The following is a 72,089-nucleotide window of genomic DNA, read 5'->3' as shown; positions in this document are numbered from 1 at the left end:
TGATTGTGGGTATGACATCCAGGTGTTCCCCAGGGAGAAGCAGAACATGCCCCAAAGCTGCTCGATTATATTTTCACCATCTGGAAAAATTACTTTTATACGTGACAACTGGATAGCAACATTTTCTGATACAGGGTGACTGGGAAAGGCAGGGCCGGTTGTGGGGGGGATGGATTCCCCAAGTGTCTACAACTACAGAGACCCCAGATGTGGTCAGGACTGGGTCAGATGAGGAATGGGGGCAATGACCTTGGGGCCTCTTGGACGCTCCACTGTCTTCCCCTAAAAAGGGCTGTGGCTGAGCCAGAGCTGCTGGGGATGAGGGATTGAATCTTTCAAACTGACGTCCTAGACATCTCAGCAGTAATTATCTCCAGCTTAGGCTGTCTCTACCCAAGGCAGCTCAGTATTAATGTGCCCTGTGGCAGCCTTCCAACAGTCCCTCGCAAAGAACTCAGGCTTTGTCCCGCCAATTATCTGCCTGTGCTGCTCAACCCAGAAGGAAGGAGGGGCTGGGGCTGAATAGCATCTCTCTTCCAGAGTCCGTTCATCAGTCAGTCAACAACCATTAAGGAGCCCTTCTGAGGCAAATGCCTATTTCATTCACTCTGATCTTTAACCACCTTCTCTCTCATACTATTTCCTAGTTGTCTCCTTTTCTTTCTCTCTGAGTCATTCATTCAACAAAGATGACTTTGGAGCCCGATTTTCTGGGTTTGACCCCAGCTCTTCCACTTACTAGTTCTGTGATCTTGGGCAAACTGTACCTCGGAATCAATTACCCACTCATGGAGTTATTGCAGAGAGCAGATGAGTTAAATATGTAACCTGCTTTGGAGGGTTTCTGGCACATAGCACTGTAGATGTATTTGCTATTATAATAATCATTACTATATTCCAAGCATAGCACTAGCTCTGGAGATAAACAGTGACCAACAAAGAAATTCCACCTGCCCTCATGGACCTTACGTCTTTAGCAGGGAGCCGCATCTTATGATTGTGACAAGTGAAAGGAAGTAGAAGTACACGGGCTGGGAGAGATGTAATGAGGGTGGCACCTGAGCTGAGCTCTCCCCTCCCCAAGGAAGCCTCATTGAATTGACTTCAGAGGATGGTGGGAGTTGGCTGGACAAACAGTTGGGGGGCCTGAGGTGGGGAGGAGCATCTGAGGAAGTGAAAGACCTATGTTAATGGAGTTCTCAAAGAGCCGGGCAGGGAGGAGATGAAGAACCTGAGGGAGTCAGGAGTCAGGAGACCTTGGTGTGGGCCACGTAAAATTAGAGTCAACACCAAAGGCATGAATCACAAAAGAAATAATTGATAAGCTAGACTTCACTAAAAATAAAAACTTCTGCCCTGTGAAAGGCAAATCAAGAGGATGAGAATACAAGCCACAAACTGGAAGAAACTATTTGCAAAGGATGTATCTGATAATGGACTGTTATCCAAAATATACAAAGAACTCTTAAAACTCAACAATAAGAAAATAAATAATCTAATTGAAAGATGGGCAAAAGATCTGAACAGACACCTTACCAAAGAAGATATACAGATGGCAAAGAAGCACATTAAAAATTACTCTAGGGATTCCCTGGCGGTCCAGTGGTTAAGACTCTGTGCTTCCACTGCAGAGGGCACGGGTTCAGTCCCTGGTCGGGGAACTAAGACCCCACATGCCGCGCCACACAGCCAAATAAATAAATAAATAAATAATTTTTAAAAAAAGATACTCTATGTCATATGTCATCAGGAAAATGCTAATTAAAACAATGAAATACCACTACACACTACACATTAGAATGGAAAATTCTGACAACACCAATTACTGGCAAGGATGTGAAGCAATAGGAACTCTCATTCATTGCTGGTAGGAGTGCAAAATGGTGCAGCTGCTTTGGAAGACAGTCGGCAGTTTCCCACAAAACTAAATTTATTCTTACCATATGATCCAGCAATCGCACTACTTGGTACCCAAAAGAGTTAAAAACTTACATTTACACAGAAATTTGCACACGGATGTTTATAGCAGCTTTATTCATAATTGCCAAAACTTGGAAGCAAACAAGATGTCCTTCAATAGGTGAATGGATAAATTGTGGTCCATCCAGACACTGGAATATAAATCAGTGCTTTAAAAAAAAAACAGAGGGCTTCGCTGGTGGCGCAGTGGTTGAGAATCTGCCTGCCAATGCAGGGGACACGAGTTCGAGCCCTGGTCTGGGAAGATCCCACATACCTTGGAGCAACTGGGCCCGTGAGCCACAATTACTGAGCCTGCGCATCTGGAGCCTGTGCTCTGCAACAAGAGAGGCCGTGATAGTGAGAGGCCCATGCACTGTGATGAAGAGTGGCCCCCGCTTGCCACAACTAGAGAAAGCCCTTGCACAGAAACAAAGACCCAACACAGCCAAAAAATAAGTTAATTAATTAATTTTTTTAAAAAAAGAGCTATCACAAATAGATGGAGAGATATACCATGTTCCTGGATTGGAAGAATCAACATTGTGAAAATGACTCTACTACCCAAAGCAATCTACAGATTCAATGCAATCCCTATCAAACTACCACTGGCATTTTTCACAGAACTAGAACAAAAAATTTCACAATTTGTATGGAAACACAAAAGACCCCGAATAGCCAAAGCAATCTTGAGAACGAAAAATGGAGCTGGGGGAATCAGGCTCCCTGACTTCAGACTATATTACAAAGCTACAGTAATCAAGACAGTTTGGTACTGGCACAAAAACAGAAATATAGATCAATGGAACAGGATAGAAAGCCCAGAGATAAACCCACACACATATGGTCACCTTAGCTTTGATAAAGGAGGCAAGCATATACAGTGGAGAAAAGACAGCCTCTTCAATAAGTGGTGCTGGGAAAATTGGACAGATACATGTAAAAGTATGAAATTAGAACACTCCCTGACACCATGCACAAAAATAAACTCAAAATGGATTAAAGACCTAAGTGTAAGGCCAGACACTATCAAACTCTTAGAGGAAAACATAGGCAGAACACTCTATGACATACATCACAGCAAGATTCTTTTTGACCCAGCTCCCAGAGAAATGGAAATAAGAACACAAGTAAACAAATGGGACCTAATGAAACGTAAAAGCTTTTGCACAGCAAAGGAAACCATAAACAAGACCAAAAGACAACCATCAGAATGGGAGAAAATATTTGCAAATGAAGCAACTGACAAAGGATTAATCTCCAAGATTTACAAGCAGCTCATGCAGCTCAATAACAAAAAAACGAACAACCCAATCCAAAAATGGGCAGAAGACCTAAATAGACATTTCTCCAAAGAAGATATACAGATGGCCAACAGACACATGAAAGAATGCTCAACATCATTAATCATTAGAGAAATGCAAATCAAAACTACAATGAGATATCATCTCACACCGGTCAGAATGGCCATCATCAAAAAATCTAGAAACAATAAATGCTGGAGAGGGTGTGGAGGAAAGGGAACACTCTTGCACTGTCGGTGGGAATGTAAATTGATACAGCCACTATGGAGAACAGTATGGAGGTTCCTTAAAAAACTACAAATAGAACTACCATACGACCCAGCAATCCCACTGCTGGGCATATACCCTGAGAAAACCATAGGTCAAAAAGAGTCATGTACCAAAATGTTCATTGCAGCTCTATTTACAATAGCCAGGACATGGAAGCAACCTAAATGTCCATTGACAGATGAATGGATAAAGAAGATGTGGCACATATATACAATGGAATATTACTCAGCCATAAAAAGAAATGAAATGGAGGTATTTGTAATGAGGTGGATGGAGTTAGAGTCTGTCATACAGAGTGAAGTAAGTCAGAAAGAGAAAAACAAATACAGTATGCTAACACATATATATGGAATCTAAGGGAAAAAAAAAAAAAAAGGCCATGAAGAACCTATTGGCAAGATGGGAATAAAGACACAGACCTACTAGAGAATGGACTTGAGGATATGGGGAGGGGGTGGGGTGAGATGTGACAGGGTGAGAGAGTGTCATGGACATATATACACTACCAAATGTAAAATAGATAGCTAGTGGGAAGCAGCCGCATAGCACAGGGAGATCAGCTCGGTGCTTTGTGACCACCTAGAGGGGTGGGATGGGGAGGGTGGGAGGGAGGGAGATGCAAGAGGGAAGAGATATGGGAACATATTGTATATGTATAACTGATTCACTTTGTTATAAAGCAGAAGCTAACACACCATTGTAAGGCAATTATACTTCAATAAAGATGTTTTAAAAAAAAAAAGAGCTATCAAGACATGAAAAGATATGGAGGAAACAGATCCATATAAGTAAGTGCAAGAAGTGAATCTGAAAAGGCTACATACTGTATGACTCCAACTATATGACATTCTAGAAAAGGCAAAACTATGGAAACAGTAAAAAGATCAGAGCTTGCCAGCAGTTAGTGGGAAGGGAGGGAGGAATATGTGGAGCACAGAGGATCTGGGGAGCAGTGAAACTACTCTGTGTGACACCACAATGGTGGCTACATCTCATTATACATTTGTCCAAACCCACAGGATGTACAACACCAAGAGGGAAGGAACCCTAAACTATGGACTTTGGGTGATTAAGATGTATCAAGTTAAGTTCCTCAGTTGTAACAAATCACTACTCTGGTCAGAGATGTTGATAGTGGGGAGGCTATGCCTATGTGTGGGTAGGGGGGATTTGGAAAAATCTCTGTACTTTCTGTTCAGTTTTGCTGTGAACCTAAAATTGCTCTAAAAATATTAAAAAAGAAAAAGGAGGGGACTTCCCTGGTGGTCCAGTGGTTAAGAATCTGCCTTCCAATGCAGGGGACGCATGTTCGATCCCTGGTCCGGAAATTAAGATCCCACATGCCTCGGGGCAACTGAGCCTGTGCTCTAGAGCCCGTGTGCCACAACTACTGAACCCCCGTGCCCTGGAACCCGCACACCACAACTAGAGAGAAGACTGCACGCGCTGCAACAAAGATCCCACGTGACGCAACTAAGACCTGACGCAGCCAAATAAATAAATGAATATTTTTTAAAAAAAGAAAAAGGAGAAAAAAGTCAACCAAGGCAGCAACAGTGGAGAGGGAGAGGGAGAGGGAGCCAAATGAAATATGTGAATGATGAACTGGGGTTAAGGGAGAGAAGAGGCTTGAGGGTGACTCCCTCGTTTGGCCCCAGGCCCTGGGGGTTTGGTGAGGGTCTGTTGGGGGAAGAGCCAGCCTGGGAGTGTGATGGGATCATTTCTGCCTTAGACATGCTGGGTTTGGAAAGTGTGTGAAACACCCAGGCAGGGGTGTCCAGCAGGCATTTACATTTATGGCTCTGTGTTGTACGGCAGAAACTAACACAACATTGTAAAGCAATTATACTCCAATAAAGAGGAAAATTAATTAATTTATAGCTCAAAACAACAAGGTCCTACTGTATAGCACAGAGATCTACATTCAGTATCCTATGATAAACCATAATGGAAAAGAATATTTTTTAAAAAAGGATGTGTGTGTGTATATATATATATATATATATATATATATATATAAAACTGAATCACTTTGCTATACAGCAGAAATTAACACAACATTGTAAATCAACTATACTTAATTTAAAAGAAATTTTTTTAATTAAAAAATTTATGGCTCTGAAGTTCAGAGATGAGGGAGGCATCTACATATAAAAGATGGTTTAAGCCAGGAGAGTGGAGAGATTGCCCAGGGCAACATGAAAAGACAGAAAAACAGGAGGCCTGATTTCTGCAGAGGTTACGCATGGCCCTTCTTATGCGTCCAAGCCACACCCTGAACCCCAAAATTGTGCCTTATTACCAGTCCCCATCAAAGTACAGGCAGCTGGGGCTCCCCCATCTTTAGAAAAGAAATCTGGTCAGACTTCAGGGCCCAAAGTTTAGGCGGAGTGGGTTTGACCAACTGAGAGTGGGGATGGAGGAGAGGAGATGCTTGAGGGACAAGGGAAATGTGGCCCCAGCTGGGAGGGAGGGGAGAACAAACAGAAAGGGAAAGAGGTGGTTGAGGGGAAGGAAAGGATGGGCTAAGGTGAGAAGGAAAGACAAGACCAAACCCACCAGCATAAATAGCTTTTTAAAAAAAAATCTCCTGGAAGCTAGCATTTACCTATAGTGGGAAAGGAAGCTTCTTAGCAAATATATGAATGCAGGTACGAGTGTAAGTGCAGGTATGAATATGGATAGCAACGGACATAGAAATGGATGTGGATGCAGATGTAAATGGAGATGGGGACGCGTGGACGTCGTATGCGTCCTGACGAGGAAAAGAGCACTGGGGAAAAGGGCTAAAAATAAGCAAACCGCCAGTCTACCGTCCTAACAAATCTGTTTTCATTTCCTTGTGTGCCTTCCCTGTCCATATACATGTGTGCATAAGATTTTACCTCCCTGCAATCTTAATGAAGACGGAATTCTCCCTTCTGCTCCCCCCCACGTGTACACACACCTGAGAGGCAAGCCCCTCAGCAGTCATCTGCTTTGGCCAAATGTTTCAGACTCTAACATTAGAGTCAATTACCAGCTGAGGGAAGCAAAGCTGTGCCTCACCCAGCAAAGTCCTGGACACCAGAAAGCAAATTCCTCCTGGTGTCATCTCCTCCTGGCAAGTCCCCTCCCCCTCCTGACGCCCCCACCCCAGCCCCAACCCCACTCCAAGCTGGGCCGCTCTGCGTTTGTCCTGGCCTCGGCTTTGAGTTTCCCCATCCTTCCTCCTCTGAGTGTCCACTGCTCCCCCCAGGCTCCAGTCACTCACTCCTCCCCAGCACTGCATTGCCTCCCCCAGCCCTAGGTTCCTCCATCCGAGGTAGCGGGCAGGTTTTTCCACAGCTGATGGTCCCTTTGCAATGCCTGCTCTGCCTTCCTGCTCTGAGCAGCTGGGAAAGCCAGCGACTCTACAATGTCTCATGTAAGCGCTTTCCCATGTCATGTGCAATCTGTGTGGTATCAGTTTTACTGACTGCATGTCCTCTACCTAACCATTGCCTAGGGTTGGAAATGTTGGGCAACTACTTTTTTTAAAAAAGGGAGGGTTTTCCCCTTGAAAGCGTTCCCTATGAGCCTGAGAGATGGGGAGGGGCGCGCTTCTCGTGATCCTTGGGCAGTTACACCCTAGAACTGTCTGCTCTGTGGAAAGCCCGAGACAGTGGGGTTGACCCGTGTCCTGCCTTATCTAACCTATTTCCCTGTAGCCCCAGGGGAAGCCTTGGAGAGGGTCTCAGTCCCAGGGACACTTGGATCACTACCGCTGGATTTGCCACAGTGCTTTATAGCATGCCTCAGGATCCTCCCTCCTCTGGTCACCACGAGGACCCTAAGGGCCGGCCATGTTCTCCTCATCTCTCTGCCCAGCCCTCAGCTCAGTCCCGGGCACATTGTGATATGAATACACAGAGCAAACACGAAGGGAGCACTTGCTCTCTGCCAGGCACAAGTGCCTTACACACATTAATAACCTAAGAGGTAAGCCACTAGTATGCCCATTTTACTGATGCTGAGACTGAAGCCCAGAGAGGTTAATTAACGTGCCCACAGTTATATGGGTAAGAGAGACCCAACTCATTTTCAGGCTCCTGAGTTTCTAGGTGAAACTTCCTTGAAACATTCATATAGCAGCAGAAATCTGGAGCCAGCTCCAGGTCTGGAAGGGATGGCTCAGAGGAAACATTGCCCCCAGCTCTGCCTCTGTTGAGCAATAGATGGCCTCAAAGGATTTAGAATTTCCCCAGAGGTGAAATAATGATTATAAATACCTTTATTACAATAGGACTTGCACTGCTTTTACATAAACTTTTGAAAGCACTTTCCTATCAAATCTCTTTTTATGTTCTGTGAAGAAGGCAGGGCAGGCGTCCTTTCTATTTCTGTAAAGAACCCGAAGCCCCGAGAGAGAGGACTTATCCAAGGTCACAGCATGGTGAGGGCAGGAACGGCATCCGTGAGCCTTTCAGAATGGGATGGCACCCGTCTTTACTTGGGGAAGAAGCCCTCCTTCTGCCATTTGCCATTGGCTTGACGCCTCTGCGCTCAGGGCCCAGGTCTCAGGCCCGGCACTGCCCGTGCACCAGCCTGCTCCCTTCTTGGAGGCAGAGGCTAAATTGCCAGCACTCAGAATGGTGCCAGGTTGGCACAGGCCTCCTTTGCCTCAGTGGCTGCACCCTGCAAAGCCGACTTTATGAAGGAGGACCAGCAGTTATTACCCACCTAAAACACTTGCAAACACCAGACCCTGAAGTGGGCTTGCTCGGTGGGACCTGCCTGAGTAACTCTGTCAATCTGTCATAGAGAAACTGGCCCCTCCATCCAGAATGTGGCTGAAACCAGAGCCTGGGTGGCACAGCAGCCTTACCGCCACGCCTGTAAGTCCAGGCTGAGCTGGGAGGGGGCACAGAATGAGACAGACAGTCCCTGCCCTCTCAGGAAAATGTGCAGTTGGGATGTCTGTACAGTTGTGCATGTGCACACTTGGGAAACCCCCACCAGATGTAGGTGAATCCTAGAGGATTGGCCGCCCAGCAGCTCCTTTTCTAGAAACTGCACATCCACATGGTTACAGCGAGTGTCCCAGGGGTCATGTGCCTTTCTCCCCAGCCCCCACTTCCAGCTGCATGATTGGACCAGCAGTGGAAGTCCATCTGAGTTGGGCCAATCAGAGTTCTTCCCTGAGAATTTGGATTTAGAACCGAGAGATCCCAGCAAGGTCTGCTTTTCTCATAAACAAGAGGGATATAAACTTCAAGAATGTTGGTGCTGGCCATTTTCCTCCATATAGGCAAGGATACAGAGGAAGCCAGTCTGCATCAGGAGAAAAGAATGAGTCAGACCTGAAAATGAAAAGAGAAGGCCCAGTAGCATTTATACCCTTGGGTTCTCTGATACCCTAAGATTCTTCTAACAAAGGCACCATTTTGCTCACAGTTGGGTTCTGTTAATTGCAACCAATAAAAAGTTAATATAGTACAACTCAGTTGTTCTCAACCAGGGGTGATTTTGTTCCTCAGGGAACATTGGCAATATCTGGAGACATTTTTGGTTATCATAACTGCAACTACTCATCCTACAATGCACAGGACAGCTCCCACAACAAAGAGTTTTCCAGCACAAAAGTTGATAGTAGCAAGGTGGAGAAACCCTGGTGTGACTGAATGTACCATGTATGTCTAAGGCAAGAGCATCATCCTATAAAAGTAAGTTCTGTGTCTCAGTTTAAATGGTAATTCTGGTGGTGAGAATTCTCAAGCATTGAGAGTGAGAGGAGTGTGGGTTAGTGCAACCTCTCAGAAGAATCATTTAACGATATGTATATCAAGGTCCTTAAAATGTTCACTCTTAGATCCAGTAATTGACTTTGTAGAATTTATTTGTGGTAGAAAATCTTAATTCAGAGATATACACAAATATTTATACGGAAGGATGTTTATTGCAGCTTTATAATGGTGAAAAATGGAAACAACTTAAATATCCAACCATTGCATATTGGTTACATAAATTATGATACATTCGTATCACAGGATTATATATGTAGCACTGAAAATTACGTTTGTAAAGATTATTTAATAACAGGGAAATGCTCATTATGTTAACTGAAAAACAAGAATATAAAAATTTTGATACATATATGCTGCAGGGAAATGTATCAAAACATTAATCATGGTTATATCTAGAGAGTAGGATCACAGCTAGGTTTTGTTTTCTTAATTTTAAGAAATAGTTTCCAATTTTTCTACAATGAAACATGTATTACTTTTATAATTAGGAAAAATTAATACCAAAAATGAATCCTAAAGTCAGAATTGAGGACAGCGTAGATTTATTCCGTTATCCAAAAATAAATATATACATCAAGAACCTTCCATGTACCAGACATCGTGAACAAAAGACAAGGCCCCTGCCCTTGTTGGGTTTCTAGTAGAGAAGGGGAAGCAGCCTGGAGTTTCCAACCACTTTCAAATTCACCCTCATAGAAATCCTTTAAAAAGACTTCATTACTAATAGTTAAATATCTACCATTTATTGAGAGATTATTGTGGAAGTACTAGATGTCTTACAGTTTGGATCTCATGATCTCTGCACAACACCCCAGAGAAATATGGTCAAGTCTTGGTCAAGGTCACGTGGCTGTTGGCAGTGGCCAGGATTCAAACCAGACCCATTTATGCTGTGAACAAATTACCTGTCTACTCTGCTCCCTTCCTCAGTGACTGAGCATTTGTGAGCCTGAACCAGGTGAGGTGGCAAATGGGGGTCCCCAAGGAGATTTTAGAAAGGGACATGCAAAGTAGGCCACAGACCAGGTATCAGGCTAAAGGGCCAAGGGTCAGTTGTTTGTAGTGTCAGGGAAGGCGGCAGAGCCAGGGGTCAGCGACACTGTCACAGTGGTGCTTGAAGCATCCCATGGGAAGGAAGGATGAACATCTCCCTCTTCCTTGGTGATGGAGAAGCCCAGGACAGGTGGGAGTGCAGAGACTGGGAAGCCCCAGCAGTGAAGCTGCTGGCTTGGGATCACCGGGTTAACTTTGTGAACTGAATTAAGTAACAAGAGTGGATGCCTGGAGTGGAGCAACTTGGTTGGTTTGTGCCCAGGACAGAGGGGACGGTATCTGCACTTCCAACAGCTGGCTGACCGGGTAAAACACTCCCCTCAAAGCCCAGGTCACTGTGGTTGGCGGGGGCGTCCTGGCGCCTTCGGTGGCAGAGGCAGAAGTGGAGAAATACCAGGCAGCCTGAGCTGATCTCCAATCACAGTCTGGTTCCTTGGTTCAGATATTTTGTCCTGAGAGGCAGAGAAACTTCCAGGAAAAAACCCCAGGCTAGAAACCCAGAGGCCTGAGTTGGAACCCCAGGTGGACCTCATGTCAAAGGACCAGACCTTGTCACATAACCCCCTGAGCGCCCTTGTCCTCAACTGCAGACAGAGAATCAGAGCCCTCCCTGCCCCTCCCGAAGAAGCCAGTTCTCTTGGGGCCTTAGTGTCCCCTTCTGTACAGGGGAGGTGATAACAGCACCTCCTTCTCCCGAAGTAACACATAACACCCGCCCTGAGAAAAAGCCTGGCGCAGAGGGACTTTGCTGCTGCTGCTGCTGTTTTTAGGCTAATTTGAGATAGATGTGGAAGTACTTTGAGAAACACAAAGCACTCCATGTTCAAATAAAAGGTGTTATTTCCATTCTTCCTTCTTCCCACCTGGGTCCTCAAAACATCCCTCTCCACACCAGGCAGCTGCATTACTGACCAGTACAATCACCCCAAAACCTGCCTTGAGCTCCCCCCTGCCCCATGTTCTCCCTAATCTGACCACCCCTTCACCTGGCTGACTCAGACCCCCTCACCCTGGCTGGCTCAGACCCCCTCCCCCTGGCTGACTTGCTCCTGCCTGGCCCACAAAGCCCCGCTCTGCTTCCTCTGCCCTGGAAGCCTTCCCTGACACCCCCAGACTGGGCCAGGGGCTCTTTCTCTGGGCTTTGCCAGCACCTGTGCTCTTAGCTGAACATGCTGTAATTTTCTGTTTTCACCTTTTGTTTTGTTTTGTGTTTTTCTTAGTCTCTTGTCCTCACCAGTTCCCCTCCCCTCCCCTCCCCTCTCCCGACCCCCACCACTATGAGCTCCCCGTGCACAGACAGGTGTCCAGTGTGTCTTTGTGTCCCTGGAATCTGGTGAAGTCTAGGCATATGATTGTAGGCTCAGCAAATGTGTATGTATTTGAATGAATGGGTAAATAATGTAATGTATATGAAATCATTCTTGACAGTCTTAAGAATGATTATTTTTAATAGTTCATTCCACAAATACTCATTGATCACCTGCTATTCTTTGCAAGACCTCTACTAGGTGCCTTAGGCGATGCACATGAGTCCCTGCCCTCAAGGAGTTTGCAGGGGAATGTGGGAGAAGCCTTAGTGTAACTTTATTCCCTACAAACTACAATAGCATATATATATTAGCATAAAGATGTGTTATGAAACAGGCCCAGGCGACATGTGGAAGTACAGTGAGGAACAGCTCTGCAGGGGGGTGGGGGGGGGCTTCAGGAAGGCTTTCTGAAGGAGGGGGTGGCTTGAGCGCTGCCTGTCAAGGAGCCTCGGCAAAGCCTGTGGCAGGACCCAACCCTCCCCCAGCCCTGGCCCATTCAGTCTCACAGCCCGGCCCTGCCTCCCTGAGGGAGGCCACCCCGGGACCACAGGGAGCCCTCGCCTGAGACCTCTGAAGCGCCCCCTCTGGCCAGGGCCTCAAGGCCAGCAGATGCAGAAGGTGGTGGAATAAGGCTTTGGCGATACCAAACCCTGGCCCTGCCACTCACTCACCGCTGTGTGGCCTGACATGTTGACTTTACCCAAGGCTCAGTTTCCTCATGCATAAGATGAGGACAACAATTGTAACTGGTGAGATGGTGACACAAATGAAACAATACATATAAAGAACCTGGAACATTAAAAAAAAACCTCTATAAATGTAACATCTTTTTACCTCTAGGATCCATCAAACTGCAGTACTTCTCAGCCAGGGTGGGTCTCTGGGCCTAATGGGTGTGTCACTCAGACGTCTTACAGGCCCTGCCCCTCCCTCTGGTCTTCAGGTTTTTCCTGGGATCCCAGGAAAATGATGCAGGCTAGTAAAGCCCAGACCTCCTAAATTTTACAGGTACATTTAAGAATCTCTGCCATCAGCTGGGTCAAGAATTAGCCTGTAATTAAACTGTAGATGTCTGAAAAGAGAGAATGGTCCCATCTGAGCCTCTGACCCTGTGAAACACAAGAGGGCAGGCGGAATTACCCCAGATGAGGAAACCAGGTCTGGAGAAGGGAAATGACTTGGCCAAGGTCACACAGGGAGCTATCAGCGGAGTCCAAACCAAATCTACTCCTGCTTCTGCCACGTAGAGTTACTATCTAACAGGCTTGATGCCAGGGCTGAAGGCCCCAGCAAACACAAGTCACACCTAGAGCCACCTTACCTAACTCAGGGATTGGTTAGGTTTGGGGGAGATACTTCTGGGAGCTAATCAGAAATGTCTAAAACCCTCAGCAAATAGATCTAGCTCTTAGCTCTGCAACTTAAAGCCCTGAGACCTTGAGCATGTCCCTTTCCCTCTCCTGGTCCCCCCCATTCCTCCTTGTGGAATGAGGCAATCTTCCCTGAAGTCCCCAAGATGCCTTGTCCCCTGACTCTCAGGGGGCTCCCAGCATTCGGAGGGGGTGTAAGGCCAAATCTCCAGCCTTGACCTCATTGTCTTTCAAAGGACACAAGCCTTAGGAATATCTGGCCATTCATCCTACTTCCGGCCCCACCCTCTTCCCCTGCCTCCTGCTTCCCAGATGGATCTGTCCCTAGTCCCCTGGTTGTCAGTGCTGCAGCTGGCTGGCGGGGAGGGAAGGAAGAGGCCGGATTCATAACAGCCTTGCCTGTATCTACCAAGTAGATAGATACCCCCACCCACCCCATTCACTCTGCAACTGTATCATCTCCAGTCACCCCTCTCCTCCCTGCACCCCATGCCCCAACCGCAGGAGCCTAACAGATTCCCAGGTCAACAGCTCCTTGCAGCTGGACCCTTTGCTGGGGGGGATGGGAGCCCTCTGACCTGCACATCTCAGGGAGAAGACGACTTGGGCCTCTGCTTACTGGGTCTCCTCTCTGTTCCATTTGTCCCTGTGCATGAGGTTGGTAGGAGCAGTCACAAGTCACCTTGCCTGACACACTAAGGATGATGCAGAAGCCCAGGAACGTTCAACGGCTTGCTCAAGTTCAGGGTAGGAGCAGGAGGAGGAAGCCGCTCACTCAGTGTCTGGTAGGCACTTGGCCAGGACACCAGGCCTCCCCTGTACCCACCCCCCACCCCAGCCATAGCCTCACTCAGTATGGTGGTTGGGTAGATATGGGGGAGGGGAACTCTGTCTTGTAACTCAGTTTGCTGTGCGGATTCAGGGAGAACTGAAATTTCAAAACTGCCAGTGAGGAGTGGCAAAGGGGGAAAAGATAAATCAAAGACCACACACCCTAAAGAAAGGAGGCTTCAGACCCACTGATACACGCCCCCGGCCCCCTGCCAGCTCCCAGAGCCTGACACAACACCCCCTCCTACAGAATCTTTGATTAAAAGAACCAGACTTACATGGGGACGGGTGTCAAGCTACATAATTAATCTGCACCAGAGACTGCCCCTCCTGGAGGGCTGAAACAGATCAAAGCTCCATCTGTGGAGCACACACTCTCCAGGGGAGCCAGAAGCAAAAAAAAAACTTGGAGAACCAAAAAAATAGATGAGGAAAGAGAGGAGAGTTGGGAGTGAGGGAGTGTTTGAGGAATGCTGGACAAGGAGGGCACAGGGCTCCAGGCCACACTTGCTCCCTTGTGTCTCTCCTCACCCCCGGCCTCAGTGACAAGACAGTTGGTGTCCTCAGCTCCAGGTCACTGCAGCGAGCCCCCTGTCTCTGTGCACCTGACCCAAATGAAGATCCCTCTTATGACTTCCTTTCATCTCTGTTCCCAGTAACTTACAACCCTCCCTGACCACCCACCTTCTCTTTCAGGCTTCCAAGCCTTTGCAACTGCTGCTTCATCTGCCTGGAGTGTCCTTGGGTTGGGTTTCTGTCACTGGCAATCAAGAGTCTAACGTAAGAGAATGCTCACCTGGGGGCGTGGAGCAGAATGGATAGTTGTTAAGTGTGTGGACTTTGGAGGGAAATTGCCAGATTCAAATCCCTCTGCCACCATTTGCTAGCTGTGTGACCCTGGGCAAGTCATTTAACTTCTCTGTGCCTCAGTTTACTCATCTGTCAAATTGGGTTGTAACAGTACCCAACTCACAGAGCTGTCGTTAATGAGTTAATATCTGTAAATATCTGATTAGAAGGATACACCATGTAAGCACAGGCCGTTATTACTGCTATGACCACACCCCACTGGACTGACAGGCAAGGGCTCCTTTCCAAAGTAGGTATGCGAGTTACTCATTCAGCCAGATGGGCCATGCCTGGTTCTGTAACCCAGGAGCATCCCCTTGTGCGTTGTTCTCCAAGGCCACATCTAAGAGTGGGAGGATTGGACCACCAATGGGGGAGGAGTTAAGTGGGAGAGGGCTGCGGACAGAGAGAGAGGGGAGAGTTGGGGAACAAGGGAGTATGCACATGGGACATCTAGGAAGTCCTTTGTCTTCCATGTGGTACCAGGAAAGGGACACTCGCAGGCTCTGCAGAGGACAGGGCTGAGCTCTGGTCTCAGTGATCCTTGCAGGGGGACTTCTAGCCCCCTAAATGCGTCCTCCTATCCCCACAGCAGCTGGTTTCCTCCTAGAAAGTCTCAAGTCAAATATACCTTGCCACCAGAAGATTAATTTCTCTTCAGAGCTCCCCTTTGGTCTATTGGAGGTATTCACATTCCTCCAACTCTCATAACTTTGTCTCACAAGAACTCAGACTCCTGGCCTTATTTTGCAAATAGAGCATTTGTCCCCCATCCTTTACCTTACAAATTACTTACAGATTTGCTCCTCGAACTGAGCAAAAACATTTTAATCTGCCCTGTATAGGAAGGGAGGGAGGCAAGTGGGGAATGGGGTAGGGTGAGGGATAATTAAATACATTCTGCTACAACATGAAAGAAGGAACAGCATAAAGTTTTTTTTAAAAATTTATTTATTTATTTTGGCTGCATTGGGTCTTCGTTGCTGTGCGTGGGCTTTCTCTAGTTGTGGCCAGTGGGGGCTACTCTGTTGCAGTGCGCAGGCTTATCATTGCAGTGGCTTCACTTGTTGCAGAGCACGGGCTCTAGGCGCTCAGGCTTCAGTAGTTGTGGCTCGCGGGCTCTAAAGCGCAGGCTCAGTAGTTGTGGCCCATGGGCTTAGTTGCTCTGCAGCATGTGGGAATCTTCCTGGACCACAGCTTGAACCCGTGTCCCCTGCTTTGGCAGGCAGAGTCTTAACCACTGCACCACCAGGGAAGTCCCATAAAGCATTTTTTTTTTTAAATAAATTTTATTTATTTATTTTTGGCTGTGTTGGGTCTTCGTTTCTGTGTGAGGGCTCTCTCCAGTTGCGGCGAGCGGGGGCCACTCTTCATCGCGATGCGTGGGCCTCTCACCATCGCGGCCTCTCTTGTTGCGGAGCACAAGCTCCAGCCGCACAGGCTCAGTAGGTGTGGCTCACGGGCCCAGTTGCTCCGCGGCATGTGGGATCCTCCCGGTCCAGGGCTTGAACCCGTGTCCCCTGCATTGGCAGGCAGATTCTCAACCACTGCGCCACCAGGGAAGCCCCCATAAAGCATTTTTAATGTGCTGCTTTTCCCAGTGAATTAACACAAACAAGCCCTCTCTCCTATCTGGTACTCAGTAAATAAGGCAGAATGACTGTCTTTCCTTGCTCTGATAAGTCATAAAGTCCATGCGGCCAAGTCAGCAGTAAACCTAGTTTATATGCAGTTTTTGTTTTGGGACCCCAGGCCAAGGTGAAGAAAATATTTGTTGAAAAGAGGTGAGAATGTTCATTCACTGTCTGTGTTTGGTAGGGGGAGGGTCTACCTGGCTTGGTGTTGGGAACTGAAGGGTGGCCTCCCTCTCCTCCACATGCAGTTTCCTGGTTTCCAGACAAACCAGGGTTAGGCTACCCATCCTTACGTGGGACCCTACAGGCAGCTCCAGTGAATGACCGCGATGTGGGACCTCATTCCAGCTGAGCACAGAAGTGTGCAGGAAAGAAGGGGAGATTCGGGCAGGACACGTTCTGGCCTCAGTTGGGCCCTGCTTTACTCATTACAGATATTTCAGGCTCTCCCTAGTGCTGTGACCGGTCTGTCTGTCCTTGGTTCCACAGGGGAATCACACGCACATCCTGGTTACTACTTGTACATCGAGCATGCTGGGAGATTCTAGGGACAATAATTTCTGAGTAAATTACCTAAGTGCAGAGGGTCTAACATGGGAGCTAGGAGAGCACAGAGCAGGGACAGGAAGTGGGAATAAGTGATTTGTGCATTAATCACAAAGCAATCAGTGGATGACAAGGGGCCCTGGAGCCACTGGGTCTGTCCAGCTGGACTTGACAGAGGGAAAGGTCACACTTGCTCCATGCATCACCAAGACACCCACATACCTGGCTTCCTTGTGCCCAGGCCTCCTGTTTCTGGCTCAGCAGAGATGCTGCTCTGACCTGGCTCATTGTCCTTGATCCTCGGGGCCATCCCAGCATCCACATGCCCTGCCACACCTGGCACAGGCCACGGGGTCCCCTTGGCCAGCACAGTGCAGAGGAGGGCATGGCTTTGGCCAGTAAACCTTTAGGAAGCCGTTTTGGGGTTTGGCCCTCCTCAGCTCCCGAAGTCTGCATCCTCCTCTTGCTACACCTTGTATCTTCCTGGTTGTCACGTGGCAGGGAGAGAGGGCACATTGCCCACTGCTCTCCCACCAACTCACTCTGCTGATCCTCCCAGCTTCCTCCTTCTCCTGTCAGGTCCATCCCTACCCCTCAGTCCCGCAGAGCACAGAGGACCCTGCTGGAGGGAGCTCCTTGCCTACCTTCCCCGGCTCCTCTCTGGCTGTGCCCTAACCTCTTGGTCAAATCTCTTGGTTCCCAGGTTCAGATCAATTTGTTTCTGACATTATTTTCATGGCAAGTGTGTTAAGCCTTAAAGGGCATTTCCATTTGAAGGGGAGCACTGTCTTTGCCCAGATGTGACACTTGGCAGCGGATCTCAGCAGTGGTGACGGTTTGGGGGAGGAAATAGTCTTGACTATAAGGGCTGGTTCATGGTTCAAATCCACAGCTCTGGATTCAGACCCTGGATTTCAATCTGGCACAAGAACTTCCTAGCTGTACAACCTTGGGCCAGTCATCTAACCTCTTCTAGTTCCTCATCAGTAACAGGTATAAACATACCCACCTCACAGATCAAGGAGAGGATTTAATAAATGTTTATTTTAAGAACCTGGTACAAGTTTGAAACTGTTCCCCTTTGCATGGTAAGGCTAGTGCTTCTGGCATTGGAGAGGGGGTGAGGGGAGGTGAATCAAATTGTCCTCTGAAGCTGAATGCCAGGAGGGCAGGTTATTTTAAAGGTACTTGGCCCCAAATATCTATAGCACAGCACCCCTCTGGATTTTCACCATTATAGTCATTTTTCAGGGTAAGCATTATTGTTCCCCTAGGGTCCTCTTTTGAAATGTGAAAATCCTTGGGAAGTCAAAGTCACTAATACTGTAACGTGAGAAGTTTAATCAGATGATTTTGTTTATTTCATTTGAGAAAACACAGGGTGCCCTGCAGCTCAGAATCCAGAAGAAGCAAGGATTGCCCCAGCTATGGAAGGCACATTATGTGCCAGGCGACAACTCTCAGAGGTAGTTATTGTAAAACGGTAATTTTTTTTAAAGGTAACATCAAGATCTTTGTACAAATATAAAATTAACACATGTCAATGATATCATTTAACTCATCAATTAATGAGGGATCTAGTAAGATGTTACAACTGCTCAAAAGAGAATCCAAAAAGCAGATGTACGGAAGCCATCAGGAATGCTGCAATTAATTTACTTAACAGACACAACACTGGTCAATATCCACAGGGCAATAATTGACTGCATCTCCACTGGATACAATTTGTATTTTTATTGGCAAAATCATTTGCACTATGATCAGTTTTCTACAATTTACAGAGTGGTAAAAGAGCTCAAAGACAATGAAAGGCAAAGATAATCCAAAGAGAAACTAGACAGGACACCCAATAACCTTTTTTGCCCATTTCAAAGTCTTTCACAACTTTTCCTAACATGATGACTATCCTCCTTTCATGACAAAGCAGAAACGACAGAGACGGGCACAGAAAGTGGAAAGGGAAAAGCCATCTAGTGCCAGCCCCATCGGAGTGCTGAGGAAGTCCATGACAAAGATGTCACATCTGGGATAAAATTAGGAAAATAAGAATGAGATAACTTTCTCATAAAGCTATAAGATTTTATTCAAAGGACCGTCCTTTATTAGAGATCATCTCCTTCACACTTCTGTGGCATTAAAATGTACTTTCCTTTATGAAAGGATGGCGGTAATATATGGTAGCAGTAGTTGTTCTTTTTTTTTTTTTTCAATTTATTTATTTGGCTGCGCTGTGTCTTAGTTACGGCACACGGGATCTTCGTTGCAGCATGCAGGATCTTTTAGTTGCGGCATGCGGGCTCTTAGTTGTGGCATGCATGTGGGATCTAGTTCCCTGACCAAGGATCGAACCCTGGCCCCTTGCATTGGGAGTGCGGAGTCTTAACCACTGGACCACCAGGGAAGTCCCGAGTAGTTGTCCTTTTTTTAATGTACGTGTTTGATGAAATAAAGGCTGGCAACCCTATGTAAGTCCCCATCTTAAAAAAAAAACGTCATTTTTATTGCTGTGTTTTATTTTTAATTCCATTCATCTGCGATAGCCAAAATTCTGGAAACGCTGATCCTGTTCACAATTCTGAAATTTTGTGCTGTAGGTAAATTCCTTAAAGGATGATTCCTGAGCAATACTACCGAGGTCCCCTAGCCCATCAGAGTTCTCCTTGTAGTGGAGGATGGGAAGCTGATTTGGACAGGGCATCCAGATATGAGGCTGAATAGAGAAGGAAGAAGAAAATGATGACCCATGGTTTGACTCCCAGGGATGCCAGAGGGAGGTTAAGATGGAGTAGAGCTAGAAAGTCACCTTCCCTGGTGCTGGCCTCGGAATTCATTCTGTGCGTCGTGCTGCAGGCCTGTCAACAGCCTCTACCTACACCATCCTCCCTGCCCGTAGCAAAGAAATTTTTGAGGCTCAATAAAACCTGGCCTATGCTGGATGTGGTCCAGGAAGGATAGGCAACAGGGCTTGGGACCACCTCCCTTCTGAGAGCCCACCCTAAGGCCTAGGGTGTAGGGATGTAAGCAAAGTCAGGAAGGAGAGGGGTTACAGACTTCTGAAGCCAACGACTGACTAGACCTGGAGGACTGGAACAGAGATTTCCTGGCATGTTAGATATTAACATTTGCAGCCTGGTTTTCAACTCCTCCACATCAGGAGTTTCGTTGGCAAAACCCTGCTGCCTCCCCCACATTTGCCTGCCCCGCTGCTACAAGTCGGAAACAGCAGAGGCGCTGCTTTTTTTTTTTTTTGAACATCTTTATTGGAGTATAATTGCTTTACAATGGTGTTAGTTTCTGCTTTATAACAAAGTGAATCAGTTATACATATACATACGTTCCCATATCTCTTCCCTCTTGCATCTCCCTCCCTCCCACCCTCCCTATCCCACCCCTCTAGGTGGTCACAAACCACCGAGCTGATCTCCCTGTGCTATGTGGCTGCTTCCCACTAGCTATCTATTTTACGTTTGGTAATGTATATATGTCCACTGCTTTTAAAGGCACAGTGCTGCCTGCCAGAGAGCAAGATGCCCTGGCGGCCCCTTCCCAAAGATCAGGGAGGGCAGGCGCTGGAGTTTGGGGTTTCATTCCCATCACCGTCCAGAGGGGAAGGTGGGTTGAGTCCGAAAGAGGATCCACAGGCACAAGCATTCTGTGTGTCAAGCACTGCTCTTCCGAGTGCCTGCTTTCTGTTGGACTCACGGCAGAGAAAGAAAGCAGAGGGAAGGAGATAGTTCCCGAAGGTTTTCTTAAAAAGTGCATTTAAACTTAAGACTATAGTGCAGCTGAACAGCTGGATTGGAAAATTGGTTGTTTAGCTCTGCAGTCGGTGTCAGGGCCCACTGGCTGAGAGAGAATAAAAGCTGTTTGAGTTTGTAAACTGCCAATGCTATGAACCAAGGCAAAGGGCCTCTAGGGAACGGGGACTCAGCGACCTCTTTTCCCCATTTCCACACATCAGGGGGAATGACAGCACTGAGCTAAGGAACCATTGCCAGGGGCCTGGGCTGGCAGCACGACAGGCAGTGGCCCTGCTCTAGAGTTTTCCTGTTCCCAGCTCTGCCTTTAAGGAATCACAGCCCCAGAATTCCAGAATCTCAGATCCAGAGGGGACCAGAGATTGCACAGAATGCCCGCTTCAGCTCCCTGGACAGATGGTCCCCTAGCACAGATGCCCAGTGCCGCAGGGAATGCTCACAACTCCTCTGCCCCGATGTTTGCCAGCTCAGATGGGTAGTAAATTTCCTTCTTGTGTGTGCTGAAACCCACATCCCTTCCACCAACCAGCATGGTGGGTATATCCCTTAAATGGGAATGGCCCCTCAGATGACCTGACCCACAGGTCACAGACTACTCAAATTCACCTGCAGGCGTTTTTTTCTTGGCCTAACTAGTGCTTAAAACTCCTTTGTTAAATCCAATATTTACTCCAGCCCCTGCACTCCCTGTTGTCCCCTGGCCCAGCCACTTTCCTTGTCTGTGAGACCCGGCTGGTCTCCAGAGGTACACTCTGGGTTTTTGCAGTGACCCTATATGAAGGGCTTCCTTGGTCTAGTGTTCATTCCCTTCCTTTATAAATTAGCCTCTTCCCTTCCAGAGCTACACTCACCCCAGGGATTTCCTTCCTCTTGTCCTGCTCTTATCTCCATCTTGCGACCTTTATCAATATAAAACCAACCAAACCAGCAGAGCAATTTTACTATTCCTTTTCCTGTGCACGTGCATTTAAGTCAGTGGTTCCAATCAGCAGCAGTATCACCTCTACCCTACCTTCTGGGATTTGGGGAAACCGGGGGTGTTATCATAATGACTGGGGCAATTAATGCTTGGGGGCCAGAGATGCTAAGTATCCTGCTGTGCAAGGGATAGTCCCATTAAAAAAAAAAAAAAAAAGCCACTAACCCTCTTGGAGAAACACTGATTTAAATGGAACTAGCTTAATTTTTTTCCTATATCTTTTATTTAACTTCTTTCTCTATGCCTCTTTAAAATGGGGATAACTTATTTCATTCGCATAACACTACATTTCTTTCATAGGGTTGTTGTGAAGATTACACAAGATAAAACAAAACAGATGCATGACACATCTGAGAACATAATAAATGTTAGTGATGATGGCTGATTTTAAAAAATTGAGTGGTGAGACAAGAACAGGTGTGTCTACCCATGGATCTGGAGTCTAGTCCTACTAGAATAGCTAGTCTGCCATTAACCAACCATGTAATTCTGACCATGGCATTTCTCCTCTCCAAACAATGAGGGGTTGTTCTAGATTTCTGGAGACCTGTTCTTCCCAAATATTCTATGGTTCTGTGTTACTAATATGATGCATGACATACCCTTTTGATTTTCTTTCAGGCTTTCCTAGCCTGGGCCAGCACTCCCAGGAACAATGTTGAAAGCTGACCTGAGGCTATATTTCCTCCTACATCAGATTAAAGGACAAAGAAGACAGGTAAAGAAGAAACAGTGTGTACAGGACAGATACACACAGGATATCATTTCTTCCCTGAAGTCTGTGATATTTTGAGGGAGGCTGTGTTGGCTGGTGGCCTCAACTTTTTCCAGTTGTCTCCCTTCCTCAAATGGAGAAAGAGCTTTCTCTCCAGAAAACATCCTTTTGTGCTGATCACTGGACTCTCACCACAAAGGGATTCAGGGAAGCAGCTTCTGAGGCTCAGCAGTGAGGCAGAGGCTCAGAAATAGATCCCCCCACCCTCCCTTCCCGCCTGCTAGAAGGAAGGCTGACCATGGCTGGAGGCAAGAGGACATCAAAGGGAAAAAACAGCGGTTCAGCTCATTTGAATAAACCAGGAAGAAAGGAACTGCAATCGCTTATTATTGAGAGAATAATTCGTACCTAGGTTACATACAGTATGAGGAGATGGAGCATGGATGGTAGAAATTAACAAAATAAAAATCAGAAATATAATCTTCTTCGTGCCTGGTGTGGAGTTAGAGTACCATTTACTCCAAATTTCTTACTTCAGATTTCCCTCCTGGATATTTGAGGAATCTTACAAATGATTCCTCCAAGCACCAGGAAGAAGAATATTCAAATAAGGCTGGAACCTAGGGGGTTATCCTCAGGCAGATTCAAGTATGCTGTTTTAATGGCAAAGGGACCTTCCTCTTAGATTTTATAGATTGCTGGGGCCCCCTGGTGGAAGATAAAGGTTACATCTGCTGGTTAAAGGCCACAGATTTGATTGGTCACTCACGTTTGAGGAAGCTGCAGCCCCCACTTCTGAGGTAAGCAAGAGAAAGAGGAAATATCAGGTGCTAAGTATCTCACAGGCATTACTTCATTTGTCCCTTAACGCTCTGTTTTCTAGATCAGGGAGCTGAGGCTCAAAGACCCTAAGCGAACTAACTGTCTGAGGTCACCTGCTAAATAGCTAACTGGCAATCCTAATTCAATGCCAAGGATTCCAGAAATCCTGATGGTCACAAATGTTTTAAATACAGACAACACACACACACACACACACACACACACACAGAAGAAAAAGAACACAGATGCAGTTATCCCCAGAATGTGTCCCATATTTAGGTAACAGCTTTATCCAGTTTTAAGCAGTGTACTTTGCTGGAGTTTGAATTAAGGTTTTTCAACACAGTGCACCAGAAGTTTCATGTTTCTTTAAATTGATTTGAATACATGGCTTATTTCCCACTTTTTCTTTTAAAGGTTAATGATGAAGGGAAAAGAGCCGCAGAGGGAGAGGAAGCAAGATGGGGCTACCCAGACCAAATGTGTTAATTAGCCAAGCAATGCTTCATATCACTCCCCCTCTTTGGGTGTTGAAGAAAATGATCTTTAAGGACACGTTAACCTAAAAGATTTTTTTTGCACACCTTGCCCTAAACCTGAAATGACTGCTTACTCCTCTCTCCCTTCTTTTCTCCACCCCTGAAAGGTTTTCTGTGTGTGTGTATGTGTGTGGCAGAAACATTTGAGTATCTAACTGAAATCTAGGAGTCTAGTAGGACAAAGCAAAAAATCCATTCTTATCCTCATGACCTTGTCCCCAGCAATTGCCCACTGTTCCTCTCCCTCCCAAAACTTCCTATTATAATTATAGACTACAGCAGTGATTCTCAGAATGTGGTTCCTAGACCAGCAAAACCAGCATCACTTGGGAACCTGACAAATGCAGGGGCTTGGGCCCACCCACACATACTGGTCGGAACCTCTGGAACGAGGCCTAGCAATCTGCTGGCAAAGCCCTCCAGGTGATTATGATGCTTGCTAAGGATTGAGAGCTACTGCTCGAGAACAGGGTTCTTAACCTAGGGTCCACAGAGAGTGTTAGGGGGTCTAAAAGTTCCTTGGGTTTGCATGTAAAATTTTACATATGTATTTACCCTTCCTCTGGAGAGAGGATCCAGAGCAGCCACCTCTTGACCCCGAACAAGTTATGGACTACTTACGACCCTATAACTCTGTTTCATGGTAAACATCCTCCTGCTTGCACCCACAAACTCTTCTCTTTCCTCCACTTCTTTACCTTAAAAGATAACTGGCTTTCCCCCAAAGAATCTTAGTGGTCATTTTCCCACACCTCATCTACCTTCAGTACAGGAGATGGGCCTCCCCTGTACTGCACCCCGACCATTATCCCTCTGCACATAAGTCTCTGCTCTTTTAAGACTTAAACGTATTCTTCTCTTTTCTCCTCCTTTATTATGTCATCTGCTGACCTTCCAGATACCTTCCCTCATTCATTATAGACTTTGGGTTCCTACAGTCCTGATATCCTGGGTGATATCAACATCATATGAATGAATGATTCATCCAACACCCTAGCTTCACAGGACTGTCACTGACACATCAACATCAAAGAATTTCACCCCCATAACACTTCAACCACTCACTGTGCCAGGCCTGGGACTTGCCCTTACCTGGGATTGTACCAGACGGCTAAGGCTGAGTTACAGTGTGGTAACAAACCCCCAAATCTTGGTGGTTTCCAATAAAACGTTTGTTTCTCTGCCCAATGCAGGACAGCTGCAGCTCTACTCCCTGTTCTCGCCAATCTTGGAGGCAGGTTGAAGAAGCAGCCCCCATTCTGGGGTGCACTAGCCTTGTGCTGAGAGAAAGGAGCAGACTGGCCCCCTCAATGGTCCCCAAATCTCTCCTCAGAAGTAACATGCTTCATTTCCACTCACATTTCACTGACAAGCCTGCTGCGAGAAAGGCAGGAAGCACAGTCCTCTCCAAGGCCTGGTGGAGAGAAGAGGCAGACGTCTTTGAAGTCTTACTAGGACATCAATCTCTCTCAGAACGTGGCAACCTGTCTCTTCTGCTCTCGGTCCACTCCTACTATGCCATTCTTCCAATTTCATTAAGGCTTTCCATTTCCTATCACCCCCTCCTGGAAATAGTGAGAGTAGATACCCTGAACACTTAGTCAGTGCTGACTTGACATCTGTTATCCCATGAGGTATCTGGGGCTTAGAGAAGTTACATAACCTGTCTTCACTTTCTTCTCATGATTGTCTAATAGATTAGAACCATCACTTCAACTATTAGGGAAACCGAAGGACCACGCAGAATTGCAAGCCCAGGTGGGACACACGAATGTGTAGTTAACAGCAGTCTGCAAGTTGTGTGATTTTCCTCCTGAAGCACTCAGCAGCTGGACCTACTGGTTCTCAACCAGGGGCGATTCGCTCCTTAAGTGACATTTGCCAATGTCTGGAGACATTTTTGATGATCATAATTGGTTGGGCAGGGAGTGCTACTGGCTGCTGGCATCTAGTGAGTAGAGGCCAAGGATGCTGTTCAACATCCTCCAGTGCACAGGACACCCCTCCCCACAACAAAGAATTTTCCAACCCAAAATGTCAGTAGTGCTGAGGTTGAGAAACCCACGTCTAGAGATGGGGTAGTCTCAGGCACTTGTCTTGCAAAAGTTTCCTACTCTGTTCTCTCTCCTGTTCTCCAGAGTATCGGTTTCAGACCTTCTCCATTCTCTTCAAATTCTTATCCCAACTACATCCTCTATCATACTCAACTCTCTCCTTCCATGCTTTCAGCTACAGTCTTCTCAGATGCCATTGTTTCCTCACCTAAAGGCCCTTGCGTGTCTCCTCTTATCTGTGGCATTCTTCCCCACCTCTTCAAATTCCTATCCTGCCTTTAGATGTTTCTCATTTCTTCAAGGAGGTTGTTCCTAAACCCTTGATTAAATGAGGCCCCTCTTCTATATTTCTCATAGCAGCATGTATTTTTCCAACATAATTCTTCACATAATAGTATGTGCTTAACTAGTTAGTTTCCCTAAGCCATGAGAGCAGGGTCCACATTCATCATCTTCACCACTGTATCCCCAGTACCTAGAAAGTATAAGATACATAATAGATACCTAATATTTACAGCCCAGGGCTTTCCTGAGCTCCTTTTCCATTTGAATCTCCTCAATGCACAAAATCAACACATCCAACTCATGATTTTTTTCCTACCTCATCACCACCACCAAAAACCTACACTTTTACCCATATTCTTTATCTCAATGAATGGCACCACCATCCACCAACTGTCCAAACCAAACTTGACACCTCCCTTTCCCTCACATCCACATTCATTCATGAAGTCTGTCACTTCCACCTTGACTTCTCTCAAATCCGTGCACTTCTTTTGGGTTTTTGTCTCAGACACAATGGTTTTAACTGCTGACTCTTCACTTCTTAGTTGCCTTGGACAGATTAATTTTGCTAAGCCTTAAATACCTCCTGGGATAATAGATGCCAAGTCAGTACATACTAAGTGTTCAGTAAATGTTACCTATTATTCTTTCCAGTTCCACTGCCATTGGCTTCGGAGTATCATCGTTTCCAGCCCAGATTGCTGCCACAGCCTAATTGTTCTCCCTGCCTCTGATCTAGCCAGCACTCCAGTCTCTTATCAACAATGTAGCCAGAATGATCTTTCAAAAATGCAAATGAGATCATGTCACACTCCTGCTTAAAATCCTTTGATGGCTATCCACTGCCTTCAGGATAAGGTTCAAACTTGTTAGCTTGGCTTATCACATCTTCCAGTCCCATTACCCAGCCCCTCCAACACTCCAGTCCCATCTCTCGTCACTTCTCCAGTCACATCGTTCGCTCCAGTTATGCGGAACAACTTTATGTTCCCAAACAAGCCATTCTCTTACCTGCAGTACTTTCATTACTGCTTCCTCAGCCCATGTGGAAACTGTCTTCTGTCCCTAACTTGACTGGTAGACTGTTAGGCAACTTGAGGGAGCTTCCCTATTCACTGTGGTATTCCCAGTACCAGGCAGGCTCTGGCTCCTATTAACCCTTAATAACTTTATTGAACGAATTTAACTCTTATCCTTTATTTTGAAAAGAAAGCAAAAGGAAAACATTAATCAAATGAATTTAGGGTTGGAGATGTACATAGCAAGATTATCCCTGTATCCCCAAACTTGTAATGACCTGAAATCTTTCTAATAGCACTAATGCTTTTTATACCTTTAGAGGTTGGATTTGAGCAAATTCTAGCAAACAAGCACTGGCTAGGCATTCGGCTGCTAATGACAAATTAGCTCAGTTACTAGTTTCAGCTTGCCTTCTTCTAGCCTCAAGACTACATTCAATAAGGATGATAAATCTGCAGTACCAGGAATCAAGGTGAGTAGGATACAAAACCCAGGAAACAAAACATGGTATGCAGTTGTTATTATTAAAAAGTAACTTTTGGGACTTCCCTGGTGGCGCAGCGGTTAAGAAGCCGCCTGCCAATGCAGGGGACACGGGTTCGATCCCTGGTCCAGGAAGATCCCACATGCTGCAGAGCAACTAAGCCTGAGTGCCACAACTACTGAGCCTGCGCTCTAAAGCCGTCAGCCACAACTACTGAAGCCTGCGTGCCTAAAGCCTGTGCTCCGCTACTATAGAAGCCACCGCAATGAGAAGCCTGCGCACCGCAACAAAGAGCAGCCGCTGCTCCCCACAACTAGAGGAAGCCCGTGTGCAGCAACAAAGACCCAACGCAGCCAAAAAATAAACTAAAAAAAAAAAAATAACTTTTTTTAAGAAGTCACAAAACATGGGAATGGTTGTGTGGACACAGAAGCTGGCCTCATCCTTGTCTCTAATGCTCCTCTTGCTTTGTTATCATTTTTAAAATGCCATCCCTACTCTTTCCACTCTCTCTCCCACCCCACCCCCAGGCCTCCTCATACAGGTGTATACTACTTACCTCTAGGGGGATATCATTTGTATGGCAGCGTATGAAAGGTGCGCCCAAAAGTTGTGCAGTGAGCACCAATCTGTGCCTACTGTGTGACAGCCATAAGCTCAGGACAACTGACCAGATGCTTTACCCACCTTAATGGCCTCAGCTACCAGGGAATGATCTTTTGAAAAGCATGTGGGCTAGCCAAACTCTTTATGGGAAGGTTCGCTTTTCTTTGATATCCCTCCAAAGAACAGAACCTGGGGTTCACAGACCAGTTTCAATGAAGCTCCTGAAAATGAATATAAAATGTTGTACTTTTTTAATGAGATTTCATAAGTTTCATTAGCTTTTCAAGGAGGGCTATATTCCCAAAGTTTAGGATCCACTGCTAGAGACCCTAGCACATGCTAGGCATACAAGTAATCATTGTGTACTTTGTGACAAGCCCTCAGTACCTTTCACACTAGCCCCAATTCAAAAACACAACAAAATAGAACTCTGCACTTGGCACCTCTTCATAAACTCAATAGAGGCAAATCCATTGTCACCATTTGAAATCTCTTCAGTAGCAAAGAGGGTGGTGGACAGGTTGATATATTCATGGGTTCAGAAGAGTTTGGCAGTCTTGGGCCAAGAAGAGGGCTTGCCTTAAATCATTCTAGACATGCAGGTGCTACTGTATCTGCTCTAATTGTCAAGGGCTCTAGTGGGGGAAACTCCACAACTCACTGCCTTAGCTCAATGCTAAAAGTACTCTGCAAAATTTTGAGGTTTCCTTCAAGATTGGGAGCCTAAAAACGAAATACAGCAATTACTCTAATAGTTAACTGTGTGTATGTTGATTGGAGGTGGGGGGTGATTAAAAGTTGTTGTTTTTGAGTACAATAACTTCTATTTATTCTCTTCATTCCTGTCAGACCAAAGACTATATAAAGACAGAAGACAAGATTTTGCTACATACAAAAACAATTACATATTTCCCCAATAATGACACCATTAAATGGCAAAATGAAAAATATTTAATACACAAAAAAAGCACAACAGAATCAACAGATATTAAAAGCATTACATAGTGCAAACACCAAAAAGATACAGAGCTATTAACTTAGTGGTGCTTATAAAGATTAGGCAAGAACTCATGAAAATATCTCCTTTTCTCATTTGGTGGGCTGGTCACTATTCAGTTATTTTAAATTGCCTTTTTCTTCCCATTTTATGAAACCACATTTCCTACTCCTATTAATTATGACTACCTAATCAGATATGTTATTTGGAAAATTGCATGCTTTCTGTATACCGACTGCATTTTATGCCATCTACTCAAGTGCATGTAAGACAGAATTTTTTATACCAAGACCACAGCAAGGCAGTTGTAGCTACTAGCCAAATCCACACACACACACTTCTCTCAGAACCTAGAGGCAGAACTCTTCTAGACAAGAGCTCATGTCAAGCAAAGGATATCTGAGCTAGAGGCATGGGTAAAAGGAAGCAATATAGGCTCTGCTAGGCAGGCACAAAGGGGAGTTCGTGCTCAGCTTCCAGGACATGAGGTATTCTGAATATATACCCCAGAGCTTGGTCTACCAAAAGCGTAACAACTTCTAGTATCTTATTCAAGGCAATTAGAGGTTCTATTGCGCTCCCACACTTAATCCCCACAACAAACTATGAGGTAGAAAGAGCAGTATGTGGACTCATTATACAGATGAGAAAAATTGAGGCTTAAGAAGGTCAAGACTGGGACTCACCATGGTGGAATAATCTTACTCCTTATCTCTATCCAAGAGGCACTTAACAGCGCCTAGCTATAGACTAGGAGAGAGTTCTATTCAAGAGGCTGCCTTGCCAAGTGCTGAGGAAGCCAGAAACATTTCATTCCTCCTTTAAAACATGTTCTGTAACTTTCTAAAGGGGGAAAGAAAAAACCAAAGGAGACATTTTGATTCTTTATGAAAAAGGAAGTGGAAAAAATGAGGCAAACTGTAGGGAACAAAATGTACACATTGCTATATTTAAAATGGATAACCAACAAGGACCTACTGTATAGCACAGGGAACTCTGCTCAATGTTATGTGGCAGCCTGGATGGGAGGGGACTTTGAGGGAGAATGGGTACATGTATATGTATGACTGAGTCACTTTGCTGTGCACCTGAAACTATCACAACTTTATTAACTGGCTATACTCCAATATAAAATAAAAAGTTTAAAAATAAATAAATAAAATGGATAACCAACAGAGACGTATTGTATAGCACAGGGAACTCTGCTCAATATTATTTAACAACCTAAATGGGAAAAGACTTTGAAAAAGAACAGATACATGTATAACTGAATCACTTTGCTGTACACCTGAAACACACTGTTAATCACCTATACTCCAAAATAAAATACAGTTAAAAATTAATAATAATCTTCCTGTAGGAAGAGGACAGGCTGACCTCAATTTCTAAATGCTGAGACAATAGGGGAACTAAATCCCCTGTTGCCCCATCATACACACAAATCCTCAACTACCGTTGTTTTGTACTAGATGGTAGTTCTGATGTCACATCTTTCCTTCTTATTGCTAGAATCTACCACCTAACTCTGCAAAAGAAACAATCCCCAGGACTGGCTGGAAAAGAGGAACCTTATCTAAAGATACTGTAGTTACAACCACCCAAGGGGCAATACAGAAGGCCTTTGGTATAAAAGCAATATCCAGAAGTAGATAATAACTTTGAACTCCAAGAAAAAAGAGCAACAGGATGGAAGGAAGGAAGGGGAAAATGTCTGACATCAAAGTACTTACTGTTTAAAAAAAAACAAAAATGCCTTAGGATAAGAAATTAGATGCTCTAATAAACTGTTATAATAATGTCAATTTGCCAAATTACAGCAACTATTCGAGAAAGGAGTTGCTCTGACAGCACTATTTGGCCCTTTTTAGGATCCTTGACCCATCCTGCCCCAAGAAATGAGGAGTTCTACTTGCTGTGCCATGTTCCCAGAAGACATTTAATAAAGATCTTGAAAGAAGGAAAACAATCTGAAGAAGCAGCATCTTGGATTTCAGATAAGCTACCAAGATATACTAACTACCTCTTTCTGCAGATACACTTCTTTCTCTGTAACATTTCAGTCATTCAAAAGGCTCTTGAAAGAAGTACAGTAAACCCAAGTGTAGGTTTATTATATGTTCTTTAACAATGCCACATTCACCAATAGTAGAATTATTTGGGATTGCACGTTCATTGCATTAAAAGATCTCAAAATGCTAATAGGACATTCTCCCATAGGAGAGAAGAGGTCTGTGGCTCTTAAAGAAAGAATATAGCAATGGCAAACAAGGAAAGCTCTGTCAACAAAAAGGATATCTCAAGGCCATCTGGAAAACTGTCTTCAGATTAGGTCTGGGGAGCTACCTGAACCACTACCTCAGATAATCCTCATTTCCAGTTTAGCTTCAGGGTCCTCTATATTCCTGCTCAGCTAACCACAGAACTGGGAAATTCCAGCAAAGTAATCTCGGCATAGCGTATGGCAGTGCAAAATTTCAGACATTTGTAAACACTGTACATGTTACTTTTGGCACAGGGGAGAGCTTGCAGGTTCCTTTATCTTTGAAGTACAGATTGTAAACACAGCCAGTCCACAGACATTTTTAGCAAAAGCTTTAACAGTCTTGATAGTGTGTGTGCACACATGTAAACCCATGAATGGGAGATCTGTCAAAATGAATTCTTTAGGACATGGGCCTGAATAATTTAAGCAGGTATCTGGCTAAATGGAAAACAACAGATTCACAGTATCTAAAATCATATACTTTCAGAAGTTCATATAACTCTCTGTAGGAAAAAAGTCAAATAGCTGGTTAACAGGTTTCCTCCTTTCTAAAGAAAACCAAGAGGTAACACTACAATAGCTTTGTAGAACGCGAGATCTTAACATTTACTAATTTCTCAGTGACTGTCAAAGGAGCCAACATTGCATCGAACTGACATTAAAAAAGTTCACAAATGATCCTGACCTTTAAAAATAAATTCTTACAAAGAAAATAATGTCCCACAAAGCATTACATACATCTAAATATACATAAATTATTATTAAAACACAACTGAGTATTTCAAATGCTTGGCAGTGATTCAATCTTATATTATACAACTTCATGGCAGTTTGGAAGCTGGCCTGGCTGGACACTGACCACCGTTCAAGCCTAGGACTGGGAACCTATGATATTCCATAGATGGACTGTGAAGAAATGCTTATCAGTTTAAAGCCTGGATCTACGATTTTTATAAAGTCTGATTTAAGTATTAAATACAAAAGCATACCAAACATTATAATTACGGTGCAACTAAAATGAGCTAACAGTAAGAGACGGAAGACATTTTTAGCTATAATCTAGAAATTCACTGCTTTTCTAAGGATTTGTCATTTCTGCTCTGAACATTTTGTCTGGGATAACATGGTCATAAATATTAATTTATATAACTAAAATAAGAAATTTAATGCTAATGTGGGATGATTTCATTAATCACAAGTCTATGGCATGATGCAGCGGAATCAATAAACTCCACTGACACCTACTTTAACAGATCCTTTCCTCACAATTAAGATTTCAAGCCAAGCATGGCTTACCTATAACTAGGAAGACCATAATAATTTAATGTCCAAAAGAAGACATTTGAGAGTGAAAGGGGAGCAACAAAGATGAACTGGATAGGATGCTGAAAAATAGGGGTAAACTGGCACTGTCTCCAGAAAACCAGAGTACATAGTCACCCTAACTACAAAATAAATGACAGTGTTTGGAAGTCAAGAGTTTCATCATCACATAGCAGTAAACTATGAAGTCTTCAAATACAAACCATGTCTTGCTTATCTGTACCGCAGTGACATTGAAAAAAAGAACAAAATCAAAAACAGATCAAGAAGAAGGCTTAAAGATTCTTGTGGGTGAAGAATTGCTCTGATAGTTCTATTTGGCCCTTTTTAGGATCCCTGACCCATCCTACCCCAAGAAACAAGGAGTTCTACTCGCTGTGCTATGCTCCCAGATGACATTTAATAAAGATCCTGGATGACGGAAAACAATCTGCGGATGCAGCATCTTAGATTTCAGATAAGCTACCAAGAAACACTACCTACCTCTTTCTACAGATACACTTCTTTCTCCTTAATATTTCAGTCATTCAAAAGGCTCTTGATAGAAGTAGAGTAAACCCAAGTGTACATTCATTGTAATACTTTCAGCTCAAATGCGCAGCTTAAGATCTTCTAAGTAAAGTACTTACTGCTAATGGGGACAGTAAAAACTAAGGTGACCCAAGGGGAAAAGAAAGTAAGTAGAGTAGCATAAGAGGATTCTGTGCTAGGCAAGGATGCACCAAATTAGCATCAAACATCTACACACAAATAAAAATTTAAAATTTTTTCTTATTTAAGTTTTCTAAAAAACTGCAACTTTATAAGGAAACAGAGGGTACAAGTGCAGATCCCAGCGCTCCCTGCTCCTTCTTTGAGTTATCACTTGCAAAAGCAATTAACTGGCAAAAATAAAACAAAATCGAGGGCTATCAAACTATTATGAAGAGAGTAATGGTGGGGGGGGGGGAATTAGGGTAGAAAATTATTTAACTTTCTAAATATTTAGAGCATTTACCATAGTCTAACAACACACTGAACAGTCTAACAAAACACTGAACTTGAAGAACAGGTTCTACTTATTGGGGGAAAAAACCCTTGTCTCTAATGCCCGGAGAGAGCCAGAGACCTGAGTTTCATTCCCCGAGAAGAAAAAATACTGGAGAAAAGAGTTCAGGTTCCTCTGCCATCTTTACTTGTCTTCCCAATGGGAGGAGTAACTTATCTGATTATATAAGAGAGCTTGACATTTACTGTGCCTTTTCTCTTTGGGGAGAAAGGGTTAAAAGTCTCTGTTCTCTCTGAGGTCCTATTTTGGCTGCAACTCATATTCTCCAATAATATTTTAAGGTTATTAGTTGTTCCAAATTCAATAAGCACCATCATTTAACAAATAATGAGAAGCAAGCAAGTATGGTTTAAAGGTTTACTGCAAGAGACTTAGATTCTAGTAATAGCTCTATCACTAGCTGTGACTTTCAGCAGTCATTTATCCTTTCAGCCTCATGTGCAAAATAAAAGGGGGTTGAGTAGATGAGTGCATTCTAATTTTAAAGTTCTATGAGTTTAACAAAACTTCTCTAGAAATTAAATACAATGCTAAACAAAGGGATCTTGTTCTACTTCTTGTACCTGAAAACACCCTTCCGTCTAGGGCATGGCAGGGCTTCCAAAAGTGTGGTTTGTGAACAACTTGCGTCAGCTTCCAGAAACACTTGTTCAAATAGAAATCCCTGGCCCAGACCTCAGGGATCAAAGAGTCTGTGTGTGCGCGCACTCCTGTGAGTGTATGCACGTGTGTGTGTTTGGGGCCGGGAGTTGAGATGGGCGTGTAACAAGCAACACAGGTGATTCTTATGATCCTTAAAATTGATAATTCTAGGGCCTTGGTTTTCAAAATGGCTACATTCATACCGGTACCCAGGCATACACCAAGATTTTTTCCACAAGGAAAGCAGACAAGAATATCTGTAAAGAAAACAACTTAAAGATCTTCAATTTCCATATGTATTATCCTAAGATTTACGTGATCAGACAAGCTCAGATCAGATCAGATAGCTTCAGAGCTATCATTTCTCTTTAATTACTTTCCTTTTCACAACTGCTATACTGTTTTCAGAAGAAAGGCTGCCTCTCACCCACCTAAAATCTTACTATGGGGCATTGCCTCAGAATGTAGAAAACCTCAGAGGCATCAAACAAAAAGACAAAAAACCCCTAGCAGACTCCCAAGAGACAGGAGGAAAGAGTAAAGCAAAGAGAGCTTTGGTTAAAAACTGTGTGCCTTATCTTTTTTAGAACTGTCATTGAGAAGAGGTTGTGCCATAGATGTATATAATACATTTAACTGAATTAAAAATAAAGTCAAACATTTTGACTGAAAATGAAATCTGATTTGGCTGATAAGTTTTATAATGAGAATAAGCTTTGCCAGTTTATATGACCCAACTTTTTCTATAAATTCAATCAGCTAAATCTACAGCTCCAAGGTTTGGGCAAAAATATCTTTAAAGGACATCTACAATATACTGGATGATACATCCTCTGTAAGTACTTAAATTTATTTTAAAAATTTAGAAGTCAAATTAAACATGTGCAAAAGGAAAACTAATAGAATGTGAGAGCCATGAAATGGTGGAGGAACTGCCTGGAAAGCGGCACAAGAGAACATTCTGAGGTGACAGAAATGTTCTATTAGAAGGGAACACTTTGTTTGCTAATTATACCTCAATTTTTAAAGTATGCAAAAAGTCATAAATACTTTTTCAAAATTCTTTTTGAGGTACATTAGCAAAAATGTTTGCTACCACTGTTCTAGGCACTTTACAAAAATATTGGTTCCTCTGAACAATGCAACATAAAGTGATCTAGTTTATACATAAATTACTTATGTTTTTTCGTTGTTAGCTTTAATGTTTTTCTAATAGCCATCTTGGATTTTGAGGCCTAAGAACATTCCCTAACAGAAAAGAAGAGTAAGGAATAAAATTAACTAAAGAAATGATTAATCTTCAAGTAATTTGATAAATCAAAGAATGGATGTATTTCTATTTGTACTGGTAGTTGCTCCCTCCCAGATCCTCATCTTCTTTTTTTTTTTAAATTACTTTCTTTTTTTGATATCATTTTTTTTTTTTTTTAATATTTACTTCTTTATTTGGCTGCACCAGGTGGGAATCTTCGCTGTGGCATGCAGGATCTAGTTCTCCCACCAGGGATCAAACCAGGCCCCCTGCATTGGGAGCGTGGAGTCTTAACCACTGGACCACCAGGGAAGTGCCAGATCCTCATCTTTGAAGACAGAATGAAGTGATTAACTTCTCTTTTAATGTTAATGGAGTCTCCAAATTGATAATCTAGCTCGAAAGAACTTATTATCAAATTCCATATAAGTTTAGAAGCAAAAATATGTCCTAGAGCATAAATGTTTCCATGAATAAATGAAAGTATGAAATGGGTCACACTGAGTAGAGATGCTCAATACTGACATTTTGATATATGACCAGGCCCTGTTAATATTTGTCTGCAATTATTGATTCAGCTATGCTATAAAAACCTTAATAACCAACTGAATCTCCTTCTTGCAAATAGGACATGAAGCCCCAGCCTTCTTTAATCTTCTGGCACAATGAAAACAAGTGACAAGATGGCCTGTCCTCCCATGAATTATGTTCCCATCTCGTGGTCTTTTCTCACATAGACTACATGGCTTCAAGAGATTCTGGCAATCCTCCATGTTTTCTGTATCTGTTCTCTGTTCAAAAAGGTTATCTGATTGTTCTCCCATGCTTGATATGGTCTCTTGGCTTTCAGAACTATGAGCCAAATCCAAGAATTCCACTGAGTTGCAGGGACCAAAAAGTTTGGAGTTTTCTTCCTTTACATATATATCTTTAGGTCTAACAACTGGAGCTGATATGGTTCTTCTGCAGTCAGGAACATCAATTCCTTCATTTTCTTGCTTTTCAGGTATGGCAGTGATATCAGACGTGGAGAGAGAATGGGTTAACTTAGAACAATCTGAATACCAATCCTTCCTCAAGGCCCAGCAACGAAAACAGTACCTCTTGCTTGGAGAGTTAAATTTCTTGCACTCAGTACACTGCCACTCATCCTACAAAGACAAGTGCAGTCAATTAATACTCACTCAGTGGAGAACATGATGCTGAGAAAAAGGGAAAGTAGGCCAAATTCTCATCATCTCACACTAAGCTAGTAAGAATCCAGACATTCCACACCAGTGGTCTAGCTTAGAACTTGAACAAAGTCTGTGGCTATGTGTAAATAAGTCTTGAGAAGTTTTAAAACGATAGTGACATAATTGCCATTTCAAGCCAAAATTTGATGTAGCTAATCTTTTAAAAAAAGTTAAATCATTTTAGCTTTCTATTTAGTCTGGGTAGAATTTACATTGTTTGCTTTTCCCCACTGCCTTCTTTTTAGGTCATTTTTCTTTGTATAACTTACTCTTTTATTGAGCAAGAGGCTAAAGAATGAAGAAAAGATAATTCTGTCATTCTTTCCTACTAATTAAGAAATGTTATAAAATTTGTCAAAAAGGAAGCTAAAATTAAAATGAAATTTGAAAACTACTACATTTACTCATGCTCTCTCACTGCTCTCAGGATCACAGGTAGCTAATTGTATGCCTAAATCACATTCTCTGAAAAATGAATGTTCTTGTCCTTGAATGCCAAGTAATTTTTTTCCTACTTCTCCATGTTCAAATTAGGAGATACCAGAGCTCAATGAATTTCAAATGCCTTTCTTAATTCAAAGGTAGCTACCTGGAACTAGTCAAGAGTATTTAATGTGGATAATTGCCTGGCTTTGACAGGATCAATGACTTGACACATGCTGACTTGATTACTTTCAGAACGAAGGCCAAGCACTTCAAGTTTAGAAGTCATAACTCAACTGCCTATACTGAGAGGCAGGGACACAACCATTTGTTAAACTGGGATGTTCTCCAGAGAGCCTCAGAACATTCTTGCCAGTTTAAGATCCTCAGATCTCATCTGAAATGCTATACAAATACCCAAAGGAACTTCAAAGATTTGGAATTCATAATTGATGGTGTGTCACAGTCTAATTGGCATCACTTTTCTTTTTTAGTAGTACATAAAATAATAGGGCTTATTAAATTCCATGGCATCTCTGAATTGATGAAATATAGTCTATTTGCTTAATAGGTTTTCTGGGCCCAAGTAGCCTCAAAAGTCTGATTAAGATGGAAACACTTATCTCTGCTACTTGTATTATGGTCAAGAACACTTAATGGACCAATATATCCCACCTTATTACTTAGCTATGCACAAATAATTTGCAATGAATTACCATAATGGTTAGCAGTGGTGGGGTGTGAGCTAGGGGGAAGGATCAACACTAGAGACAACCTAAAATTTTTATATCCTTAAACAGCAAAATGTAAAATCCCCTCCTTATCCTTCCCCCACCACCCTTCTTCCCACAGTGAGTTAGCTGAGGGAAGTACTAAAAGGGAAATGGGGAACTAGCATGAAAAGAGAAAAGCAAGGTATACATTTGAGTCTAAACCTGAGTTGCCAATTGGTGACAAATCCACACCTGTTATCTAACAGCTTAATACTCAATATTCATTTATCAGCCCTCCATTAATATAAACCTGTGTGGAAATTAAGCTATTTTCCATTTGTTTCTATTTAAGAAAGCACTGAAAGTATTATACTTGACCAAGAATTTTAGATAGCTTATAGGCCTATCTTTGGGATTACAGAGAGGTGTTTAGTGGGAAAAGCAGTACAGGACTATTTTGAATAACTGTGTATCCACTGCATAATGTCCAAAGAGTTTTGAAAGCAGGGAGAAAGGCACACAGAGAGGCATTTAAGTCATCCCTTTTCAAGGCAGGGAGAGGATTAGATCAACTCATCCCCTTCTCTTCTCAAATTCCAATAAAAATCTAACAAGATGTAAAGAAACCAATACCTCTTAACACCTAGGAAAGGTAGATAGAAATGGGGGATATGGCATTCTTCAACACAAGTGAACTGCTGGAACATTAACATCTGAAGACGTGGGTGGTGTAAAACAGCTCTTTTACTAGAAACTCATACCTCAGAGGTAACTTCTATATCAGTATCATCACTTATGGACTTAGAGTCCTCAAGGTCATCATTTTTTCCCACTTCAATCACCTAAGAAAGCAAAGACATCTCATTAGCAAGGTTTACCTATTTTAGATGAGGTCATTACCTGAGAGCAAAAAAGAAGAGCTTCAGTTTAAAACTCACATTCTTCTCCCAACACTAGCACTTAAAAAGGAGACAGCTTATATATGAGACATGATTCTGTACATACCTAGTTGACATTTCAGTAGAATAAAGCACCCAGAGGGGTTACCAAATATCTTTGGCATTCAGAAGAGAGAGGGTTCCCAAATTTATGCATTTAAATAAACAATATCAGAGTATGAATTACTAAATGGGGAAATTTTTTATCTTGAGAATCTACGTAGGCATTCACAAGAATAAAACAGGATTACATGAGAAAATGGAAGTAAAAAGCACCATATAAAATGAGAAAATTACATGTGAAGAATGAAAACAAAGTACATTTTACTTTTCATATTCAAAAGGAAAACTAGTTATGTGATACTCTTGACTGTCCTATAAAAACATGCCCATGGACCAGGAAAAAAAGTCAAGAAATGTGGGAAGTGTCTTTTAAATTTTAAAATTTAAAATTCTAAAAATTAAAATCCCAGTTTTGTGATCCAATGAATGGAATAAAACCAATTATGACAGAATTATGAACCACTGTATAGCAACTTTCTCACAAAAGTTCAAGTATTTTAAGTCCCATCTCTCTCTACAGAAGTTTCCAATGTCACCTCTGTCTTCATTCTAATCACTTGTACTCCCTCCTAATGTTACCAAAAAATAACTAGCTCAACAAAGACCAAGCATCTACCTGCCTCCCACAAACATACCAGGATATCCTTCAGGGACCCAAATTACTATGAAAAGCCTTTAAATTAAAAGAATGACCCAATTTAGGTCTGGTTTTTGCAGTATTTATTCAATGGATATTTACTGTGAATCTCATCTGAGTCAGCACTGGATCTGCTGCCCAATATTTTTTGAGACTTAAGCATGTGCCTGTATGACTCTTCATCTTGGTGTGCTTACACCATGTGTATTATGAATTCAAACTCTCTTCCTTCCTCCTATTTAAACTCTAAAATATGTAGGAAGAGCTCATCTGTCTAGTTCCATTTAGGTATAAAACAGGTATGGAAACTATTGAGAAGTCTAAGAAATAAAGATTTTTTTTGCCCTACAGGATGTTGTGGCCATTTAGAACTTTGCCTTGTTAGCAAAGCAAGGTCTCCAGAAGAAAAAACTCCACAATGAGAGATTAGACAAGCAGGAAAAGGGTAGCTTATTGCTTCTAACAAACTAGGAGCTTTACCCATGAAGTCCTATCCTATTTTTAAGACAGGCTTGGTTAACTTAATGTAAATCTTGAAACTGGATATAGGAAAAGTATCAAAAGGGGGATTATATGAGTCATTTGTTCTACAAAGCAGCATAGGGTCAGGTCACCAGATCTGAAAAGATTATACTATATGCATGTAAATCCAATCAATGTGAAATTTTTCCACAACATACCTTTTTGTCTCTCACCTTCCCTACTTCTTCACTTGTTTGTTCAGGATCAGTAGCTTCAACTTTTATTCCAACACCAAACTGCTCTGATACTGACTCATTCAAAAACCACAGGTCATCTGTGGTGTCTGAAACAATGGCAGTACCTATATCCTAATATAAAGAAAACAAACATGAGTTTTTGTAGTCAGAGGTTTATTAGAGATGTTGAACCCAAGTAAGTGAAGCCAAAACTCAATGTCCTCACACATCTCCAAAGAACGCCTAGCCTTTCTTCTACAGATATGTATTCATTCAACAAATATCTACTTGACACCTACTATGTATAAACTAATGGGTGGATATAAGAGCACCTAGCAAGGAATTTTCTATTTTAACAGTAAATCAGGCATTAACACCAGAGAAATAGCACTAAAGTGCTTAAAAGCTAAAAACTGGTAGCTGCTCAATTAAATAGAATCTATCCCCTACACTCTGTTCTGAGGACCTAGAAAACTTTTATTAATTGTGACATATTCTTTCCTGTAATAGTCAATGATGTTTATCAAAGAAATATGAGAAATACTGATGGTAACTCAAACCTTCTGTCCTCTTTCTGAACTCTTTTTTTTTTATTTTGAGGTGAAGTTGGTATATAACACTTCTTTCTTAATTCTTAAACAACTTTAAATATAATTTTCTTTCTACATTCATCAACGGACATTTTATGACGTGTTTTTTCTACAATATTCATAAGAGACAACTTATTATTTTTCCATTATTATACGTCCATTCATTTACTGAACAAATACTCACTAATTGCCTATTATGTGTCAGATACTGCCTATTGCTTCTATCTAGGCAACAGAATAGAGTGGTCAATAGTACAAAAGCTCTGGACCTGTATTTCAACGGGGTCAAACAGACAACAGACACATAAAATAAAATAATAGTTTTACAAAGTGAGAAGTGCAATGGAGAATATAAAAGAGCAGAATGGTGATAGCTTGAATTAGGCTGTGACAGTGGAAGTAATAAAAAGTGGATAGTTAGATTTCAGGTATGTTTTAGAAAAAGAGTTGATAACCTGAATGTGGTATATGAGAGAGAAAGAAACCAATGATATCCCTTGATACTTGGCTGGAATAACTGGGTGGAAGGCAGACTTATGAAAAAGGAAACGCTGAATAGGAGTGTTGGTTTAAAAAAAAAAAATCAAGAGTTCTGTTTTGAACATGTTAAACATCAGATCATCTAAGTGTTGAGTAGGCAGCTGGATATGGAAGCTGGGCACGGAGAAGAGAGGTCAGTACTGAAGATACAGATTTGGGCAACACGTGCATAGAGATGGTACTTAAAAGTCATAGCACTGAATGGGAATTCTTAGAGGATGTAATGTATGGTTCAAGAGTAACCAAGAATGTTACTCTTCCAAAAGAAAAAAAAAGGTTCCTCTTCAGATGTGAAATTCACCTGATTTGTCTGTAAATCAGTTGAGCCATTACTTCTAGGTGTATAGTTATTTCTCAAGTTTCCTAAAAACCACCAAGGCAAGCCAGCTACATCCCACTCCTCAAACCCGAGGTCCAGTCTTGACGTCTCATCTTGGGTTAAATTTGCTACCAAGTCTTCATCTACAAAAGTCAAATGAAAAGGATGGTAACTATGTACACAACACTTAAGAATCAAGACTCTCTTTATAATACTTACAATCTCTTGTGTAAGACAGGTAAAAAGAAATTCCTCTTCCCAGTAAGAAAGAATCAGAAATCAAATACCTGTCTCAGTTGCAGAGCCCAAATCTCCTTCCTCCCCTTTTAGGCTTCATTAGCAAGTAATGACACTAGAGATCATTCATCAAGGAATATAAACTCTGAAAGCATTCAAACAATGACATTGTTCTATCAATAAAAGGATTTCTAAATGGTCATTTATCGGCATTTTATTTTATTTTATTATTATTTTTTTTTAAATTTATTTATTATTAATTTATTTTTATGTCTGTGTTGGTCTTCGTTTCTGTGCGAGGGCTTTCTCTAGTTGCGGCAAGTGGGGGCCACTCTTCATCGTGGTGCACAGGCCTCTCATTATCGCGGCCTCTCTTGTTGCGGAGCACAGGCTCCAGATGCGCACAGGCTCCAGATGCGCAGGCTCAACAATTGTGGCTCATGGGCCCAGTTGCTCTGCGGTATGTGGGATCTTCCCAGACCAGGGCTCGAACCCCTGTCTCCTGCATTGGCAGGCAGATTCTCAACCACTGCGCCACCAGGGAAGCCCTTATCGGCATTTTAAACATCCCTACCACTGTAATAACTAAAGAATGACTTGCTCCAGTACATGATACCTGACAATGGCTTGATTCAGTGTACTGCAAATGATGATGGCATAGTGGCCCAACCCTTGAGATAGAAACAAGGTGGTACAGACCATAATGGGCAATCACAAGGTTGCCAAGGGAGTCTCATTGGTACCACATATTTTTGGACATTTCTCAACAATTCATATGTTTTAATAGGTAACAACCACTATGAAACATTGAACTCTAGGCTGTCCAAATAAATATATACATATGTCCTTTCTGGATCAATAGGCTCTTTTAGAGTTAAGATATCTAAAATCTAGAAATATTGCAAATCCAAAACATATTAAGGGCCCACATGTTCTCAATAAAAGACCTCGTGTTATACATCTAGATGAAATTCAAGGGAGTTACAAACATAAGTTTGTTGCTACCACGTGAAATTCTTTTCCTTCTTTCCCATGTCCAATCTTTTTCGTCGTGCTTTACTCTTTTCCTACTTTCTTACTCTCCTCTACCTCTTCCCAATGCCCTAGGCATGCCAAAGGCAACCAAAGGTGTTTAAATGTGCTAAGACACATACGGTTGAAAAAATGTCTGCAATAAATGGATCCCTGCCAAAACGAAAGCTTACCCTCTCTACTTACAAATTATGTTGTTCTTGCCTATTAAAAGGCATACCTGTGCTCAGGGAAACTTCAACTATCGTTTACTTACTCATTGCTGAAATTATGAGAAACCTCATTCCTGAGAGGGTGCCACATTAAAGTTATCTTCAACTATTCAAGCTCTATAACTTCTCGGGAAGGGAATGAAAAGAGGCCATTCTTTCCACATATAAAATTCTGTCCTTTCTACATGTACACCTCCCTGAAAATACTAAGCTATTTCTTCTCAAAATTTACATCACAAACTTCATAGAGTCTCTTGAATTGGCTGTTCTTATATTCTAAACAGCCTTTTGAGTAGAAAATAAGCCAGGACCTGTATTTAAAGAAACAAAATTACACATTTAATACCATACAGACTGGAATAAGCTCCAACATAACTAGATAGCCCAAAATTCAGTTTATATTCAAATGCAAATTGAAGAAGACAATCGAGCATGATAAACAGATTAAATTTTAATTTAATCATTTAAAATAATTTCAGCAGCATAATTTTCTGGGATGTTACTAGAGGTCTAACCCGCCAATTTTGCAAGTGTGAGTCAGATACCTATACTAAAACCATCATGCCATAAAATATCTTTGAGGAATTTATGATTTTACATTACCTTTGCAGGAAAATTTTTAGGAAATGCTTTATAAAGTAGGGTTTGGGGAAAACTTCCAAAATGTTGATCAACTCACTTAACCTGACCATACTATATCTAATATGAATGGCAAAGATCTAATGACTACCATCCAAGGGCAAAGGAGGTACTAGGCTTCTTATGTCTCATTCTTGGCTGTGAGATATTAAGTATATTTTACCATCTTTGCAAACTTCAAAAAATCTATGAAAATTAGCCTTTGCCTCAAGCAGACAAATAAAAATAAAAATTCTAACCAGATCAAATGTATAATAGGGATGCCAAGATTTAAAAGGCCAAGGCAGCTGAGTTACCAGGTAGCAAACTGATAAATGTGTGGCTATCTTCTGTTAGCATGCTAGCTAAAGGAAGGGTCTTGCTCCATCCAGTCAACGCATGTTGCTAAAAAAGAACTACCACCTTCTTCAAAGTTAACAGTGGTGACTAGGGTAAAAAAAAAAAAAGGTTTTCGGAAAAGAATGAAAAATAAGTATGACATATGCCCCCACTACTTCACATACAAAGAGACAGCATTATTATTTTTTGAGTTCTCTGTAACCGTCTTAATTACTGCTAGTGCTTAATATGGATAGATGTCATTTCTAAAAGTCACCACTGGGACTTCCCTGGTGGTCCAGTGGTTAAGAATCTGCCTTGCAACGCAGGGGATGCCAGTTCGACCCCTGGTGGGGGAACTAAGATCCCAAATGCCACGGGGCAACTAAGCCTGTGCGCCGCAACTGCTGAGCCCACGTGCCACAACTACAAAGCCCACGCGCTCTGGAGCCTGCGTGCCACAACTACTGAACCTGCGCACTCTGGAGCTCGTGCACCACAACTAGAGAGCTCGCGTGCCGCAACTAATAAGCCTGTGCACCACAACTAGAGAGAAGCCTGCGCACCGCAACAAAGAGCCCACACGCCGCAATGAAAGATCCCGTGTGCTGCAACTAAGACCCAATGCAGCCAATAAATAAATAAATAAACATTAATAAAAAATAAAAGTCACCACCAAAAAAAGAGAGAGAGAGAGAGAAACAGAGAGAAAAAAAGAAAGGTCTACATAGCCTTAATCCAAAACTTACCTTCTCTAGAATTTCTGCATTTACGCTGTGAGGTAGGCAGTGTGGGAATATTGCCCTCTTCAGTTCTTTTCCTGGAATTGGAACTTTCCTCTACACTTTGCTGAAAAGAAGGGAAAGGTGTCTCTCAGTGCAGTAGAAATGACTGTGACCAGGGGATGTAGCAGTTCCATTCTGGCTCACCAGTTAGTGTGCGACACAATGGGTTACGCACAAGAAAGGAAAACTCTGGAGTTCACAACAGTCATCAAATAAAGGCAACCTCTCCTCAACCCACTGTGGGGAAAAAAATCTGCACAAAAGGCCAAAATCTACTGTTAAAAACAGGCATCAATATAAAGCCTCTAGCATACACAAAATTAGGCATAATTCAGAAAAAAAAAAAACGTATACATAAAGTTTTCCCAGGTTTGGGGAAGCTTTAAGAGATGGCCTGACCTGAACTTAATTGCAACAAGTCTGTTAAAATTTAATAAAGCAATTTCCTCAGACACCTACATACCTACACCATCACACACACAGGCACACACAAACCCTAAGAAAATGCAACTGGAAGAACTGAAGATCAGAAGTGCTACATCCCAAGGAAAGATTCAGAGACTGGAACTCTGTTATGGGCAGAACAGAGAAGGTTCACTCTGTCCCTAGTCTGTGAACTCCCAAGAACCTTTCTTGTTAAATTCTTACCGCATTCAGGGAAAGGTCTTGGGAGTCCAAGATCATAGGTACAGAGAAGGGGCCACTCTGTACAACAAAAGAAGTCACCATGTGGTGATTTTACCTTCAGTTGGTCTTGACTTGGAATATCCATACTGTGATCCTGTGCGAGAGCGAGAGTCTGAGCAGCATCTGGATAGCAAGTAAAACAAAAGGAAAACCTTCCCTGGTAATAACCATTCTTTCCACACCAAAAGGACCTCAGCAAACAACCCTGGAGCCAGGTTTGGTCCCTAAAGATGATTCTGACTGGCCAAGTCTTTCATCCAAAAGGAAAGGAAAAATGAAAACTAATAAAAATGACATAGATCAAGAGAGGCTATATTCAAAATATATTACCAAAATACAATCTGAAGAAAAATCAAAAATGACTAAAAAATGTTGTTCCATAGCACGCTTTCAAATTCAATACAGAAAGTGATTCCAAGCACGGAATAATGGAGAGTATTTTATCATCTATTCCTATAGGTGTATTTCCAAATTTGCCTAACTAGTTAACAATAAGAAAAAAAATTCGGCTTTTTAATTTAATTTTTATTTTCAAGTGTTAAAGCTATACAGTATTATGAAATCTAAAAATCTGGGATCTTTCCCACTTGCTTTATGACACAATAGCATCCTCATGCATTCTAAGTGTCAATGATGATTTCACAGTTTAAATTCCCATCACCTGAATATAGATTAGTTTTTTTAATCAACCAGTCTTATTTTTCCCAGTTTCTATAAACATTTCCTAGGAAGGAAGAAGAAGTAGATAAAGTTTTTCTCAAGACCAATAAAAAGAAGCAAAGGAAAGAATAACCTGAGAGAATTTCTTAGATAGAGAAAAGTGTATTTCAAGGCCTTGAAAATTTTTCAAGCAAAAAGAAGATGAAAACTTAGCTACAGGAAAAAAAAGATGCAGAAAATTTAATAACCTGGATCACTCATTATATGAGGCTATTTGTAACTATATGCACCCAAGTAAGTCTATCATGGATTGGGTTCATCAGCTACTATCAGGTCCAGAAATAAGACACTTATGGAAAATGCCATCCTCATCCAATAAAGACTGCCAGAGAAAGAATACAGATCCTACAACTGGTCTGACAATTGAGCTGTTTGGCACAAAGCAAACACTTTCAAAACTGTAATTATAAAGAGCATTATTTCTAGAAGCATTTTTATAGCTAAAATGGAGATACTGAGAGTTTCTTTCAAGAGCCAGCATTTTCTGACCACAGCAATCTTTCAAGATCAATTAATATACAATGCAGTGAAGCATTTCTTTAATAAAGTAATTTGATTACTGTCATTTCTAGCTCTATATACTACCTTAGGTTAAAGCTATTTGAAGCAAAAAGAAATTATCGGAGAAAACTATAACGTACAAGGAAATTTTAAAATAGATACAAAATTTGTCATATATATTTCATTTTATTAAAATACATGTGGAAATTTGGAGAAATGATTTATAAAGAACCACCTTCATTTCTTCAATCGTCAAAATAAAAGGTTTATCTCATTTGCAAAGGTATAAGATAGTTGATATGGAAGGTGCTTTTCTCATCTGTTCTTTCAAATAAAACACATGCAACCCAATTTATGAAGATCAGCAGAGACGGCCAACCATAAGCACTAATGCAAGTTCAACTCCAGAACAGACAACCAATCAAACTTACTTTGGGACAATTTCCCGGTTTTGATCACTACACTACGGTTATGTAAGATGTTACCATTTGGGCAATCTGGGTAAAGAGTATATGCAACTCTTTTTAATACCTTCATAACATTTTTTGTAAGTGAAATTATTTCAAAGTGATAAATTAAAGAACAAAGAAAATGTTTCAAAGATTTAATGTTCAGATTTTTTAAATGTGTTAAAATTAATTGGGGCAAATTCTGTTTCAAGCAAGGGTTAAAGAGACATCAGTGTGTGGCACAAAGGAAAGAGCAAGGACTGGACAGTCACAAATATCTGCTCTATCCCTTATCAGTGGCATCTCATCTTGGACAAGTTACTCATTCTATTAAAAAAAAAAGAAAAAAAGACCTCAGTTTCTTCATCTCCAGACCTTCCTCACAGGGTTGTTATGAGGATAAATTGAAATGTTTGCTACAGAAATGTTCACTTTAATATATGGCATGTTAAATTCTGCTGAGGAAGTGCAAGAAAGAAAATGAGAGAAAAAGTGAAAATTATACCCACTCTAGATATTCAGAGAACATATCAATCAGAAAGCAAATTTTAGTGAAAGAATAGATAAGCAAATATAAAATTATCTGTGTATTTCAAGTCTGTAGTGACTCTCCCAGGAAAACCATACTATTTCACAAGTGACTGAATTTCAAAAAAAAGCTGTATCATTTGCAAGGCCTTCTCTGTCAAACAGAAATTTACAGCTGGGTGAAGTGGGCAAATGGCTCAGTGAAACCAAGAGGCTTCAAAATTCACTGTAAGTTCAAACTCACATTTCAATATGAGAGCAAAATCTCTTTGCTCTCACTTTAAAGAGTAAATCTTTATTAGGAATGGATTTTTTTCAAACTATTTGTTTCAGTAAACTATTGAAAAATAGCCTATCTAAAGGGATTACAAACTTGGGCTTTCTTCAAAGGACAACGTTACCTAAAATCTAATTTGAAACTCACAAAATGGCTTCATGTAGGAATGGAGAAAGAAGAAAGTTTCACTATTTGGAAATGAGTGAGAGGGTTACATTTTAGTTGTATCCAGTTTATTCACTTATCTCTAACATACCATACTTCAGACCCCAAAGCAGCCAGTTTCCTGCACATAACTAATAAACTAAACTCAAAGGGCAGTATTTAAAAGATATAAAATCAAGCAAAAGGTTAGACAAATTGGCATTCAAATAACAGAAAGCTAAAACATTTAGGTGAAAAGTTCTTGGGGGGATCTTTATAAGATGGATCAGGGTGACACCACATAAGCCCACAGAATCTTAACATCACTGAAAGAGGGACAGGTAGACCTTACAGGGCTCTGATGTGATGCAACCCATGTATAAAGCACCACCTATGAAACTTTCTCAACAAAACATTTAACCTTGAATCTATCCAAGCACTATTTGTTTACCAAAAATAGAAGAGATAGAGAAACATGTTAAACAACATCACAAGGATACAATCTGCAAACTAGAATGTGGGCAATTCTACAAGACAAATGATCTATTTCTTCAACAAATAAATAACATAACAAAAGGAGGGTTAAGTTTTATAGATTAAAAATACTTAACAGACATATCAGCCAAATGCAAAGTGTGGACTTTGTTTGGATTCTGATTTGAATAAGCCAAATGTAAAAAGACATTTCTGAAATAATGGGTTAACCATGCATGAACTGGCTATTGGATAGTATTATAGAGTTACTGTTTATTTTGTTTATTATTATTAATTTTGGGGGGTGTAATAATGGCACTGTAGTTATGTTTGAAGGAAAAAAGTCCTTATCTGTTAGAGATTTTTTAAAAGCCTGTGTAGATGAAGCAAATATGGCAAAACATCAACAATTACTACATCTAAGAGGTGGGCATTAATTATACTAATCTCTATTTTCACTATATTTGAAAATTTTCACAATGAAAAGTCAAATAACACAGTAGTAACATTCTGTGTGACAGGTATCCCTCCCAATCATGCCAAGACAGCATTCAATTTCCATCTTGATCCTCCTTGTTTTCCCATGATTTACCCCCTTGAACTCAAAATTGTGATAAAGACTGAAGAAATATAATGAGACATACCTGTAGTAGCAGTAGCTAAAGTGACAAGATTCTTTCTTAGCATATCATAGAGAGGGCTGTCAAAGAGATAAAATTAAAAATTAATCCCATGGTTTTCCATTAACATGGCATCTCCCAACATTCTCTGTAACATATGAAGAGGCAGAATTTTTTCCCCAGAATAGATTTTATTAAATTATTTAAGTATCAACATGTTAATACCCAAGCCCTTGTGTTACTCTGCCCCCATTTAAAAAAACTAATTTACGTTTTATTTCATAAGCTAACAGTAACCCAAGTGGGGAGATTTCCTTCAAGACTACTTCCTTCTAAGAATTAAGTTTTACATTTTATTGGGGAATGGAGGTGGGAGTCTTAGATGAAACAGTCATCACAAAACTATAGAGAGAAAGAGAACAATGACTTCTTAACTACTAATTAGCTTTTGACTGTGTAAGTTAATAACCATACACCCTGTGCAGCTGGAGAATGCCATGCAACAGGTCAAAATAGCTCTAATATGATTCTTATGAAGCCCATCGTTAACCTCAAACTGCCCAGCAATTCTACATTTCTCTCATCAGCTCACTCTTCCTCTCTCTATAACAACAGTTTCACAAAATTCTAATCTCGCCACATCAATCTCCCTCCTACCTAGGCCTTTACACATGATGTTCAATCTGCCAGCTCTCCTTCAACCAGCTCCCTCTAACTGATTAATTATCCTTCAGCTCTCAACTCAAATATCACTTCCTCAAGGAACCTTTCTTCCACCCCTAAGACCGAAAATCCCATCCTCCAACACAGCCTCATGTACTTCTTTTATGTAACACTTATCATAATATAATTTTACCCTGTATTGATGTGATAATTCGATTAAGATGGGGAAGAGTGTCTACTGTCTCACTCTACTCTTTAAGCTCCATAAAATTAGATACTGTGCTGCTCACTACTATGTTCTCAGTGCCGCACAATCACCTGATATATGTAGGCCCAACAAATATTTTGTGGACTAAAAGATTAAATAACCATTAATAACCTATGGAGATTAAGTGGTTAGGTATAAGCACCCCAAAAAGATAAACAAACCCTCACTCTTTTTACCTTGGATCTTTCACAGAGAAGCTCTGACGACCTAGCAGCTCTCCCAAAAGATCTCCACCACAATATACCATATGCTGCTCCTGCTGATCATAAAGCTGCTTCACCATTATATACTGGCCTAGATAGTGCATGACCTACATGGGAATAACATACTATGAAGAGATCTGTCCAGCTGCTGCCCAAAACACAAATTAAATGAGGAGATAAGGTAAGTTAGTTTGCTAGAGAAAGAGGTAACATATAATGAACATGACTGTCAGTGCTTGTGTAAGGGGTCCTACAAAAGGACAGTTGCCCCCAATTACTCGGTTCATCTGCTTATTATCATTTTGGACACTATCAGATCCTTACTTTTTAGAATAAAAATGTACCAGTCTGATAATGAGAAAAAGTGGTGAATTTACTTAGTATCCCCTTAATGTTCTCACCAGTCCAAGTAAAGGGGTCTGTTCTATTACTAGAAGTAATAAACTTTAAATTTGCCTGGATCATAAAAATATTTTCCAAGTCCAGGGGCACATAACTACTATAGGCTTTGATGTATGTTCACTTAAGTCTTTTTGGCAAATGAAGTACAATGGTGATAAGCCATGAGCACTATAAGTGCATAAAACAGAATTTAAGTGTTTATCAAATAAAAATTTAGTCTACCTGACCTTTTTCACAGAGTTCACAAAATGGAAGGGAACACACACAAGTTCTTGATTCAAAATTTTTAAGTTATCCAATTTTCCTAATGTGATAGATTTTCCTCCAGGTGATAGATTTTTTTTTTAATTGCTTAATAGTTAAGTTCACTTAATGATAGTAGTAATTTTATCACAGATCACAAACGGACCAAAGCAGCTATCTTTATCTTTAGGCCCTGCTTCCCAAGAATTATTAGATATTTGCACAAAAATTTTCCCAATACTGTTTCCATTATATTGAAACAATGATGCTCTTAGGCTCCCACCCATCCCAGGCAACATGTCCCAATATTAACGGCGCTCTCATATCTAATCAAATATCTAGAGAAAAATAAGATGAGAAAGAACATCTACTATAAGAAAAAGGAGGAAGGTTTGTTTGTTTGTTTGTTTGTTTTTGGCCATGCCATGCGGCATGAGGGATCTTAGTTCCTCAACTGGGATCGAACCTGTGCCCCCTGCATTGAGAGCGTGGAGTCTTAACCACTGGACCACCGGGGATGTCCTGGAAGTTTTTATATTTATGTCTGTCCAACTTCCAGAAAAAAATAAATCCACTACAAGTATACAAAATAAGATCTTCAAAAACACTACTCTGAATTTGTATATACTACTATTCTCATTATACCATACTGCCTCAATGCACATACTGATAACCAATATTTAAAAATAAAAAACTAGGGAATTCCTCTTTATGCACCAAGTAGTGTCAAGATTCATAATAAAGAGCTTACTGTGTAAACTGACTCCGTCCAACATTTCCCCCATAAAACATATGTAATTAACTGTCTTAACTCAGGCAAACTCTGCCATGTTACTGAAGGAGATAGTATAATGCATTATAAAAACTTTATTGATATAAAAATCCACACTTTAATAACAGTTTAGAAAAAAGTCTTACCAGAATTTTAGATACAAAGTCCAAAATGACAAACTTAATTTAAAATGATAAAAGAAATATGAGTATTCTAGAAAATCTGAAATGCCTCCAGATTTGTTTCCTTGAGAGGTAGAATGACTCAGGAGCATAGCATTGCTAACAGCTTTTATGAAAAGTCAAAAAAAAGCTTGACAATTTTGTTTCCTCTGTTTAAGAAGGGTTCGATCTTCGCCCTACTAAATCCAAGCAGTTCAAAGAGATTAACATTTTAATACTGAGTCTTTTCCACTTAAAGAATTCAATTTGTTTCTGTGTTTAAAAAAAAACTTTAGAAACTAAGTTATTTAAATGCATGTTTAAAATAACTCACAGTGCTCAAAAGAGTATCTGACAGATTTATAATGAAAAACTACTGCATTTAATTCCTGCCTCACAGCGTATCTTGTAAATCATAGACAATGTCTTTTTTTTTTTTTTTTTTAATTTTTTTTTGGCCACACCATGCGGCTTGCTGGATCTTAGTTCCCCAACCAGGAATGGAACCTGTGCCCCCTGTAGTGGAAGCAAGGAGTCCTAACTACTGGACCGCCAGGGAAGTCCCTCGATGGTCTTTAAAATAGAACAAAAGTTGCCTCTCCAGTACCACAGGAATAGAACTTCTTTCTTAGGCCTGATTTCAGAACTATACATTCATAGGATTCTATTATACTTTTCAGCTTTTCTTTAAGCTGAGAATTTTCTTTGATGGCTTACCTCTTTAACAGTGAACATTTCACCTTGTGCACCTGCTGCCTGCAAAATCTTCAGAAGTGGCAGTTTTGGTCGTACCTGATATAAACATAAAATGTATTTGCTATTTACATTTCAATTAAACTGGTTTCTGAACCCCAAGGGAAAACTAAATCTCCTTAAACTTTTTTTTTTAACAAACCCTGGTTCATACTTAGCATCTAATAACTACAGAAGATCAGTCTATTACTTGTTAACTTCCTGAAAAATCACATTTTCAAAAGACAGCACATTCACACCCACTAGGATGGCTATAATAACAGGAAAAAAGAAAAGAAAAAAAATAACCAGTGTTGCCGAGGATGTAAAGAAACTGGAACCCTTGTGCACTGCTAGGGGGAATGTAAAATGGTGCAGCTACTGTGAAAAACGGTTTGGCAGTTACTCAAAGAGTTAAGCATAGAATTACCATGTGACCCAGCAGTTCCACTCCTAGGTATATATCCAAAAGAACTGAAAGCAGGGACTCAAACAAATATTTGTACACCACTGTTCATAGCAGCATTATTCATAATAGCCAAAAGATGGAAACAACCTAAATACCATTGACAGATGAATGGATAAACAAGATGTGGTATATACATACAAGGAATAGTGACTTTGTTTGCCATCTCTTGACTCTGATTATAGAGTTTGTCTTTAGTCACAGAATTTAATTTTTTTCATTTTATATGATCAAATTTGTCTCTCTCATCCTCTTACAGCCTCCTTGGTTTTGTCTCTTTTTTTTTAATATTTATTTATTTGGTTGCGCTGGTTGTGGCAGGCGGGCTACTTAGTTGTGGCATGCGAACTCTTAGTTGCGGCATGCGTGTGGGATCTAGTTCCCTGACCAGGGATCAAACCTGGGCCCCCTGCACTGGGAGCACGGAGCCTTAGCCACTGCACCAGCAGGGAAGTCCCTCCTTGGTTTTGTCTTATTGAAGGTCTCTCTTATTCTAAAGTTTCAAAATACTTCCTAAATTTTCTTCTAATATTTTTTATCATTTCACTTTTTACATTTAAATCTTTATCTCTCTGGAATTTGTTTTTTGTACAAGGTTTGAGGTCTTCATTTGCTTCCTTTCAGGGATGGCCAATTAAGTCAAAACCATTTATTACATAAGCCACATTTTCCCCCATCAAATCAAATTCCACCTTTATCATAAATTAAGGTACATAATATATATATGGTGCAATGTTTATGAAACCACAAAATTATGTATTTTATGTTAGAGGAAAAGATCTGGAACAAGACACACCAAATTGATAATAGTGTTATCTCAGGGGGAAGGGACTTAGGCAGAAGAAGGGAGGAGATGGTCAAAGGAGTCTCTACAGATAAATACTTTATAAATACATGATAAAGACTGAATTTTTTATAAAAATACACTTACTATATTTACAATTTAAACTTGATTTTTAAAGAAAACAAACTATATACAATGAAGTGAGAAGGAAGACAAATATATAACTTGGCCCCAAATCCTCCACTAGCCACCCATACCCTAAAACAGGATAGGTGTTTAAAATGTGCCATTTTGAGCAATCTGTAACCTCCAAATATTTATTTAATCAATGATCAATTCAAATTTATGAGCACTGATACTGTTTACTAGTTTCCCTAATATGACATTTAAAAAAGGAATCTTTTCTGCTCTGAATAAAATCCTACAGTCAGTGAAGTCAGTTACATGACCCAATTTAATTTTTAAAAACTTAAAGAAAAATAGGAATGCCTAAAAATAAGTTACCTGATTGGTTTGTTCTGGAGAGATCCTGCAAGCACTGTCAGATGTTGAACAATGGGCAGAGGTGGAAAATGTTGTCATTTTGGCAGTGAAGTGAAGTCTGCTGATAAATCTAAAAGGAAAAAAATTGTAAAATCTAAAGTAGAAAATTCTCTTTAGGATTTACAAAAAAATCAACCAGCAAAAGTAAAAGAAACACATATATCACAGCACCCTACACAAGTGCAATATACCCATGCTGAGGTTCTTGTTACCCTTCTGATCACTTTCTAGTTCAGATCCTGCAAAAAACTGAAGAGCTTCTCTAAGAGTAAGAACCATCTACACTTCCCTCAAGTGAAGCCTGCAAAAGAAACAGGTTCAGGCATGCTCCAACCTCTACACTGATGATAATGAGTAAACTGTTTTAGCTGAAAGTGAAATTTGCAATCATTACCTCCCCAGTTCTCTGCTATCTCCTCCTCTCTTGGACAGTGCTCAAGAGCACCCCCTAGGAGACAGATGCAGGGCTGGGGGAATTACCAAGATTAAGTAATAGATTAAAGACTCCAAGAGCACCAAGGAAAACCTCTGCAATATGTTGCAACATGTCTTGGCAAGAGACCACAGGAAAGTGAGAGTCAAAATATTCAGTATCAGTTAAAGCAGCTTTTAAAATGTGCCAAGCCCAAAAAGTAAATACCTAAATACCTATAAAATGGGTTAAACCAAGGTGGACATACATCATCAAAGGAAAGATATAGCATGAATTGAAATAAGGAGTAAGGTTTAATTAAAGTTTTTCACTTTTTACCTTTTGTCCTTAAAAAAAAAAAAGCTATAGAGAAGGAAAATAAATTTTTAAATAAACTTGACTTTACCTTCAGAACTTTTTCTAGTAAAAAGGTGACAAAAGTCAGTGAAATTTATAAATAAAAAAATCAAGAGTCTGGGGACTTCTCTGGCGGTCCAGTGGTTAAGACTTCGCCTTCCAATGAGGAGGGTGTGGGTTCGATCCCTGGTCGGGGAGCTAAGATCCCACATGCCTCCCTGTCAAAAATCCAAAACATAAAACAGAAGCAATATTGTAACAAATTCAATATAGACTTAAAAAAAAAAAACTGGTCCACATTGTAAAAAAAAAAAAAAATTTTTTTAAAAATCAATAGAGTCTGGTTTACAGCTAACAAGATTCCTCAGTCTTCTGAGAAGACTTATTAACGACAACAAAGTATAAATTCAACCCTCCTTCTGAGACAGGAAGGGGGCAGGGCACAACTGTTAGGTAAAACACTGACTGAAACCGCCCACCCTGGCCAAGCAAAGCAGTTAACAATTTGCATGAGTTATTTTAGGACAGGAGATCCTTGGTAAGGAACTACCAAGCCACCACCAACCGGAATAATATGGGAAAGGTCAAAAGGAGAGAGGAGACGCCAGTCCGCATGTCCTACTAACCTCCTAGAATCCTCCTCGCTGGAATCCATCTTGGCTGAGCGGTTGCGCGCCACCAGAAAGGACCCTGAGTCAAAATGATTGGCCAACCCGGAAACTAATCCCATCACCATAAAACCCAAGGCTGAAAGCCACTTGTGGCAGAGCAGTCCTCCTGGGTTCCCTTACCCTCCTACTCTGCCCAGGCGTCCCTTCCCAATGAAGTCTCTTGCTTTGTCAGCACATGTGTCTCCTCAGACAATTCATTTCTGAGTGTTAGACAAGAGCCCACTCTCGGGCCCTGGAAGGGGTCCCCCTTCTTGCAACACAACCTTTGAAAGAATGACATAGCCTAAGAACCTGACATAAACTGGTTAGAACCAACTAGATCCAAGATGGAGGACAAGTCGACTTCCACTAGACCTTGAGCCTCAGTATACACTCATTGTAACACATCAGCAAGCTAAATGACACACCCACAGGCACCATGACAGTTCCAAGGCCGACCATAAAGGTCAAAAAGTAGGTGGTGGCCCAATTCCTGGAAATCCCCACCCCTTCCCCAAAATAGCTGGAATACTCCTCCCACTCATTAGCCTATGATATTACCCACCACTATAAAAACTGACAACCCCATACCCTGGTGCCTCTCTCACCTTCCGAGATGGCCCACACTCTGTCTACGGAGTGTGTTTCTCCCTGAATAAATCATCTTTCATTTTACTACGGCTTGCTCTTGAATTCTTTCTTGCGCGAAGCCAAGAACCCATACTCGGACTTGCCTGAGACCTGGGACATGACCATCCTCTCATGCCCCACTCTCTTTCCTGCAACACTTCTATCAGCTTCCCTTGCTCCAAAATGGGAAGTCAAACAGGATACAAGCATAACTTGTAGGGTTTTTTTGTAAATTTATTTATTTGTTTGTTTATTTTTTGGCTGCACTGGGTCTTCATTGCTACTTGTGGGCTTTCTCTAGTTGCGGTGAGCGGGGGCTACTCTTCGTTGCGGTGCGTGGGTTTCTCATTGCAGTGGCTTCTCTTGTGTTGGAGCACAGGCTCTAGGTGCTTGGGCTTCAGTAGTTGTGGCACACAGGCTCAGTAGTTGTGGCGCACGGGCTTAGTTGCTCCGTGGCATGGGGGATCTTTCTGGACCAGGGCTCGAACCTGTGTCCCCTGCACTAGCAGGCAGATTCTTAACCACTGTGCCACGAGGGAAGTCCCATAACTTGTCACTTTAAAGCAGCTAGCTTTTAACTGGCATTTAAAACCTTATTAAAAAAAAAAAAAAAAAAAAAAACACCTCATCTTGAGAACAAACATATGGACATCAAGGGGGGAAAGCGGCGGGGGGTGTGTGGGGGTGGTGATGTGATGAATTGGGCGATTGGGATTGACATGTATACACGGATGTGTATTAAACTGATGACTAATAAGAACCTGCTGTATAAAAAAAATTAAATAAAATTAAAAAATTAAACTAAAACAAAAACAAAAAACACCTCAACTCCCTAAACCTCCTAGTGCTATAGTCTCCCCCATCTCATTAAATGGCAGCTCCATCCTTCCAGTTGCTCAGGTCAATGACCTTGAAGCTATCCTCGATTCCTTTTTTTTCCTCACACTTCACACCCAGTCTATGAATAAATTCTGAAGCTCTATCTTCAATGCATATCCAAAATCAAACCATTTCTCACTACCTCCGTTATTACTACACTAACCAAACTGCCCATCTCTGAACTGCCTTAGCTCCTAAAGGTTTTCTTGCTTCCACCCTTGCCCCTCTGGCTCCTAACCTCCTCCTTTTGTCTTTGCTCAAAATGTCATTTTATCAATGAGGCCACACATTTTTTTTTTTGAGGTATTAATCTACATTATAATACCAATGTCGATCTTTGCAGATGTTGTTGGTTTTTTTTTTTAATTTATTTATTTATTTTTGGCTGTGTTGGGTCTTCGCTTCTGTGCGTGGACTTCCTCTAGCTGCGGCAAGTGGGGGCCACTCTTCATCGCGGTGTGCGGGCCTTTCACTGTCGTGGCCTCTCGTTGCGGGGCACAGGCTCCAGACGCGCAGGCTCAGCAGCTGTGGCTCACGGGCCCAGTCGCTCCACAGCACGTGGGATCCTCCCAGACCAGGGCTCGAACCCGTGTCCCCTGCATCGGCAGGCAGACTCTCAACCACTGCGCCACCAGGGAAGCCCGAGGCCCCACATTTTAAACGTGACCACACATTTTAAAAACTGCAACTCCCAACCCCCAGTATTCCCTATCTCCTTCCCTGCTTTATTCTTCTTTTCTTCACTGTCCTTGTTACCAACCAACACACTATATACATTTTAATTTTTATCATGTAAAACATAAGCTGTAAGTGGGAAGGGATTTCTATTTATTTGTTCATTAATATATCCCCACTGCCTAAACTGTCAATTATGTACATAGTAGAACAACATGATGGATACAAATATTAATAATAGTTTGGACAGTTTCCAAAAACGGCCCCCAATGAACCACATCTCCCAACTGGCTACTCTACTGGAGACCACACAGAAAGGCCACGTGGAGAGGTTCAGTCATCCAGCTGAGCTCAGCTTTCCAACCATACCCTCCAAAGCATCACACATCTTGGGACATTCCAGCCTCAGGTGACACCTAACTCCAGCTACATGACAAACTACAAGTGAGACCACCAGAAACAATGCATAGAATGGGATGTTCATCCCACAGAACTCAGCACATAGCATCATAAGAAATAAATGGCAAAGACTTATATAGAGCTTAATCTGTACCAACACATATATTAATCCGTTTAATACTTAAATAATCCTATGATGTAGGCACTATTATTATCCTTACTTTATAAATGAAGCAAGAGAAGCACAGGGACATTATTTGCCCAAGATCACACAATTAGTAAACTGCTGAAGTCAAGATTTTAAACTCAGAACAGCTCTGAAGTCCCCACTTAGCAATATTTTTTTCCCATTAGACTTCAAGTACACAGAATTAATCACAATTCTTTCCTTCAATACATACTCTCATTGTTCATCCACACATGGCCCACTTTTACTTGAGTTTTCTTAATAATGCAATAAACATCCACAAACTAGGACTCTGGCAACAGTCTATATTTACCCATAAGATTCCCCCTCCCACTCCCCTGCCTCCTCCCAACAATCATCCTGAATTCTGTTTTGATTTTCTTCCCTTCCTTTTTATGCACTTTACTGCACCAAAATGGAATCCTAAAAAGTACATATTTTCATTTTAGCTGCTTTTAACTCACAAAAAAGGAAGTATGTTATATGTAATTTTAGGAATTTTTGTTTCACTAAAATAAATTCCTACTTTTATGTCACTTGAGTTCCTTCATATAACATAAAATTTACCATTTTTTAAAATTTTATTGAAGAATAGTTGATTTACAATGTTGTGTTTAATTTCTGCTGTACAGCAAAGTGACTCGGTTATACATATATAAATTCTTTTTCATATTCTTTTCCATTATGGTTTATCACAGGATATTGAATACAGTTCCCTGTGCTATACAGTAGGACCTTGTTGTTTATCCATCCTATATATAATAATTTGCATCTGCTAATCCCAAACTCCCAGTCCTTCCCTTCCCTACCCCATTACCATTTTTAAATTTACAATTCAGTGACATGAAGTACATTCACAATGTTGTACACCATCACCACTATCTACCTCCAGAACTTTTTCATCACCGCAAACTGAAACTCTGTACTCATAAAACAATAACTCACTATCCCCTCTCCCCAGACCCTGGTAACCACTACCCTACTTTCTGTCTCTATTAATATGCCCATTCTAGGTACCTCATATAAATGAAATCATACAATATTTGTCCTTGTGTCTGGCTTATTTCATTTAGCATAATGTTTTCAATGTTCATCCATGTCATAGCATATTTTATTCTTTATTTACTTTGCTGTATATTTCCAGTGTGTGATGGACATTTGAGTTGTTTCTAGGCTTTCACTATCATTAGTGCTATTAACGTTCTTCTACATGTGCCAAAAAGTATCTCGTGGGCATATCTACAAGACAGATTGCTGGGTTATAGCATATATGAATATTCAACTTTAGGATCTGACACCAAACTGTCCTCAAAGTGTTTGCACCAATTTATAATCCTATCAGCAATGTATAAGATACCCTGTGAATCTACCTCCTTTCCAACATCTGATGTCCTAAGACTTTTTAATTTTTCCCAATCAAATAGGTATGGGCTTGGTCTACAGTTCCCTGATCACTAATGATGCTATCTCTTTACATGCTTATCAGCCATATGTGTTTCCTCTTCTATGAAATGTGTTCTTGTCATTTACACACTTTTCTAATTGATTTTGTTATACTTACTGATTTGTAATAGTTCTTTATATATTTTTAATATTAACCCTTTATCAATTGGATGTCCTGCAAATATCTTCTCCCAATTTTTAATGTCCTTTCTATTTTCTAGAAGGTGGAAAAATCTTTTTGAGCAAAAGCTTAATTTTAAAAATTTATATTTATCAATCTTCTATTTTTTAGTCAATGACCTCTGCCTGGCTTAAACAATCTTTTATTCTCCAAGGTCTCATTTTCACCTAGACTTTCTACTAAGATTTGTGTGTGGGGGGGAGGGGGATGTCTACTAAAACTTTAAAATTTTTGTTTATGACATTTAAACCCTTAATCCGTCTAGAGTTGACTTTTTTCTTTTTAGAGGTCAGTTTTATTCTTTTTCTATATGGATGGCCATTTTTTCCCAGCTCAGTTTATTGAACATGACCTTCTTGATTGACAGCCACCTTTGTTGTGTATCAACATGCATGGGTGTTCATGAGTTTTCTATTCTAGTCCACTGGTTTGATCTTCCTGTCTATACAATTTGACACTTTTTTTTTTTAATTTATTTTTTAAAGTTTTTTTGGCTGTGTTGGGTCTTCGTTGCTGCACGCGGGCTTTTCTCTAGTTGCAGCGAGCGGGGGCTACTCTTTGGAGCTACTCTTTGTTGCGGTGCACAGGCTTCTCATTGCCGTGGCTTCTCTTGTTGCAGAGCACAGGCTCTAGGTGTGTGGGCTTCAGTAGTAGTGGCTTGCGGGCTCTAAAGCGCAGGCTCAGTAGTTGTGACTCATGGGCTTAGTTGCTCCGCAGCATGTGGGATCTTCCCGGACCAGGGCTTGAACCTGTGTCCCCTGCATTGGCAGGCAGATTCTTAACCACTGCTCCACCAGGGAAGCCCCTGACACTATCTTAATTCTTATATCTTATCAGGAGTCTTGCTATCCCACAGTGCAAGTCTTCCCCTCCCGTTCCTTTTTAGAAGTGACCAGCTATTCTTGGGTCCTTAACTCTTCTATATAAAATTTAGCATCATCAAGTTCCATGAAAATCCCTCTTGGGATTATGAATGAAATTACATTTAATATATAGATCAAACTGTTTTTCAATTCATTAACATGACATATTCCTCTATTAAGATCTTATTTAATATCTCTTAGAAAAGTTGTACAATTTTCCCTTTAGAGGTCTAGCACATTTGTGTTAGACTGATTTCTAAAGTTGATATAGATACTACTGTGATGCCTTCTCTTTCATTGTTTTTTAGTGGTTTTTGCATACGTACAGAAATACAAGTGACTTTCAATAATCTTATATCCAGTCACCTGCTAAACTTACATAATTATTTTTAGTAATTTGTCTGTGGATCCTTCTGTTTTCTATGTAAATGACCATATCACCTGCAGATAAAACTTTATTCCTTCCTTTCCAATTCTTGTGCCTCTAATTTCTTCTACTCGTCTTACATTACTGTTTAGGACTGTCAAAACAATGTTGAGTACACACAGTATCAGGCATTTTTGTCTCTGATTTTAAAGGGAGTGCTTCTAATGTTTCCCTACATAACATGTTTTCTCTATTTTTTTCTTATAGCTATTCTTTATCATCTTGGAAGGGTTCCTTTTGCTCCTCATTAAGAATATATCATGGGGGCTTCCCTGGTGGCGCAGTGGTTGAGAATCTGCCTGCTAATGCAGGGGACATGGGTTCGAGCCCTGGCCTGGGAAGATCCCACATGCTGCGGAGCAACTGGGCCCGTGAGCCACAATTACTGAGCCCGCGCGTCTGGAACCTGTGCTCCACAACAAGAGAGGCCGCGATAGTGAGAGGCCCGCGCACCGCGATGAGGAGTGGCCTCCGCTTGCCACAACTAGAGAAAGCCCTCGCACAGAAACGAAGACCCAACACAGCCATAAATAAATAAATTAAAAAAAAAAAAAAAGAATATATCATGGGGACCTCCCTCGTGGCACAGTGGATAAAACCCCAAGTTCCCAATGCAGGGGGGTCAGGGTTTGATCCCTGGTCAGGGAACCAGATCCCATATACATGCTGCAACTAAGAGTGTGAATGACACAACTAAGGAGCCCACCTGCCGCAACTAAGACCCAGTGCAACCAAATAAATTTTTTTTTAATGTGGTTAAAAAAAAAAAGAATATATCATGGACATACACACTACTACATACAAAATAGATAACAAGGCCCCACTGTATAGCACAGGGAACTATACTCAGTATTTTGTAATAACCAGTAAAGGAAAAGAATCTGAAAAAGAATATATATATAACTGAATCACTGTGTTGTACACCTGAAACTAACACAACATTGTAAATCAACTATACTTCAAGAAAATAAAATTTTAAAAAAAAAGGATTATATCATGGAAGAGGGATTTAGAAAATACTTTTTCTGCACCTATTAAAACGATCATTTTTTTTGGTTTTTTAATCTATTAATGTGGTAAATTTTGAATTTCATTTATGGATTTTCTAATATAGAAATCCTTGCACACCTGAGATCAATCCAACTTGGTTTTGGATATTATCCTTTTTTGCATACTGTTGGTTTTGATTTGTTAATATTTTGTTTAGGTTGTAAAGTCTCTACTAGTGAATGAAATAAGTCTGTTATTTTCCACTGTCAAGTTTTTGTCTCATTTGGATGTCAGGGTTAGCTGGCCTAACAGAATAAATTGTTTAGTCCCTATTTGTCTATTGCCCGAAAAAAAAATTCTACAACAAAATTGAGACTTCTAGTCTTTGAAAGATTTCTGACCTCACCTATAAAACTTATAAAACCCAGTGCTTTCTTTGTGGAAAGATTTATGTATGTATGTATGTATTTATTTACGGCTACGTTAGGTCTTCGCTGCTGTGTGCAGTCTTTCTCTAGCTGCAGCGAGCAAGGGCTACTCTTCGTTATGGTGCACGGGCTTCTCATTGTGGTGGCTTCTCTTTGGTGCAGAGCACAGGCTCTAGGCGCACGGGCTTCAGTAGTTGTGGCTCACGGGCTCTAGAGCACAGGCTCAGTAGTTGTGGCACAAGTGCTTAGTTGCTCTGTAGCATGTGGGATCTTCCTGGAGCAGGGCTCAAACCCGTGTCCCCTACATTGGCAGGCAGATTCTTAACCACTGTGCCACCAGGGAAGTCCTGTGGGAAGATTTTTAATTGCTGCTTTAGCTTAATAAATATTAGATTATTCAAGCTTTTTTCTTCTTCCATTTTGTCTAGGTCTTCAAAATTGCTGGCATATAGTTGATAGTATTCTTTTAATCTTTATTTAGTATACAGTTGCATCCTTCTTTCCATTCGTGATACTGTTTAACATATCTTACTACTTCTTCTACTTTAAAAAATTTATTCTGTTCATTTCCTGATTATTATAAATTAGACACTTAGTTCACTCCTTTTATAATTGAATATTTAAGGCTAAAAATTCCTTCCCCCTCCTACCCCAGCACTACTTTTTTATTCAGCTCATAGGTTTTGATATATAAAGTCTTCATTCTCATTCAGCTGTATTTTTAAATTTCCATAATTTATTTAATCCATGAATTATATAGCTATGCATATGCATACTGTATTTCTCAAATGTATGTTTTTGTGATTAACCACTAATTTAGCAGCACAGTGGGAGAGATCACCCTCTGCATAAAACTTGATCTTTGAAATTGTTACAGCTTTCACCATGGTCTAGTTGATGATCAATTCCATACTAAATGCGTGCAAAACTCTATGTTCATTAGGTTAATCTTGTTGGTTTTTTACAGTTTTCTATTTCTGCCTATTTGTCAGCTTGATCTACAATTAATCAAGAGATGTAATGAAATCTCCCACCATGATGGTGGATTTCTCCATTGATCCCAGTGTAGTTCTACCAATTTCACTTCATCTGCTGTAAGGATTTTTAATCAGAGGCATTCGCGCTTTAGACTGCTATATCTTCTTGGTGAGTGATTAATATATAGTGATTATAATTATGTAGTGTTTCTTTCCATCCCAATTAAGACATTCTGTCTTAAAGTATATTTTATCTTGTATTAGTATGGTCATGCCAACTTTCTTTTAGTTAGTATTTCCATGTATGTATTTCCCCAATCTTTTAATTTCAATTTTTGCATGCCCTTAAACTTTTGGCGTGCCCTCGTAAAAAGCATATATCTGGATTTTGAGTTTTTTAATCCAATTTGTCTATTTTTATCTTTGGTGAATTTAGTCCATTTATTGTAATTGATATCTATAAATCTGTCTCTATCATCTTTTTCTTTTCTTTTTTAAGAACAAGTTTTGGAATTTCCAAAGAGTTTCTTTCTTTCTTTTTTTTTTTTTTTTTAATATTTACTTATTATTTGGTTGCACCGGGCGGGTTCCTTAGTTGTGGCTCACCAGCTCCGTAGTTGCAGCACGTGGGCTCCTTTGTTGCGGCATGCAAACTCTTAGTTGTGGCATGCGTGTGGGATCTAGTTCCCTGACCAGGGATGGAACCTGGGCCCCCTGCATTGGGAGCACGGAGTCTTAACCACTGTGCCACCAGGGAAGTCTCCCCCACTTTTTTTTTTTTTTTTTTTTACTATTTATTTATTTATTTGGCTGCACCAGGTCTTAGTTGTGGAACTTGGGATCTTTCAGTTGTGGCATGCAGAATCTAGTTCCCTGACCAGGGATCGAACCCCAGCCCCTGCACTGGGAGCTCCGAGTCTTAACCACTGGACCACCAGGGAAGTCCCTGTCTCTACCATCTTAATTTAGCATTGCAGCTTGTCCTACTCTTCCTTTTACTCTTCCTTTTACCTTTCTTAAAATTGTATCTCTGTCTCCTTGCTAATAAGATATGAACTTTAGCACGATATCATTTGGACTTTAAATTCTGGAGTAGATATCTTTTTCTCTCTCTTGAATTTTCCTTTTCTCTCTTTTTTTTTCCCCTTTGGCCTTAGCCTTTACAACAATAAATGATAACAACATATCTGATTACCTTTATTTCATATATCTCTTGTAACATTTTCTGGATTTGAATCTCTCAGTACTTCATCTAGAACTGTCTTCAATGTGGGCCTTTAGGTGGCAAGGCTTCCAATACTTCATATGCCTGAAAATATCTGTATCATCCCCTCCTATTTAAATAAATGTGGTTAGGTATAAAGCTCTAAGTTCCCCTACAAAACCCTAAAAACACTCTTTTGTCTTCTTGCATTTAGTGATGTTGTTCAAAACTCTTATGTCAATTCAATTTTTGCTCCTTTGTGTGTGATCTGTTCTTTCTCTCTGAGGCTCCTACAATTTTCTTTTGCTGTGATACGCTTAAATTTCACTATAATGTGTCCAGAAGTGAGTTTTTCCTGACCTCTTATTTTTAGCACTCTAAAAAACCCTTCCATCTGGGGACTTTCTTTTTCCTTTTTAATTCTAAAAGAGAACTATTTTTCCATTATTTCTTCAATACTTCCTCCTTTTCATTCTTATTTCTCTAAGATTCCTATTATTCAGATGTGAGTACCTCTACATCTATTCTCCTTATCTTTTAACTTTTCATTTATATATTTTTTTTCTTTGTCCTTTTCTCCTTTGTTCTGGGAGATTTCCTCAATCTAGAATTCTAATTCACTCAATCGTATCCATTCTGTTACATCCATCTGATGTGATGTTCTTTATTTCAACCACTGTATTTTTCAAGCCTACTATTTCTGCTTGGTTCTATCAGCCTCTGCTTATTCTTGTTTCAAGTTGCTAATATCATCCCTACTTCTTCTAGAATGATTATCAGTCTAACTTTAAACTTTTTTTAAAAATTTATTTATTTTATTTATTTATTTTTGGCTGCATTGGGTCTTCATTGCTGTGCGCAGGCTTTCTCTAGTTGCAGAGAGCGAGGGCTACTCATTGTGGTAGCTTCTCTTGTTGCGGAGCACGGGCTCTAGGTGTACGGGCTTAAGTAGTTGTAGCACGCAGGCTCAGTAGTTGTGGCACACAGGCTCAGTAGTCATGGCGCATGGGCTTAGCTGCTCCTCGGCATGTGGGATCTTCCCGGACCAGGGCTCGAACCTGTGTCTCCTGCATTGGCAGGCAGACTCTTAACCACTGAGCCATGAGGGAAGCCCTAACTTTAAACTCTGGATCCATCTATTCTATTATTTATGTTCCAATGAAGCTTATATATTGTTCTTTTTAAATACCTGTGCTCTTCAACACTGTTATTTTTTCCTAGAGGACAGCAGCTATTCTGATAGGCAAAGCATAAGGGAGAAGAACAAATTCCAGCCAAAATCAGCCACAGTAAGCTGGAGTAAGGTAGGAAATGAACACTAAAGTAGAAAATCCCAAGCACCAGATAACCACAATCACTATCCATCCCATACAATCACTGCTCAGACCAAGGATTCACCTTTTGTTCCCCAGGGAGATACAGCATTATGATAGGGATTTGGGGAGACCTAAGAATTAAGAAGTTAAGGGACAGAGAAGTGACTGCCTAAAGTCAGTCATCGCTTGTTTTTTTTTCTCAACTCCTCCTCACAAGTATATGCTTCTGTAATGCCCTGATTTACTCTTAAGGAGAGCTGGACTAGGGTTGAGTCACAGCAAGTGTAGAAAAAGGTAATTCCAAGGTAATGAGGCAGGAGAGCAACTAGAGCAGTATTCCAATAGTTCCCTTCTTCCATGGTTTTATTCTCCTACAGTCATGCCTGGCTGACTCCTGTCCTAGGCCAAAGACCCACCCTCCCCCCAGCCCCACCTCCACCCCACAAAGCAGTTCAAAAAGTCCACATCACCCATTTGTTTTTCACAGTATTTTCCTTTTATAGTCCCTCTAGGGATGATTTGAGAGAAAGGAGTCAGCAGTCATGCTAGTTCAGCATCTTAGTAGGAACAAGACTTGACCGCTTGGCAGCTCTGAAGAATTTAAACCTCAATAAGGGTTTAACATCTGGTAGAAAGTGTTGTGCCATTAAAAAGATACTGATTTAAGAGCCATAGAAGTTCAGAGCAGGACAAATTACTTTTGATTGCAAGGCAGAGGAGGGATGAGAGGGAATGGCAATAGCAGTGGGAGGATTTTAAAATCGGAGAACACTGGAAAGAATAGGAGAGAAAAATATCATGAGGAAAGGAATTGTTCTCAGATGTATGTGAGAAATGAAGTCAGCTGATGGGCTCTGAACCCAAAGCAAGATCTTGTCCCTTTTCCACCTGGAATCTGTTTTGAGTGCAACAGGGTTAGGTACTGTTAGTCTCTCCTTAATACAGAAAACTGAGGCTTAAAGAAGTCAAATAACTTGCCCAAGACTAAAGCTTATCCTTTTACATTCAGTTTCTCAAACCAGAAAGTTAGAGTCATCTTGATCTCTCCCTCTTCCCCCATTATCACATCATCAAACTTTATGGATTTTAACTCCTAAATCTTTCAAAACCACGCCCTCTCTTTATCTTCACCACCAATTCCCCAAATCAAAAAATGTTATTTCTTGCCTGTGTCACTGCAATAGACTCTTAACTGTCTCTCTAACCCCATTTCAATCCAAACTCCACACTACAGCCAGAAGGATTAAACAACCAAAATAAAATAAACAATCCTACCCTTCCAGGCCCTGCTCCACTGCTTGCTACTGTTCGAAAAATAAAGAGCCTAGGCCCTCAGCACCTTGCCAGTCTTTCCAACTTACACTGCTCTTCCCCACACTCCCTGCACCTCATCCACACTGATCTCTTAGTTTCTCAAACAGAGCCTCTGCACACATTGTTCCTTCATTTTGAACACAGTTCTGTACAAGACTGACTCATCCTAAACCTTCCAGTCTCCAGTTAAATGTCATCTCCTCAACAATCATTAATAGGTGTTAAAACCATATAAGTGAAAGGTTGGGGGAAGGGGGGACTTAAAAACACATTGAGCAGGCTTACAGCATTTGACCCACTGACCAAATTTATCTCTAGAAAGAGCAACATTCACACATCGTGTACTTCCTATGTGAAGCAACAGGAAGCACCCAGTACCTCCTATGAAGTATTCTTGGCCCCCCACCCCCAATCCAAATCTAATCAAGCTTCTAGATCTGACTAATATGTCTTTGTAGGGGGAAAAAATGGAGGGTGGAGGAATAAGTAAACAATACTAAAAGCAGGCAATTAGCCAAATCCAGAATGTAGGAAATTCTACAGGGTCTTGGGTGCAGCATTATTGTTGAAGTGGACAGACTGTTATAGAGACTTAAAAAACACTACCCTAATACAATGTGTGGACCTTGTTCAAGTCCTAATTCAAACAAGCCATCTGTAAAATGTCATTTTTTCCTAAACAATCAGGAAATTTTGAATTATGTACTAGGTATTAGATACTATTAAGAAGCTGTGTACACAACTGATTCACTTTGTTATAAAGCAGAAACTAACACACCATTGTAAAGCAATTATACTCCAATAAAGATGTTAAAAAAAAAAAAGAAGAAGCTGTAAACGGTAGTAGAAAGGCACTGTGGTAAATTTTTAAAAAATCCTAACCTGATAAGAGCTACATCCTGACATAGTTAAAGGTAAATAAAATGACACATCTGTGAAACTTTAAAATATTTCATTAAAAAGGTGGGAAAATAGAAAAAACAATATTAAATTAAAACATTAGGTTTTAATTACCTTATGGAATGGTACACAGCAAATGTGTAAGAAATGACAAAATTTCCGTGTGTTTATCTATTGTATCTTGAAAAAACTAGTAATCTTGGAAATCCTATTCTAGTTACCTCCTTGGTCAAGGCTTTTCTGACTCCCCAAAGGAAGCTGATGACACCAGAGCACCTCTATTAAAACACTCACAACATTATATTTATGTTTTTATGTGTGTCCCCTAGTGGACTGAAATCATAGAGAGCAGGAACAGTCTTATACATCTCTCAATGATAACAGAAGAGTGGTTTTTACCCTACATTTAGTCCAAAAGACTCCTACACCTCATCTTCAAATCTCTACCTTTGAAGATAACTGTGATTTAAAGACTAATTAAAATAAAAGCTTCTTGTCAGAAGTCAGCAGAACTAATCATTCTTATCAATTCTTTAAAGCCCTAAGGACCTCTACTAAACACCAGTCTGATTGTCTTTCAACTAAATATGTAAAAGTAATAAAACCAACTGTCTTCTTTTAAAAAAGAAACTACCATTCAGATGTTGTTTTAGTTCTCACAAGGTCTGTTACACATCTAAAAAGGTGAAGTGTGTAGCAAGAGTATGCTCCAGCAGTTTGCAAAACAAACAATATGCTAGGAAACAACCTAAAAATCCATCAATGGGGAGCTGGTTAAAGAAATTCTTGTACAACCCTGTAATTCAATACTACGCAAGCCCTTAAAAGAAAATATTATATGTATACTTTATGGAAAGCTGTCCCTGATGTTATTTGAAAAACTAAAGGTACAGAACAGTACACACAAAATGACCCCACTGTTGTTTAAAAATGCGAATATGTGTGGAAAAAGTCAGGAAGGACATAATACCAAGCAGTTAAGGGTAGCTAGCTTGAGGAGGGGACAGGTTAGGGACACGTTAATGGACAGTTAACTTTACACACTTCTGTACTGTGTGCTTATTTTTCTTTTTAACAACAGGCAAGTAGTATTTTAGTGTTTTAAAAAACTTTAAAATAAAAAATTGTGATCCTGACCGTACTGTGAAACAAAATATTCCGAAATAAGTACTTCTTAACTAAATTAACTTTTCATAGCAGGAATGTATGAGGAGGGAGGGGACTAAACCCAAACTGAGATGTAGTAAAATTTAATACCAAAAGGTACCACCAAGTTATCTTTGATACTTGTTCCTCGTGCCAACATCCCAAAGAATGGAGCAGCTTCGTAACTAACAGATCTTCCCGGATGAAGGAAAACAGAAGCAACATTTTCTCCGGGTGCCGCTTTAAAACAGGGGTTTTCAAACTCGAGGGTGTACAAGAATCAATTGGGAAATGTGCTGATTAAAATACATATTCCCGAGCCCCAGCTCCTGAGATTCTGTTAGGGGAAGTCTGGGTGTGGCCCCCAAATGAGCATTCTTCAAACAAGCACTCAAGTGCCTCTGAGACAGATGGTCCGCAGCCCTGAAAATTACTACCTTAAAATCTTGAAGACATCTCAATGTCACTCTCTCCGCCTCCCTCTTTACCACCTTTCCTCCAAAGTGCCTCAGTCATCCTCATATTTTGCGTCCAATTAAGCATCGTCAATCTATTTCGATTTGGTTTGTAACCTGTTGGCCGACCTGCATCACGTCACTCCACCTCCATTTTTGTCCTCTGCTGATTCTCATCTTATAACCCTTCCCCCACCAGCCCTTCTTCCGCCCTGTGCGACCGTCCCCACGCCGCCACCCACGCCTCTAGCTCCTCCCGCCGGCTACCCCGGCTCCGGGGCCTGCAGAACTGGCCGCGCCGCGCCCGCTCCCCACTCTCCACTTCCCACCCCCGGCCTCCCGGCACCCCGCCGACTAAACCCAAAAGCCACACCTTACGGCCGCTCCATGAGTCGCTCCCCCGCAGAGCCCGGGGGGGAGGGGGCGTCAGTCACAGGCCCTAAGGCCCCAGCAGCATTTTGAAACGGCGAGCAGTGAGGGCGCAACTTCCGGCCTCGCCAACCCATCTCCCATAAGAGCTTCCGGTGAGGCCTCCAGAAACCATAGATGGGCCAACTGGATGGCTAGAGAGCCAGAAGGCTGAGCCGTCCCTACCATAGAGTAGACCCAGTGCGGGGAAAGAGAGTCGCAGGACCTGGACCACTAAGAGTTGCGAGGTTTCAAGAGAGAACATTTGAGGAAATTGCAGGGTCTTGTGATATTCATAAACATGTCCTGGGAGATCAAAAAACAGGGAGGGGAGAAAGCTAAAAGCATAATCAGAGGCCACCTTTTCAACTCTTCAGAAAGCTGAAAAGCCACTCCCTCTGTTTCTCAGTGTTAACTTATTCATTCTTACTCCCCAGAGGTGGCTGGAGCGGAGAAGCAGCATCCTAGGGTTGTCGCTAATTGGGTGAGAATAAGCCTAGTATATACACGAATCACTACAAGAAATGCTAAAAGAGAGATGCAAAGGACAATGAGGTGGAGCTTATTTGGATCACACAACCAGGTCATCTAGCCTGTTTTCTCCCAATACAAAAGTACCTTCAAACCTCTCAGGCAGGCTGTCTTCAACCTCTGCCAGTGCCAACTGGCATGACCTCCCCCCAATACCTCATTTCGTTTATTTTAGGATGATTCTAGGTGTTAGAGGAATTTCTGGGCTGAAATACGTTATTTTGCCATTTCTCTTGGTTTCAGTTCTGCAGTTTGGAGAAGAGTAAGGCTTTATTCTTTCCAATATAAGTACTATTGGGTTTTTTTGCAGACAGTTATCATGTCCCATCTCTAACCCTCTCTTTTGTTTTTCTGCAGGCTGAAAATCCCCTCAGAACCTTCAACTATTTATTTGCCATGGCTTCAAGGCCCCTTGCCACCCTTCTGAACAAGTACCTCTTTGTCCTATTTAAAATGTGGCTCCCAGAACCAGATACACACCCATGCAAAATAAAATGGGGCAATGACCTCTCTTAATTTGCACATTGCACCTTGCTCTATTTCTGGCATAACCTCCGACTTAGGTGGAGATCCAGAGTTCTGTAAATGAGCTGAAGAATTAATTCTTTTTTCACAGTTGCTCC

The 72,089-nt window shown here is 41.2% G+C and overlaps 1 protein-coding gene across 3 annotated transcripts; it reads right to left on the bottom strand.

Moving 5' to 3' along the window:
* Positions 1–29,086: 29,086 nt before the first annotated feature.
* On the bottom strand, positions 29,087–71,014 carry MDM4 (MDM4 regulator of p53). 3 transcript variants are annotated; one of them, XM_059940035.1, is made up of 11 exons: positions 70,901–71,014; positions 54,656–54,764; positions 52,887–52,961; positions 50,565–50,698; positions 49,482–49,537; positions 45,800–45,867; positions 45,022–45,121; positions 41,817–41,977; positions 40,368–40,517; positions 38,811–38,891; positions 29,087–36,829 (listed from the first exon to the last, which is right to left on the bottom strand). In XM_059940035.1, exons 2-11 carry the CDS (start codon positions 54,731–54,733, stop codon positions 36,257–36,259), a joined length of 1,476 nt encoding a protein of 491 aa, XP_059796018.1. In that variant the 5' UTR covers positions 54,734–54,764; positions 70,901–71,014; the 3' UTR covers positions 29,087–36,256. The 3 variants fall into 3 exon arrangements, 1 of the variants encoding a protein (XP_059796018.1); XR_009505901.1 differs by lacking the exons at positions 29,087–36,829; positions 38,811–38,891; positions 40,368–40,517 and having other exon boundaries at positions 41,889–41,977; positions 45,800–45,838; XR_009505902.1 differs by lacking the exons at positions 29,087–36,829; positions 38,811–38,891; positions 40,368–40,517; positions 45,800–45,867 and having other exon boundaries at positions 41,889–41,977.
* Positions 71,015–72,089: the final 1,075 nt, after the last annotated feature.

The sequence above is a fragment of the Balaenoptera ricei genome, chromosome 1, assembly GCF_028023285.1.
Source record: "Balaenoptera ricei isolate mBalRic1 chromosome 1, mBalRic1.hap2, whole genome shotgun sequence".
Taxonomy (NCBI): Eukaryota; Metazoa; Chordata; class Mammalia; order Artiodactyla; family Balaenopteridae; genus Balaenoptera; species Balaenoptera ricei.
Note: the sequence above shows the minus strand (reverse complement) of the source record. Positions and strands in the feature narration are given on the sequence as shown.

Coding starts and splice junctions, on each gene's coding strand:
- MDM4 (XM_059940035.1), bottom strand. CDS start 54,733: ATGACAACATTTTCCACCTCTGCCCATTGTTCAACATCTGACAGTGCT. Junction 40,518..41,816: donor CTGATTTACAGACAAATCAG/GTGAATTTCACA, acceptor TCTTTATATTAG/GATATAGGTACTGCCATTGT. Junction 36,830..38,810: donor ATATAGAAGTTACCTCTGAG/GTATGAGTTTCT, acceptor TTGTCTTTGTAG/GATGAGTGGCAGTGTACTGA.